Here is a 71490-nt window from a genome sequence, read left to right on the forward strand (position 1 = left end):
GGGTGGAGGAAATTAGATCCTCTCTTTCCACAAAGCAGGCCATAAGCTTTCGAGACAAAGGAAACGCGATCCGCCATGTGACCGTGAACGCCATGCATGCCTCTCCGTCTGGCTCCATTCAGCTTTTCACTCATTCAACTTTATCGAGCCACACAGCCACAGCAAACGCTGGTACTTTATGAGTCCTGAGTTTATGCTCGAGTGTTTTTTATTGGTTAGTTGTTTTTCTTTCGCCTGTTGTTGGGAATTTCCTTCCTTTCACTGTTACTGATGTCAACAGGTCATTAATTAGAGTATAACAGTCATGCTGGGACTGTTTTCCTCCTTTTTTTGAAAAAGAAAATGAGTCACTTAAAAAAACTCATTGATTAAGCCTGGGAAAATGTTTTCGTACTTTTAAACAACTAAATCCTGTAAAAAATAAAGAAATACACTTAAAATTTTGGACTAAATAGAAAGGTAAACATTTCCTGCTTTGTTTGCAGCTGACGGGGACAGTTGCTGTAGCCTGTGGTCCCTATATAATACACTAAGTAGGAGGATCTACAGCAGCACCAGCTGCTAGTAAAAGCCTTATGCTACGTTCACACCAGCCTGGGAAACGAACGTTCAAACAATCACTTCCACTGAAAAGTCTATGTGAACCCGCGTTTCAGGCTTTTGCGTTCAATACTCTCACGTTTACACGTCACAACGCAAGTTTTTAAGTCCGTTTTGGGCTGTAAGTATTAAACGTGCAGCCGTTGAAAACTCGTCAAAAGTTAAACCAGCTGAACTTTGACACACCAAGGAAATAGATTTGGTAGTGACGTAAGGATGGCATCCTTTTTTGAACACGGAAGTGCCAAATGTTTGAAAACTGATCATGGAGGAGAAATTAATCATTGACGATTGTCCCAGGCTGGAATTCTAGGACACCAAATCTTTCATATATTGGAATAGAGCTGTGAAAGAAAAAAGCCACAAGCAAAATTTGCACCAATTTGACATTTAGTGACAGTCCAGTGTGAAGACCATGTGCTAAAAGCACCTGCTGAACCCAAGTTCAGGGCATTCTTGGATGCTCATCACTTGCCTGGTTTGAACAAAGCTTAAGGAAGAGCATATGTGCTGCATGTTTTAACCCTACGATAGTCTAACAGGGTGTTGGGCTGGGATTGCCATAAAATGTCACTCCGTTAGATAGTTGGGTCTGCTTTTGTGAAATGTGAAATTGCACTTAAAAGAGCTACCACAAATCTCCCAAAACACAACCAGACAATTCCAAAACAGCTCCTAGATCAACCCTTTAAAGTGCAGTTGCCCTTAAGAACGTAATTCGTGGAAAACATGACCTGAATCACAGATTTTAAGGCATGTTTGGCTTTGTTCCAATTCTCTCAGATGTTGCCTGTCAAAACCTTTACTTATTTTGCAGGTTGGCTGGCCATAAAGGGAAAGTAATAAATACCCACTGATTGAGTTTGGACAGATAAGCAAAAAACTGTTGGTGCTTTGGTGACTTTCCCGGTTTGAAAATGAACCAGGGAGCATTTTAGCAAAACTGATGAGTCAATGTTTCATCAAGTTCATTCACCTGTTTCCGTCATTAAATGTCACCTCTGCTTTCACAGGTCATATACTTTAATGTTTGTGGCAGTTCCTTCTGTTGCCTTACTCATGTGAAGCTGTGACATTTAGCTCTTCCTGCAAACTTTACAGTAAGAGTATTGGGGGTGGGGGGTAGCCCTGTTAGAGCTCTAATTCTGGAAGTAGAGACTTCGTGCTGAAGGGTCTGACCTTTACCTCTTCTCAGCAGCTACAGCTCAGTGTCCGGCACCTGTTGTCATCAAATGTCAACAAATAACATTTCAAGTCTTCACGCTTCCTGACGCCACAATAGATTAGGCATATGAATAAAATTTGGTATAGAAAATGCTTAGATTTTATGGTTTTAGAAGATGCTGCTGATGGATTCAGTTGAGAGTGATTACCACCAATACAAAACTCTGTCTTTGGTCTGTTTTTCATATAACTTACTTCAACGCGTGCTGTGGATCCATTCAGGTCAGGATGTCAGGCCGCTTCCTTTTACACATGAGTAAGCAACAACTGTTGATGGTAAGGACTGGTTGTAACTGATGGAGCGGTTTCTCAGTAGACATCCACAATTAGATGAGAGAGTACGATGACACCTTTGTTTGGAGAAAAACATCAAAACCTGCAGGAGGACGGCACAGGAGGGCCTTCTGTGTTTGGCACAAATAAAAATGGGCCAAATAGTTCTGAGAATTGAACTTCTTTTGTGTGAAGTTGTTCATAGAAAAACGGAATAAACAGAAAAAAACAAACCAATGTGGTAATGGCCGAGAAAAGATTTGTCAGCATGAAGGTAGTCAACTGCAAAAATGAGTAAAAACTAAAGCTTTTTAGGAGAATAACTAAAAGAAAATGGAAAAGGCAAAAAAAGTGTCTAAATATGGACACTGTAAGAAAATTAAGGCCCGGAATATGTCGTTACAAAGTTTATTAGATAATCACGAGGCCTAATATCTGACATTGTACTTTAAATAAGGTCTTCTTTGTTTTATAGCACGCATTCAGTAGAGTATGATGGTCTAAACTTAGCCACTTCATCATCACATCCACAACATCACACATGGTTCAGATCAGCAGCTGCTGTGGATCACTGCTGATGCTATCATGGTATAACCATAGACTGTGACCTTTGGGCTAAATCTGCTCAGTAACATACTGTACAAGTCCAGTTCACGTCAATTCAATTCAGTTTGATCTATTCAACCCATTACAAGACAGTTGTCTCAACGGGCTTCACTAATTGTACAAAACATAAAATGAGTTCTAAAATACAATAGCTGATTACTAAACTAAAAAGACTAAGCTAAACTGACCATCCTTGCCCTTAGACCCTCCTTCTCTGTGAGGAAAAACTCCTAAAAAAAACAGATTCCAGGCAAAAAACCTCAGGGATGTCCACATGAAGTAGGGGTTCTCTCCCAGAACTGACTGTTAAAGAATAATTATTTTATTTAACGCTACAACTACATGCTCACATGTATTTGCATGTACATGAAATAAGACTCTCCCCATGTGTGGAAATTAGAATTTAGGTTTTTACCTCTTTTTGCATAAAGGTAAAAAAAAGGATTGTGATATGTTTTAGCCATGCATTTTTCAAAAACCCACACCAGTGAAAATCACATTTTTGGTGTGTTTTAACATGTTCTTGTGGGGTTTTTTCTGGAAGACACAGAAATCAAATTTAGCTTAAAGTTACATGTAGGTCTCTATTCAAATCGTTGTGCAGACGAAAATATGTCGATTGAAAAAGTTGTGATGTAGAAAATACACTCCATTGTAATGCATCCATTTGATGATCCATGTACATCTTCATTGTCCTTATAATGAAGCTATCCAGTCGGACGGTTTGAGCAAGATGCTTGCTCAAACCGTCCGACTGGATAGCTCCATTATTGCTTGCTATTTTTGTTGCACTGGTAATGTTAATGTCAGAAGTCAGAACTCTGTCTCCCCCTCTGGTCACCAGCAGGAACCATCTCCAGAGTACTAAATACACTTCATCTCCCAGCAACCCCAGCGTGCACTTCCTGGATGCCGCACACCTGACTGTCGTTCACTCAGTCACTCACAATCTATTTAAGCACTGTACTGAGCCACACTCAGTGCAAAGTATTGTTTGTGCCACTCTACCTTCCTCACCAAGTGTACTAGTTGGACTTCTGTTTCTGTTTGCCTGCCGCCTGCTCTGGCTCTCGCCTGGATCCTGACTACCCCTGTCTCTCCTCTGATGCTTTCATGCCAGTTATTGACCCCTACTGTCCTGACCCTGATTTAACTATGTGGATTTTTATCTGAGCTAATAAACCTGCTGCACTTGGATCCAGCAATCTGTCTGTTCTTGTGACTGTTAGGTTGGGGTTGTAAGGGGCTATGAGCTACTGGGAGAGAGTGTAAACAAAGGGATGATGTTGGCGCAGGCTTACACTGCACCAGCAGTCCATTCAGAGGCGAACTCCTGCCGGTCTGCAGAATGTAAGAAAACAATGAAGGTTTTTTGGTTTTGGCTAAAAACGGCATAATCATAATTGAAAGACCACCGAGAAGGCTTTGAAAATGGATCAAAAGTTGATCGGAGTGGGGCTTTAAACATGGAATTTTAATGATATTCCAGGACATAGCTATGTCACTGAGGTTGAAGGTGCACATAATGACAACATTCTTTATTGAGTGAAGCAGAATCATACTGACGTCAGGGACAATGAAAAACGGGTTTGAAAGACCCGGTTGTCCATGAGCAATTCACATCCATCCAGGTGTGTGAGTTTCCACACAAGCTCCACCCACTGCTTCCCAAAAAAGAGAGGCAAACAGTTGACGAAACTGAGGTGAGACCAATCTTTATTGACACATCAAAAGGAATTTCAAGTAAGATGTCACACGATGAAATAAGGTATGAGGAATCTGCACTGTCTGAACATGCCTAAACATCTGTTTTTTTTTCCCAGATGCAAACACCCACAGCATTCCCACGTACTCAACTCACTTCACTAATCTGTTTTAAGGAAGGTTTTTCCACATCATGAACGTCTGTGTTTTCCTTTCAGCTTTATTTACATCACCTAGAGACACAATACTGGTCAAATGTACTGCAACCCAAGTGTTCTGAGTATTTTTACTTCTTTTTTGTGGAAATTACCCTTTAGAAATACAGTTTGATTAACCTTACTGGATGTTATTGAAGAGCAAAATTGGGAGCAAGGTCAGGAAGTAAAACCGGCTGAACTAATTTTTTTAAATTTCTAAAGAAATTAAGGGAGTCAGTTGGAAACACAAAATGTTGAGACAAAAGTTTGAAAACAAAAGCTCAATTTTTATTGCTGTCTCTCTCCATTTACAGTGAAACAGCACTTTTAGGCTGTCTGCTGTGATTTTGTGCAACTGGATACCTCAGTGGACTAGGTCCAGTTAGATGTACTTTAAAAAAAAGACTCACCAATGTCTCCACAGGACACGAAAAAGAAACCAGCGGACACATTCATGTCATAGAAGAGCTGCTTTTAAATGCATTTGGTGGAACCAGATCTTTAATACACAAGCCGTTGCTGCTGAAACTTTAATTATCTTTCCGAAAGTAGTTTGAGCTGTAATTATAAACACGCTAAAAAGATCTATTAGAGGTGGAAACGTCATGTGGGAAAATACCAAAAGTAGCTTTAAAAGAAGAATAAGCTTTTGTTTGGATCTGGGCAGGGCTGGAAACACAATGTACAGAGGCAAAAAAAAGTTCATTGTTATGCAAGCTGCATAGCTGTGGTGATTGTTTACAGTTCAGAACAAAAAATAATGTTTGCACAATCGAGTTAGAACGAAGGACCGACTTAATCACAAAAGAAAACTGCAGTTTTCCTCATGTGAAGTAAAACATTTCAGAAAGTCTCAACAAAACTAAAAGATTCTCCTCCCCCAGCCCTTAGATGAAAGAAATTATGAAGGGAGATCACACTTCACCCATCTGTAACATCATTTACGTCTTTTAGATTTTTGGAATCTGAGATTCCTTTTCCTTTACCTCACCACACTTCCGGCACACTCATCTAGAAAAAATGCTTCCTTGAATTTTTGAAGATATATAAGTCATTCCAGCCTGCAGATCTTTAAATGACTTGATGCATTCTTAGCATGTTAGACGTTTTTAGGAAGTGGCTCTGAAAACTGAAACACTAGGCTCTGGGGTCGGTCGAATAACTGCTTTCAGGACAAGCTGACCGATGCTACAGTTTTCCTTCTATAGTGTCCTATTTTTACTATTAAACTAGCAGAAATTCCCTCTTTCTTTTCCTCAGCATTAATGATTAAAGCATTTTCTTTGCCTTTTCTAAGCACCTCCTCTATTAAGCAGGGTTGCCAACTGAGCAGCTATTCCTTTCCTGTTCTTCCTGTTGCAGTTTGAACTTTAAAACGGTTAAATGTCAGGGGCTATCATGCTGAAGTAACTTAATATGCATTGTTCCTCTTTTTATCTTCATCAAACAAAGATTTCTGCAAAATTCCAAGATGCAAATATACTAAGAGCAGGTGATTTTTTTAAAATTATTAATTTTTAATCAGCATTCCAAAGTGAATCCTGCAGCTAAAATCATACGAAGCAAGCAGTTAAACTTATCACTTGTGATAAAACTTCCGGTGATTTTATCTGACAATTTTCCAGATCGTAAAAGAATACATGGTTAAACCAGGACACCCTAAAAGGCTTTTAAAGGTGTTTAGAAGATGTGAACGCCACATACTGATCATGCTACAAAACTATAATAATACTTAATATAATAAAGCAGACATAACAATTCAAAAAATGGTATCACTATGAAAATTATGACATTTCAGAGAAGGAACCTAAACCTGATTTTGTCAAGTTCAGAACCAACCTTTTCTTTTTTTTTTTCTTTTTTCAAACCAAGAAGTCAACAGAAATTCAGCACTATGGACACATTTGCAGCCCTTTAAACATGCATTATTGAGACTTTGTGTGTGCATTTCAGTTGTTTTCTCTCACTTTCTGAAAGTGTAGCAAAAATATTCAAGGAAAGGGTAAAAAAATGTGGTTAAACAGCAAGAAAGTCAGAGGATTTGACATGGAAAAACACCTGACCACTCCTTAGCTGCTAGCTGTACAATCAGGAACCTGTCCATTGATGTCTCATCCACCTTTGACCTAAGTGCACCCTTTGTGATGCATCCGCAGCTCATACTCATACTCAACCATATTCTGCATTCATCTTCAACCTTTAATACATTTACACTCCAATTTCAGTCCTTTATGACCAGTGACAGTTTCATTTTACAGCCTTTCAACGTGGACAGGTCACTTTCTTGCAAAAGAAAAAAAAAACACCTGTGCAACAATGCATCTCTGCAAACAGATGCAAAAGAACGTTTAGATTGCTTAAAATCCCGTCAAAGTATCAAACTGATTATGTAACTGGGGAGAAAGACACAGCACTGTGTGTGTTTCAAAAAACAACACTGCATGCACGCCTTGCACGTAGTTCACGACAAGAAAAGCAGAAACAGCAGCGAGGACAGCCTGAGTTTTTGCAGCACAACACTCCACCTGGTGGTGATATTATATACAACTTTTGCCTTTTTAGAAAATGCAACATTTCAACTTTACTATGATTTAAAGAAGTTGGTTTCCACTAAACACAACTGTGACCTTTCACCAAGGTAGCCGCGGTGGAACAATATTTCAGAGAATTAAAGCTGAGCTTCAGTAAATGGGGAACTGATATCAGAAACGGGGTTTCTAGTTTCAATGAAACTAGACTTTTATGCCAGAGTGAAGCAAAACCACACAAAAAAGAGGAAAATCCCTTTTTGACTTTACTGAGGTTAGAAAGAAATCCTTTTATACTCAAAGGGAAAGTTTCTATCCCACCACTAGCCCCGCCCACATTTTCTAAATAAGTACATTCCCTTTTACGTAAGCTTTTTTATTTTCCTTTTCATTAAATTTCCAAAAAGAACTTCCAGAGAACTCCACTGAACCTGAAATGATGATTAATGTATTTCCCATTTTATTATCCTGCTCTCGACAAGTTTGTGTTATCATTTGTAATAAAGTGGTCACTAACTTAACACAACTTCCCATTTATTATGGTCAAAGTTGAATGGAGTTAACCTGCCACAGAGCTTTGAAGCCTAGCACGACAACAGGAAATTTTCTAATCATCTGTTAAAACCTTCTGACCGGAAAGAAGATACCATTTAGTCTCGCCTGGAATCTGTAACATGTCTGTACAAGATGGATGGATGGATGGATGGATGGATGGATGGATGGATGAATGGATGGATGGATGGATGGATGGATGAACAAACTCATTGTTACATCACATATGACCGGTCTTTGGGATTTGGCATGCTTTTAAGTCATTATGTTTGAAAAAAACCATTTAATTGGATCCAAAAGTTTTACCATGTGGCCCAGAGCTTCAGCAAAGGTTAATCATTCAGTCTGAAAATGTTGTTGTCAACTTGATTTCCATTTTTATCACATATAGTCTATTATTTTCTGTGAGAAAATTACATTTCTGTGTATGTCTTTGTTCAAATCGTTATGAATCCGGAGCAGAGGAAAAATAACACTTATGGAAAAAGATGTGGATGTTGGACAGGCCACAGGCTACCTGCTCTGGTCCCTTCTGATGCATCCACTTGATCTAGACGACTAGATCCACGTACGTCTTTGTTTTCCTCATCTGAGCTGGAATCTGGCTCAAAACTGTTCAGCGGGATGGCTCCAACATTGCTCGGCAGGAGCAGTAATCTAGTGCGGGATCATTTAAAGCTTTCAGTTATGGGCGACAGAAAGGGGAAAACACCACTGGGAACTCTTTGACAACAGATCAAAAGATGATCGGAGTGGGACTTTGAATTTGTTCACTTTACCAAAAATAACATTTATTTATTTTGTTATTTAATTTATCACTTATCAAAAGAAAGTAAATAAAAACAGAATATACAACAATGCTGGATGTGATGGATGGTTGCCTAAAACCCATGAGGGGCTCAACATGTGGCAAGTTGACATGTTGGTTTTTCTCCAACGGGGCAACCTTGAATCTTCTGTCACTGAATGACTCAAGTCTTTGAAAGCTTGAATAATTTTCTAATTTTATTTTTCAGGATAAAAATAGATTTAGGGATGCTAAAAGGTCAAATCAGTTTTGTTCAAAAAATGTATGATAGAATTACATCAACTAGATGGGTGAACATTTAAAATAAATACATCGTTTTGTGCATAACATGTTTTACAGATATGTATTTTTCCTATCTGCTATATTACTTTCCGCTATTTTTCTTTCCTGTTTCCAAAACGACTTCCTCTTTTTCTCAGTTGACAGCCTAATTTCCTGAAAACACCTATATATATGGCTGATGGGTGACGTGGGTGCATGTACGTTAACGGTAAGGAGTTCCTCGGAAAAGCCTTTTAATATGGAAAACCTGTGTAACAATGACTAATACATTTAAATCAAAGTCAGTAGTTTGTGCGTGGGTGTTTGAGTGTAAAACAAAAAATGAAAGAGTTAAACCTGCCTTTTAATAAAGAAATTCTTTCAACCAGTTTATTTTCTTTTCAAAGTTTGTTTTTCCCCCAAAAGTGGAATTTATTTATTTATTTTTTGTGTTGTAGCTGTTCATACACTGACCAGGGACCGAACTACAGAGGGACAAGCGAGGTTAGGTGCCCCCTTGCAAAAAGCTTTGGCCCCTCAATATTTAAATCAATATTAGAACCATTATTGACAGCTGATTGTTTTAAAACTTCACTTGAGAATTTTGGAAGTTCATTGAAATGGAATGAGATGACGAGATGACTGAACTGTTCATAGCATTTTTAACATTTCATACATGAGATGTATGAGATTATGAGAGGATTGTCAACCGTCATTCATGAGGTCTTCATGGGATTATAGAAGAGATTACTTATCCGTCTTTTTCAAAATAAATTATCACTCGGGCAATAACCTGGGAGTGAAAATGTTTGATTTTACACATTTTCTGTCTACATTATCCTTCAGTTGCAGCATTTTCAAGAATAGACAATGCAGAAATAGACATTTAAAATGTTGAATTTTCAAAATTCAGATTTTAACATTTGCTGCCCCCATGTGGAAAAGAAAAAAAGTGTTGTTTTTTTTTGTAAACAAAACTATTTAGAGAAGAAAAAGTCAAATATAGTTGTCATATTTTATTAGAAATTTCATTTTGCTATTACTTAAAAATCTAAAAATCAAGGAAGCAGTAAAAAATGTGAATTGCTACAACAGAGTTTTATTACAAACACGTGTTTTTTTTCAATCATGACTTTAAAGTCTTAAATTCACGAGAAAAAAGTAATAACTGTAAAATTACGAAAATAAAATAAAAAATTTACGAGAAAAATCTCGTAAATTTAAATCTTCAAATCTTGTTTTTTTTGTGGCTCTAAAACTCTAAAATTACAGATCAGTTTTGACTCTTTATTGAAAACTTTACATGATTCAAAAACAAGTACTGCACGTTTGTCATTCATAAAAAGCTTCATAAAACTTCAAATGGTTACAGGGAAAACAGAAATCAAGACAAAAACTCTAATGGAGAGACGGTGGAAGAGGTTGTCTATGCTGTATGATGACACGAAAAGTCAAAGAAAAGCCGCCATAACTGACTAAAGAGAGAAAGTAGAACATGATCATTTTTCTTTTGTTTGTTATTGTTTTATTAATCATCAAATCAAATTAAATCAAATTTATTTATACAGAACCTTTTAACCCTAACCCTAACTTTCCTGACCCCCACGCACACGACATAATATAAAACTTAAAAAGAAGCCTGAAATGAAACGAAATGAAGACCTGACCACGTCAGCCCCCCACCACACACACACACACACACACTCATATTTACAGAAGATGCTACCACAGGACCCCCCCCCCCCCCAATTCAAAGCAAGGACCCCAACCCAAGAGATATTGCACTGCAGCAAAAATGTGTATTTATTGTTGTAAGATGCAGATTTTTTTTTAGATCACAGGAACATTTTTCTGAATGGTTTTCTTTCACAAAAGCAGAAAATTCACACTTTTAAAATATTTGTTTAAAAATCTGTACATGTGAACATTTGCATAACAAACAGCTGTTGCACCAAACAGAATGAGGACATCTGACAAAAGAGCTGTCAGCTGACAGAGTGAACTTATTTAGTCAATGACCACAGCTGAAGACAGCTGGAGCAGGTATCACATTAATGGAACAGATCAAAAATACACTAAATAAATAAATGGTTTTTTTTATTTGATTTTGCAGTTTATTCTCTAAGAAATTCCTGGTTTCATTTCAACTATCACTACCTAAGAGTGTAACATCTGATCTGATTCGTTGTCTCTCTGATCTTCATTTCCATCCTCATGTTTTGTTTTTTTTCCCTCTTTTTTGGTATTTCATTATCTTAGCTGCTTTGAAAATGTTTTTTTTCCTCTGGCATGCAGCGTCCTGCCTCTGATCTCCTGTGTTTGGGTTCTTCACGCACACTAAACCGTGACAGAAAACAGAAAACAAACCGTGAAGTGGGAAAATGACCAACACAATTTAAAATTCAACAGAAACAAACGGAATTCAATGTGTGGTAGGAAGAGTGAATGACTGCTAAAAGTAGAAAAAGTGAGTAGATGATAATTAAGGCACAGATTATAATGACATTTTGCTTTGGTGTAGATTTAACTGTAAAAAATATAAAGGAGGCAGAAAATTCAATACATTTTCCAGAGTTTGGATTGGGAATCAAAGGGAAGATCACTACTAGCATTTTATGATTTGGTGAAAAAGTCACCTTTATTTTTTGCTAATGCTAACAGAGGAAACGGTTTTCTCAGCATCAGATCCAGCAAACAATTCCAAAGCAGTTGGGTTTAAAACAGAATAATAAACAACTTAACTTCTTGACCTGACCTGCTCACCAGAGATGAAAGGAAAAAGCCTGAATTCTATTAATTTTAGTAAGATTCACACCTGAAAAGATTGACGCCGTGTGGCGTAAAAACAAGTAAAGTTTTCCTCTTTTAGTTTAGTCTTGAAAGCAAAACGTTTATCTCTGCATCCTAATGTGTCTGGATTTAACTTTACCCAAAATAATAATAATTATATCACAGTTGAATGGGCATTCTCTAAAGGAGATGATTAGATTTTCCCAGCATTGCTAATCCTGATCAATATCTCAGAAGTTTTTCTTTTTTTTCTTCCTTGCAGACAATTTCATGCTCCAGTAGTGCTGCAGACGTCCTAACATGCTGTTTTTAATGAAAGGTGTGGCACACAGACACTTTTATATTTATATTTCAGCATGAGCAATCAAGCCCTCACTGTTTTAATGATTTTGCAGTAGTTTTATTTTATTATTTTCTTTGCTTGGAAATAAAACAAATTCAAAGTAAAAGAAGCTTTCCGGTTAAAGTTTATCACAAAATTCTTTTAGAAAAAGTCAAAAACGTGTAACTTAAATGAATTAAAACAATGATGAAAAACAAATTGAGTTGAGAAAAAGATTACATTTAAGTGTACTAACAGATTTCAACCACTAGATGTCACTCTTCCTCCCTTCAGTCAGGGATAACTGAAAGTCTGAGGAGCCCGGCTCTCCTCTGTCACGGCTCCCCTTCTCCGTGACACCCTGTTCACCTCCCCTTCTCTGTCATGCAACCATAAAATAAAATGCTGACTTGTCAAAGTGCGGCGAGCGACCCTGTCTCAGGATAGCAGGGCTGAAGCCTGACCCACGAGAGAGGGGGGGTGAGGCAGAGAAAAAAAGAGAACAGACTTGCTGGAGCTGCAGCCTCCCCTTTGCTTCAGCACTGAGCTTCTGTGAAGGTAGGCTGCTCACTGGTTCTCTCAGGGACTGCACCAGCATGTTAATCCTTTTATCATTTTGGTGAAATTCAAATGAAACTAAGTTTTTTTTTTTTAAAGAGTTTTTAGGTCTAAACCAAAAATTGAGTTTCCTTTGTTTGTAGCTGAGGCAGAAAAGAATTTTCCATTCTGCAGATGAAGCTGTTTAGCAGAAACTTCTGCAGAAGCTCATCAGTGTGGTATGTGGGGAGGTTAATCCATTCAATAGCTGCTCATCACTGTGTGCTTTGTTTGTCACACAGGATTTGGGGAACTGGGTCTGGAAGCTGCAGACTTTACAGAAAAGTCTATCCTTTTTTTGCTCATCCTGTTCAGTCTAAATGAAATCTGATTATCTGGAAATGGCCTGATTGTCCGCATTGTTTAATACTCTATGAGAAGTTGTGGGAATTTAAAGGAAGGAGGGTCTAAGGGCAGGGATGCCCAGTTTAGTTTAGTCTGTTTAGTTAGTTTAGTTTAGAATTTACCTATTAAATTCTATGACTTCATGACCCTTATGATTGTATGTTTACTATACAATCACCAGTATGAAGCCCATTGAGATGACTTGTGTGTTGTAATACTGGGCTCTATAAATAAAATTGAATTGAATTGAATTAAATAAACGAACAGAAATCAATCAAATAAAATGTCCTCGGTAAGTTAGCTAAGGAACTGAATTTGCGTCTGTGACACCGTCTCAAGTAGCAACCAGGCAGGGCAGAAATCGACGGAGCTGAAAGTAGCTGACTTGTGAAGCTAAAATTAAGCTGAGGGCTGATTTGGAATGTTACACTTGGGCAACAAGACGTGGAGAGAATGACCCTCAGATGGTGAGAAGTTTTCGGAGTCGAGGATGAGGAGCTCATTAAAAATCCCCCTCTTATTCTGCAGCTGGAGCACAAAGACAAACTCGAGGCTGGAGGACAGAAACCACAGAGCAAACCCAAACGTCCACATTTTCAGAGGTGCATTGCAAACTGCAGGCAGGACACAGGAGCAGCGTGTAAATCTTGTGCCATTTATTAGCAAATAACCTTTGTCTAGGGGAAATCCACACCGCTTTAATGGTCTTCAGCTTGTAAAACAGAAAGTAGTGGCTTTCATGCACAAGAGCTTCATGCCACTGAGTGAAATAAGAATCTGTTTATGTGATTTTATCATGAGCTTTAATAAAAACGAGTGCACTTTTTTCTTCTTGAAAAGATGCAATAGCTTTTAAAATCGTTTTGCGGATGTGATAAAAACCTGAGATATTTAATTGTATCTCTTTTCAGCTCTGATGAAGATTTTTGATGAGAGAGGAAGACTACACTTCAGCTGATTCATCACAGTTTTCACTAAATTAGTCTTTAAACTTTCCCATTTATTAGTTTGTAGGAGAAGCCCCTTGAGATGTGTCATCTCGTTTCCAAGGGGGGACAGTCATCATTCAGTTCACAAGAATTATTCATTCATAGCTTTTGATCCAAGTTGATGTAGAAATAAAAAACATTGTAGCCTTATGACAATTGGTTATCTAGTTTTTATAGTAAATGTCTTAGATGCTGTGTGAATTAATAGAGATCTGTTCTTAAATTTTGTTAAAAAAAATAAAATAAAAAATTAAGATTCAAAATCTTATTCTTGGTGCTACAGATTGAGAAAGAATTGCAGCAAAAGTTTACACTGAAGTAAATCAAATATAAGTATAAGGTTTTCTAAAAAATAACGTATTTTTAAAAGTTTTCTTTTTCTTGAAAGTTTCTTTAGGAAATTGGAATCAAATTTGAACAAAAAGAGAAAGCAAACAGATGATGTTCATTTGAACAGGAGCAGATAAAGGTAGTATATAAAATAAATCAATTCAAAGCAGAACATTATGACATTTTCTTTGGGAAACAATCAATAAGAGGGGAAATCCTGGACTCTGAGTGATGGGTGTACAGCTGTGTTTTTTAACCAGTGTGTCGCGGTGCATTTGTGTGCTGTGGGAAATTATTCACTTTCACCTGATTGGTCTTAAAGTCATCATAAATAGCTTTAAGTTCATCCAAACAGGCCAAGGTTTCACTTTGAGTTGGTAGGTGTATCAAAGATCATGAAATCATTTTGTCTTTGTGTCTTTGATTACTTTTTAAGACATTTGGTTTGGAAGCATTGTTAGAGTTTTAGTTGAGATTTTCATCAGGAAAGACTGTAAAACCCAGATGGATGACTCCAGAGTCCTGAGGCTGGTGGTGCAACAGGAGCAGAACTCTGGATGAAGGTTGAAGCTCAAAGACAGAGAGAACAATAGAATTCTGATTAAGAGATGGAGCTGGAGATTAAAAGTGATTGAACAGAGATCCTCTTCTGATGGGTTCTGGGAGGGGAGATAATATAGTTTGAATGGAGAAGTAAGTCACATGAAAGAATGGGAGAGGAGAGTTTTTTTCTGTATGGTTGTTACCCAGAGTGCAAACAGAAAAACAAAAAAACTAAACAAAAAAAACTAGAAAATCACACAAAGGTAACATCAACCTATATTTGGTTCTCGTTGACCTTTACCAGCTTGAATGTCACTCAATGAGATGGTAAAAAATGGCTCCACTTCCAGTTTGTTTTGCTGCACGACTCCTGCAGTGAGGACAGTTCATTAACACACAGCAGAGTTTAATGGATCTGTTCATTTAATTGCACCATGTCTAACAATGCTCCAAAACCTCTACATGAAAATCTGGTTTCTGCTAAACATTACACTAAATTATAGATCCAATTATAGATCCAAATTTTTATTTTTTCATTTTAAAAAATCTTGATATTTTAGATTTTTGTGACAATAAAAATAATAAATTCATGTGGTTGTGGATTTGGGGGAACTTTGTTGAACCTCTGCCTGTCAGAGTACAAGAAAATGAAAGTAAGGAAATTATCATTTATGGTTTAGGGCAGGAGTTGAACAAAAAGGCCATTTTTCTTAAAGGAAAAAGGGACATTTACTGTTATAAAGAGATAAAAGGAGGAAATATACGTTTGGGCTTTCTTTCAAGCATAAATTGTAATTGTAACGACTGAATGGACTTGCTAGCTTCTGTGTGATAAAGACTCTTTTATCATAAATTGAATAATCCCCTGGTTAATTTTTAGTTACCTTCATCCTCGTCACTTAACTGTGTGATCCAGTGTTTATGTCTTTAGCTTAACACATTAGAGCCCCACAAGACCAAAGAAAGAAGATCAATGCAGACAAAACATCCTGCTTATAGACAAGATCTGTGGATGTTTCAGTCTGGATAGTGGTCAGACCATTTCCTCAAAGTTAACATTGAAATGAAATTTAATTAACTAATAAAGCATTTTTTAACTATACCAATGGGGCACAATCCGGTACTTTTAAGTGCCAGCCTGGAGAAATGTAGAAGTTTGTGTTAGGAAAACCATCTGACCTAAAACCAAAACCAAACTGTGAATTCTGAAAAAAAACTGTTGTGGAGCGGCATAATAATGACTGCCATCAACTCTGGTGTTGACCCACAGGTGGGAACAGAGGATTTACTGTGGTGATCCCTAAAAGCAAAGAAGAAAGACAATTTGTATCTGCAACATCCGCTCAGAGAAAATTAAAAGGCTTAGTTCTGTTATGAGATCGGGGTTTGGTTGGAGTCTTGTGGAATTTATTCAATAAAAGGCATTTTGGTTCTGGAGGGAAGACAGTGGACCTCTTTGCGTTTCCTGTTCATGTGTTATCTGATTGGATATTATGAAGAAAGAGGAATAACATTGTCCTGCAAGCATTTTGAACACGGAACTTTACTTTAGTTGGAGCTTCTGGATTGACCCCTGACCCCTCGGCTGCAGTGGTTTGTTGATTCAAACAAAATTCTTAAAGATGCTAATGTACAAAATTTACCCCAATGAAAAAAAAAGGTAATGGTTTTTGCATTTGAAAAAACAATGAATGGTTAGTGGTAAGCACATTAACCTCACAGTGAGAAGGCCCTGGTTTGAATCCCAGCTGGGACCTTTTGTGTGGAGTTCTCCTCGTGCATTCGCAGGTTTTCTCCCAGCACTCTGGCTTCCTCCCACAGTTCAAAAACATGATTCATTCAGGTTGATTGGAGAACCTAAACTGTCCCTAAGTGTGAATGTTAGTGAATGTATGGATGTATGGATGGATGGATGGACAAAACGCATTTGAATGAAAAACCAGTGTTGCTGTATCAGTTCTATGAAGTCCAATAAAACAACAGTTTGTTCCTCACTGCTTAAGCTTTAACCTCTACATGCAGTATATTTCTATAGTCAGGCACGTTGGAGGCAGCATCACGCAGGTCTTGTTCTAACAGGATTTCAACAACAGAGTGCTTTGGAAAAACAAAACTTTGTGAACGTTTTTAGCTATATAAGTAAAAAAAAAAACATTTCAAAATAGTCATAAAATAACAATTAGTCACCACGAGGGAAATAAAATGAGCAGTTAACAGCATCCAGTGTGAGTGTGATGTCCCCCATAGGAAAGAGATTGCTTCCGGCTCCAACAAGTCAATTCATTCATCTTTTTTCACGATACAAACGCCGCCATGTCTGAGCCAGACAGCATTAGTAAGCAGTGATTGGTCAAAGTCGGTCAACCACTCTCACTAATCAGGAGCAATTTTTTTGGAAGTCTGCACCCCTACGTACTGTTATTGATTGGTTGGTTCGTGATTTTAATAACAGGAAAAACAACTGTCCGAATTACTTCTAAAATCAAGAAAACCATTTGTACCATCCTGCCTGCCTTAGATTTGTTCCTCCTTTGTTCATAAAGTCTATTCAAAAGGATATTTGTTCTTTTTTACTAGCGTAAATGCTGAACTGACAGAAATAATTCCAAAAAATATGGTAAATATTCATAAATCAGGACTTTTTTAAAATCAGCCTGAAGCTCCAAACAAACATCTTTTTATTGCTGGATCTTTGACTTGCTCTAAATCGTCTTCTGCTATAAAACAAAGCTTTGCTTCTAGATGTAAAATAAATCTTTCTTGTGGGAAACCCCGGACCCCATGTCTTGTCATAACCTGTGGTAAATGTTATTAGATGTTGTGTTGGTTTGTTGGTTTGCTGTGCGACAGGAGCTCTCTGCTCTTTTGAATGTTTTGTGTGTGTTGTGTCTGCAGATATGTGTCGGGTGGGTCTTCTGCTGTGTGAACGGGTGTCTTTCCGTGATAAATAGCGGCCGCCTCTTCCTCCTCCTCGCTACATTTTTCTATTCTTAGCCGCCGTGTGGCGGGTAAATGGTCTAAAGTTACAAAGGCCTCTCTCTCTCTCTCTCTTTCATTTCTTGCTCTTGTCTGCCTGGCTCGGCCGTGTCACCTGTGACACAGCTGGACCTCAGCGTGGGTTTCATCACCTTTGGTGAATCCTGAATAAATTTGGCTCTTCTCAGTGCTAGAGGTTTATTATTAGAAATGCAGCCATTATTATTGACATCAGATGCTGAAATGCATATTGGAGCTGACAGCTGATAATCTCTGAAGCTCAAGGACAGACTTCTCTACAGGGAGCTGTAGGGCAGAAAAGCTTCTGGAGTCAGAGAAAAAATGTACAATGATCATCAGAAACTGTGACAGATTTTTGTCAAATATTTTTAGTCCCTTTCAGCATTTGTCACTGTCTATGATGGTTGAAATAGGATAATCGAACTGTTAGAAAACGTCCTCCCTCTTGTTTTTTTTCTTGATGGCGCTTCCTTTTCTTCTGCAGGAGTGCATGAGTGTGTGAGCCGGCGCCATGTCAGACCCCAGGGACATCGATGAGGATGCCATCCTCAAGGGCCTCAGCGCCGAAGAGCTGGACAAGCTGGAGTATGAGCTGCAGGAGATGGATCCTGAGGTATTGATGTGGTCCAGGTTCACGCGCGCCGAGGTGGCGATGGAACCGCTCCGCTTCTCAGCTGCAGCATGAATTGAAACAGAAATATACAATTTTGTGAAGTATTGATTTTTATTGAAATGGATATTTTTCTGATTGTTGTTGCTGCAGGCAGAGGCTAACAAATAGCTAACAACAAACACTCTGTATTCTTTGAAGGAACGTGGCCAGCAGCAATCTTTGGTTTATCTTCCATGTGTCTGTCAGATTAAAACAAATCAATAATTTGCTATCAGCAGGAAGGACTTCAGGAAAAGTGGGGATTGATGCTTCTCTTTCAAACACTTAAAAACTTAATTTTACCTGCTGCTGAAAGAAGTTTCTGAACTTTTTTTTAATAAAAAATGTAATTTTACCTTTTATTTCACGTTAGTTTTACAAAATAAAACATCCAAATAATTAAACTCCACATTATTTCAAGGAATTATCTAACAACAAATAAAAAAATGAATTCACATTTATTATTAAAATAAAAAATAAAATTACTTTAAATATTAATAATAATAAAAACATGCTATTTTACAGATTTTTCCAAAAATCGCAGAAAAAGTGATTTTTTTTGGGGGGGGGGGGCAAAGGGAAAACAAGATAAATAAATCTATTCAAATTAAAGTTTAAGGCGATGATTCATTTGTACGTCTTCTAGTGAAAGAACATATTTTTAGAAGACCTTTAAAGCTAATATTTAAGGTAAAAAAGGTACTCTTTGCACATTATTCTGAAAATCAATTTGCTATTTCAATGTTTTTTTAAGACTTTTGTTTTTTTGACAAAGCCCTCGAGCTTTGTCGCTTTCAAGTTGTTTATTTCTTACGTGTTAGCCAACAGACCGTTACCCGCAAATTCACAGACAAAACATTACTAAAAATCCCATAATTTTACATTAAATGTACCAAATAGATACATTAAAAAGCAGTAAATATAATAAAATAAAGAAAAACACAAAGAGGTTGTTGCATGTGTTTATCCAGTCTAATTGAGACAATAAATTAGAAAAATCAGAAGTATGATGTTCTTGTCAGAATGGAGGGTTTTGGCTTTAATTTGATTCTACCTAAAAGGGTGATATGAGGAGCGCTGGGGGAGAATTGAGAAAAATAAATGTTAACACACGTTATCTGTAATTGTAGAAATCAAACATGTCCAAAAAAATGATAGAATTATTTTAATCTTTAAACAATAATTTCTATTATATAAATCTATGTCAGTTGTTTGTTTACTTAGCCTTTGTGCTATCTTAGATGACCCCACCCTTACACTGACGTGTTCTCCCTACCATGACAAAGGTGGATAAAGGTGGAAAGATTTCATGTAATCCATGGACACCAGTGAGGTTCAGAGCACTATCTAGTGGGTCTAGATGACCCAACTCCCAACGTTAAAGTGCGTAGGATAGCACAACGGTTAAAGCAGCTACAAGTGAGATTAGATTAAAAATCTTAATCTCACAGGGGAATGTTTATTATCTTCAAAAATATGGCCCCTCCTGTACTAATGTGGGCATCCACGTCAGGTAATAACAACAATAACTTAGTAAACATTCTGTAAAATAATTGTGTTTCTCTAAAATGTAGGACAATCTTAGCACATTGATGGAATCTGACAAGAAAAACACAAGGTACAACTGTAAAACATTTTTACAGAATCTTTACTGCAAATTACTTTTTTTTTATATATAGATTTTTCAAATATGCCCAGTTTTAACTTTCCTATTATATCTATTAAATTTTTTACCTTCTTGAGTTTTGAATGCAGAAAAACGTTATAAAAAAATAAGGATTTTGTTCACATCTCCATGGTGAAATACAGTCAATGGCTTCTTCAAGTATGCACTGACATTTCGGACTCATCAAGTTAAAAGTACTGTGTTTTCCCAGAATGCAATGCTGCCAGCTGGCTTTCGGCAGCGAGACCAGACCAAGAAGGGACCGACGGGGCCGTTTGACCGCGAAGCCCTGCTGCAGCACCTGGAAAAGCAAGCCATGGAGTTCCCTGACAGGGAGGACCTGGTGCCCTTCACCGGGGAAAAGAAAGGTGGAGCAGGGCTGAAAATGTGCAAAGCTTCACACCGTGGCTTCATTTGGAGAACATAAAACATGAATTGCTGGATTTTTTAAATGCTTCCGAGCAGAGAAGCACTGCTCATCTGCCCAGGTCTCTAGATTACGCTCTGTTACAGCCCAATGTGGCTGTGGTGCAGTGGTAGGGCGGTCGACCTCTGATCCGAACATTACGAGTTCAATTCCAGTCTTGCCTGCCCATGTGTCAAGACACTGAACCCCAACTTACTGCTGGTGGAAGGTTGGCGCCAGTGTTCAGCAGCGGAGCCGCCACCAGTGTGTGAATGGGTGATAATGAAAATAAAATATACCAATACATAGATTTCAATATGAGAAATGTACAGAAAAAAAGTACCAAACATCCAAAAGTAAAAAAGAAAATGATCTGAGCAAACATTTTTCTGTACAAACACAACTATGGGTGAAACAGAGTACAGAAATGAACCGATCCTCTTAACAGGCCTCCTTCTGTTCTGCCCTTCTCTTTTGTTGGGTTTTCTTGATTCTGGCTGTGTTAAGTCTCAGGTCTTGGTGCCAGTTTTGGCCGTTCCTTCACGTGTTCTGTTCCTTTGTTTACAGGAAAACAGTTTGTCCCAAAGAAGAAATCCGAGATCTCCCAACATGAGCAGGTGATCCTGGAGCCCGAGCTGGAGGAGGCTCTGAAAAACGCCACTGACGCAGAGATGTGCGACATTGCAGGTTGGTGTGAAGAATAATTTAGCCCTTCCATAAAACAGATGATGTCAGGAGATACATTCTGACATAAGGTGACCTTTCATAAATATAGCTGTAAACTTTTTTTGTAAATACAACTGTTAAAATTGAATTAAATTAGTGTTTGGCCAAAGTTTTCAGGTGCTTTTTATGTAAATGTGTCCATCTGACAGGCAAAAGAATCTAATTGTTGTACAAGAAAAAATCTTTTCAAACTAATGGTGAGCTCTCACAACTGTGTACGTGCATGTTTTCCTTAAATATTAATATTTATTTTATAAAATGTTGCCGTTTAAACCTAAAAAATGGATTTAGTGTTACTTTTATGCAAAAATCCTGATCAATAATAAATAATGTCAGCCCTTCTCACAGAAATAAAGCAAATAAACTCAAAAGGTTTGAGGTTTTCTGGATTTGAGCCTGTGTTTCTTTAACATGTCAGACGCTCTTATGGATTTTCCCACCAGCAGCTGCTAATTAACCCCTTAAAGACACCAGGCGGCCTCAGTGTTTTCATTACAATGGCTTGACCCACATAACTCCATCATCCCAGACTCATTGTCTGTCCACCGCTCAGATTGTATCCCTCAACACTGAACCAGTGCAGCAGTCCCGAGCGAACAGGCACGGCCGAACGCGCTCTGAGGTCCAATTCCCTGATGCTCAGCAGCTCGAAAATAAACAAGGCTGGCCCCGAGCCACAGCAGACAGCGAGGGTGGAGTGGATGCGGTGCTGTGGTGGGGGCTGAGATACTGTATCGGTTTGAACCAGACAAGTGGGAAGCTACTATGATCACAGATAAAGACGGTTTTCCAAGTTTCCTGAAGCTGTGAGGTTTAGACTAAAAAGTGGGATGTTGGAAGTTTTAACACACAGATTTTGATAGGTGTTCCTAAATAATGATTCAGTGAGTTGGGAGAAGGCTTAGCAAAGTTATTTTGATCTAATCCGGCTGTCAAGAGGGAGTTTTTCTTTAAATTATCTATTGAAGGGAGTGGAAGTGCAGCTGCTCCACAAAGGCAGCCAGACGTCCAGCGAGGCCGAGCATGGAGGCGTGTTTGTCCGCCTGCAGCAGCCTGACAGAGCGATCACGGTTTTAACTTTGGTCAGGATCCACATGAGGATTAAGCCTCTGTTAATTCAGTCACTCACTGCAAAAGCTTCTCTGATAAACGGAGTAAAAAAGTTAGCAAGGTCTCACCTTCTAGTGGTCAAATTCAGCCTTTTTTCTAAATGTGTGCTATAAATCTGGGCCAAAACAGATGACGTATGTGTGTTAGTTACCCATAACAACCATCCACCCCAAACTCCCAGCTGTCCCTGCAGACCCTCATTCCCCTCATGGGCCTTCCCATGATTCCCATCACTGCGTCTGGGGGTCTGGTGGGTGGGGAGCACAGAGGAAGGGAGGTGGGTGCTGTCACAGCAGTTGGCTTGTGGCACAATTTGGACCTGGCACTTCATGAAAAGACGCAGAAAAAAAAAAAAAACAATCCAACAGCTCTGCCCCCTACTGACCACAATCTGTAACAGCTGTTGCAATAGGAGAAGAAATCTGTTGTGATTGACTTTTGTTTTAGTTCTGGAAAAATGAGTTTTCTTTTTTACTATGTTGCTGCATGTTATGTTTCTTCTCATGTGAAATTCCCTGCTGAGCTCTGACACAAAGGTCCACATTTAAAGAGACACATTGAAACCTGCTCAGATCATCTTCTGATCTATTTTCAAAGCGTTCCCAGTGTTCTTTTAATCCCGATTAGCAGTTTTTAGCTAAAGGTTCTGAAGAAATTGACTAGGAAGGCAGTAAAAGCATAGATAGAAGGTCACAAAATGCATCAAATATTGCAAAGATTTTGGCTATCTGACAATTTTCTGTTTTCCTGCGCTTGCAGCCATCCTTGGAATGTACACGCTAATGAGCAACAAGCAGTACTACGACGCTCTGGGCACCACGGGAACCATCGCTAACACAGAGGGCATCAACAGTACGTGTGCCAGTTCTGAAATCTGCTTCATTCAGAAGGAGAAACGCATTTTTGGAGGTCTCATCTGCGCTCTTCTGTCACATTCAGGCGTTGTGAAACCAGATCCATTCAAGATCTACCCAGAGGAACCTCCCAACCCCACCAACGTGGAGGAGACCCTGGAGCGGATCAACAACAATGACAGCAGCCTGACAGAGGTCAACCTCAACAACATCAAGGTCAGTCCAGTCACAGGTTACAGAGTCTAAGGAAGGATGTGACTCAGAAACACATGACGTGTTTTTGACTCCTGCAGGACATTCCCATCCCAACACTTATAGAGATCTTTGAAGCAATGAAGGGAAACTCTCACGTGGAGTTTCTCAGCATCGCTGCCACCCGTAGCAACGACCCCGTGGCCCGTGTGAGTACACCAATGCTCTTTGGAGAACGTGAAATAAACATTCAGAAGAGCTTGTTTGTATATGCTTTGCCCTTTGTGGGTGTGTTTGTGTGTTCCCAGGCCTGTGCTGAGATGCTGGAGGAAAACACCTTCTTACAAAGTCTTAACATCGAGTCCAACTTCATCACTTCAGAGGGGATGATGGCCATCATCAAAGCAATGGGCAGCAACGCCACCCTGATGGAGCTCAAGATTGACAACCAGGTCAGAGAAAAAAAGTCCTACACTTTTATTTATCAAAGACTTTTCAAACAAATAATTTACACAGCAAAATAATGAGAAAAATCAACCCAAACTAGTGAAGTTTGATTAATAAAAATCAAAGAATTTTAACCCTGGAGAACCCATATCTTCTTTTATTTAATGTTTTTCCTTTAAATTTTTTAGCCGCTGTTAATTACTTCTGCCCAAAATAAACAAACAAAAAGCGAATTAACTAATTAACTTTAAAAGCCCACAGGAAATTTGTTCCTGGGTTCTCTGGGGTTAAGTAAATAAAGCCATCAATATGCAAAAAAAGATAATGGACTTTATAAAATGATTTAATAAAATATAGCATTAAATCTTTAATCTGAATCTTATTTTAAACCTGTAGAGTCTGAAAACTGTCAGAAAATACAGGACAGGTTGGAAAAATTATTCAAGAACCTTCTTAAAGATGAGATTCAAAGCCGTCAGGGGTTTGTAGGGAGGAAGGCGCTTTCTGAATAAACTGCCACATATTAAAAGTGAGACTTAAAGACTAAACTCCTCCTGGTTACCCCTTGTGCTATCCTAGGCACTTTAACATTGGGAGTGGGGTCATCTAGACCCACTAGACAGTGCGCTGAACCTTTTTTCTTCAATGATTTGTGATCTTCACTGGTGTCCATGGATTACATGAAATCTTTCCACCTTTATCCACCTTTGTCCTGGTAGGGAGAACACGTCAATGTAAGGGGGGGTCATCTAAGATAGCACAAGGGTTAAAGCTGACCGAAGAATTCTGAACCTACACAAGACTTTTAAACAAATCATGTGGACAGTGTTAAAACTAGTGTTAGTAATCAACTCATTAGATTTACTAGGGGACTAGACTAGGGGTTTTATATATAATGGCAATAATCAAAAATGTGTTTTAATGTGTGATAAGAAATTTTGATGAAGAATGAGTCTAAAGGTATGTTTTGCTTTCATATTAAACTGTGAAAGCAAAGCACAAAAGTCAGAGTTTCTCTCAGAAAAAAACTGGGTGAGATCAGCATAGAAATGGAATTAAATATTGTGTTGATAAGCAGAGTTTTCCTTCATCCTTTAACTGTACTTTAACCTTTTCCTCTCTGCTTTAGAGGCAGAAACTGGGAGATTCAGTTGAGATGGAGATCGCCTCCATGTTGGAGAACAACTCCAGCATCCTCAAGTTTGGCTACCACTTCACCCAGCAGGGGCCGCGCGCCCGAGCCGCCATGGCCATCACACGAAACAATGACATGAGTAAGAAGAGCTCGGGTTAACTTCTCTTTGAGAAAGGCTCTTTAAGTCTAAGTTATTGGTGCACTTTCACACTGAGCTATTTGGCCCATACCCAAGTTTGTTTCTTAAATAGTCCACTTGTTTGACATGTGTAAAAAAGAAAGCTCACCTGAATACTAGAGTGGACCACTAGAGTGGTTACTTGCAAATGAACCCTGGTGCTGTTCAGCAACAGTTTAAATGGAAACTGACTGCACATGTGACTAAAAAAGGGGGTCGAAACAATGAAAGGGAAGTGAATTTGCCGTATAGAAAAAAAACAAAAACAGAACACAACCTGAATTCAGTCCGAGATTCAATGGTTGAAAAAGGTCTAAAATGGGAAATATTGAATAGTTAAAATACTGGTGTATCAAGGCACAACGAATGCAGGAACATAGTAGTAGACAAAGTTTATTACGGCTGGAATGATTCAAATTTCTCAGCAGACTCAAACTTCTTCATTTGAGTGTGACAGTGATTAGTGAGTTAGTTTAACACAAATGATCTAACATACTTTCTCTCTTCTGCAGTTCGCCAACAGAGGCTGAGATGAAAGGAACAAAAAAAGAAATGAAAAGTTCAACCAGTTCGGCCTCTGGAAACCTGCCAGTGTCCCAGCTTTCTTCTGGGGAAGCAGAAAATTCTTCCCAAGTCAACCGTGTTCATCCATTTCATTTCATTTTCTGCAGAGAGCTTTGTTAACAACTGATCTCTTCATAAAATCATGTTAGAAAAAATGCAAAGTGTCTTTTTTTTGTGGTTTAGTCTGTTGATCACCGACATCATCACAATTCTTTTCATTCGTGAACCTTTTCTTTTTGTTATTGTGGTGCTAAATTATATGTGGAGAGGGTCAAATCTGTAAATATTTCAAATAAAAACAACTGATTCAAATATTTTTTTAAATGTTTGGAAAGTTCGGTTTTATTTCTTCAACAGAATCTTGCACACATGAATGTTGTTTCTAACTTTTTAGATACATATTTTTAAAATAAACTATGACAACTGCTAATAACAGATATCAGATATTTCTTGGTGAGGTTTGAGCACTTTAAGGTGACGCGAGAAGAATCACATCAATTTAAGCCTTTAAAGTCTGTGCTGATCCGGTGACTCCCCCAAACTCCTGGGTTATTTTTATACCCACCCACCCCGCCCTCAATCCAGAACATAACTGAGCTCAGAGCTTGGGTTACCTTGTTCCAAATATAAGAACTAAGTTTGAGTGTTGAGCATCAGCAGATTTATGAACAGAAGCAGCTGCAAACCTCTCCGAAGTTTAAAAGCATTTCTCAGGTTCCTTTGACTATTTGTTTTTTCATGTATCCCTGAATTAAAACAAAAAACAAAAAAACAAGACAAATGTTTTCTTCTTTCTTTTTTTTTTTAAAATCAAACAAAAAAGCCTTACATTTGATGCCTGCTAACAATTATAAAGTTAGTTTATCTATAGGCTGGAGAGTTTTCTTTCCCTCTGATTTCTGACTGTAGAGCACAATACATTTTTGCTGAGACAAAAACAGTCCCTTATGGTAAATATTCATAAAATATAGAAATATTCCTTCCTCGTGATGCTGACTCCCTACATTCAAATACATTATGCAGCTAGGCTTTTGGGGACTTCTCGTGCTGTTATCAGATACTAAAAGTACCTCCAGTGGTCATTACAATGCATGAGAAAATTTTAAGCATATCTATAAGGATGTCTGACTGAGTTTGTGATGATTCGTTCAACCAAATCCACCAAATGACAAAACTTCCAATCTCACGGCAGTAGCTCTAGTGAAGTACCTTGTGTTTCATGCAGAGGGCAGTGTGGAGTCGATTTCTACAAATGGACAGTTGAAGATCTATATAAATATATTGTTGGTGGACTTACCGGTGCTCCTAAACTAAAGTGTCTTGATTCATTTCCTAAACAGGTGATCAGACATGTGGCTGCATCATGGCTCTACTCCTATCAACCCTAGCAGACATTCAGCCCCATGGGGTCTAGAGAGGACTACATCCATTTACCAGTTCCTTCTTGCAAATAAAGTCGGTATCCAAGATTAAGAGCCACTTTGTTTATGTTCTGAAACTGTTTGGGGGTAATTGTTCAGCAGAATGTTTGGAGTTCATGTCAAGTTAAAAACTGAAAAGAAGACTTGAAAAAACACTGATTAACAAAAACATTTTTATTCATGTGTATCAAAACAAAAATAGTCAAAAAGTTAAATATTGAATTAAAAGAATCCACAATTCCCTGATGCTGCGTTCACTGACTATTAACCACTGGACTTGACCCTGTTCAATGAAGTTCAAAGAAACGAACAAAATTGTACAATTCACTTCCAAACTGACAAACAAGTTCACTTTTTGACTGGATAATACCTTTGTGGTTCAGTTTCTACTCCCCAAAACTCCTGCAGTTTATTTAAACTGTGAATTTGCAGAGTTTTTATGGCTGTAGTGATCTATTCTTGTTTTAAGATGATAGTTTCTGTCCACAGCAATCTAGCCACATCCGTGACTTATAAATGCTTTTGTTCGTTAGCCAAACTATGCTCAGTGTGCTCAGATGACTGGAGGCCAAAGCCTTTATCCCTCAGGAAGTTTGTTACAGCCATGTACAGAAACAGGAAAATAAACAGAAAAGAACAATGAACAATTCTGTTATAATAGATATTCTTCTGCAGGGTTTGTGTCTTTTTATCTGTGCAGGGAAAGTTCCCACATTTCTTCTCCGTCTCCTCATAGAATGTGTTTTAGCAATCATCTGAAGGGGCAAATGAAGGCGGCGTCTCCTCATCCGAATCAAACTCCACGTTGTTGTCTTTGACCCACTGTCCATTTCCGTCCTGTAACCAGCCATTGCTGTAAAAGAAAAAAAAGAAAAATCATAAAGAATGTAGAATGAGGCCATAATGTTTGAGCCTCAGCATCAGTATTTAAACCAAAGCAGATAAAAACTGAGAAAACCAAAATCAACTCTGTAGGAGCCAGTTTGACATATTTTGATAAACTTTCACAATTATGAATTTATTATCTCAACCTTCCATACGTTTATTGAAGAACTTTGTTAAGATTTGGTGGATTTATTACTTTATTTGTTGATAGGCGTGCCATTTGTTTATGTCAGGATTGGACGCAGATGTTTTAAAATGTCAAGTCTTGTGTACATCCCATATATTTGTTACCCTATAAATCACAATGTACAGAAATGGTGCAAACACAAATAAATGAGTGAGAGAACAAATCAAGGAAGCAGAATAATTTCAACGGGCCGCATGTGAAGATGCTGGAGAGGAGCTGGGTGTGGAGCCTGAGGCAGAGGACTTCACTCATTTTATCAGTTTACTGCTTGGACTGTTAAGCTAAGAGTTTCTAAAACATAGTTTCTGTGGCCTGCAGATTCAATCTAGCACTGGTGACAAAAAGGAAAAGAGAGTTTTGCACCTTTTCAGTTTGAGGTAGTGCTCCATCTCTCTTCGCCTCTGCGGCGTTATGAGTTCTGCCGTTTGTCTCGACTCAGACTGACACTGAATTCTGTCTTTGGATGAACAAGACTCTACAAAAATAAAAATAAAAGCATCAGTTGAAACAGAACCATCAGTTATTTTAAATAAAATATCAAAATATGATTTCTAGGAGCAGATTTTACCTGTGAAACAATCACTAGAATCACTTGTGGATGCATTGTCAGAAACTTCTGGTTTCCAACATGCAGATGGGAAATTGTGTTGAAATGTGTTTCCAGCAGTGCTCGACTGTCCTTTATTCAACTTTGTACTGAAAATAAATAAATAAACAGATATATGTTCACATCTTTACTTCCATTTTAAACTACAGATGAGTATTTTAACCTTAAATGATGACCAACCTGGTTTTTCTGTGGCAGCTGTTGTATGGAACAGTCTTCAGAAGAGCATGATGGGTAAGTTTCCGGGTCTGTGCCAGTAAAGGTGCCGAACTGGAGGGCTCCTGCAATCACAACAAAAGAGACTTGTCTCTCAGACTGAGCTCTGACAGACTCCAACTCAGCTAAATGCTCCATGTGTCCTCTGGCCGGCTCTGCTCATGTTTTCCACCAGCAGACACCCGCTTCAACTCACGCTGCAGAGTCTACAGGTTGTCTGAGTCACGTGGCAGCCACAAGCACGTACTGGATGTCACACAAGAATACGACTTATTCTTATATCCATATTTAACATGTTACAAGCAGCGACATAATATCTTTACAGGAGTACAGGAGGTGCATCCTTTCTACAACTGTCATTCCAAAACAAGTCAATAAAGTACTATAATTCAGCAACAATAAAAATTTAACCACAATAACACTAAGTATTTAGTCGTCTCTGTAAAAACGGTCGGTCGGTCGGTCGGTCGGTCGGTCATCACACGGTCATCATGTCATTGTTTCGTGTGATGGTCGGTCGGTCGGTCATCATGTCATTGTTTCGTGTGATGGTCGGTCGGTCGGTCATCATGTCATTGTTTCGTGTGATGGTCGGTCGGTCGGTCATCATGTCATTGTTTCGTGTGATGGTCGGTCGGTCGGTCGGTCGGTCGGTCGGTCGGTCGGTACGTCGGTCGGTCGGTACGTCGGTCGGTCGGTCGGTCGGTACGTCGGTCGGTCGGTCGGTCGGTCGGTCGGTCGGTCAAAATACAAAATTACCCGCAGGTAAAATGATCAAGTTGAAGCTCCAAACCTCTTTGTCTTCTGCTCTGACATAATCTTCATGTTTTCTTTTTGCAATTTCATTCTTGAACTTTGACTTTTTCCCATAAAAGGATTTTAAACCTAAAACACAAAACAAAAAAACACAACGGATATAAAAGCATGCACCAAAAGCACATGCATAATAAAACTTTATTTAAAAAATAAGAAAACATATATGACATATTTACATGTCACACCCATTCTGGAGTGACATTTACATCCATTTTCTACCAATACTCTGTTATGTAGCATTAATGTCGGAAAACAACGAACGTCAGGCGAATGATGCTCACACCTCCTGTCATTAGTGCCTTAATATGACACACCTGTTACATCAACAACACAGAAGATCTGTTTGGGGCCAAATGTGCAAACACTATCTGAGAGAAATGAGCCTACAGTGTTTTGTCTACATCTAAATATGACCACCAAGACACTTTTATACTGGGGAATTTAAAAATTTTCCACACTAAGAGTCACTTTTTAAGGAGGATATTTACCTTCTAAATGCTTCTTCCCTTGCCTGTGGACTGTCAACATGTCAACTGTGTCAAACACTGGGCGATACGAACACACAAGGCACGTGTACCTGTGTGGAGCGAACGCAGAAAGGTGAGTTACTTTCACAACAAAACTGACACTTAGGGTTTAGTTATATTCACCTGCCATTACTCAGAAGAGCAGCTTCATCTTCCGGAATAAAATTGGACAAAAGGTCAGATACACGCCGTTTCTGTAAACCAACAGCCCAAATCATCAGTAAGTATTTCATAGCAGATGAAAAATTTACATTAAATACTTTACCAAACAGTTTTCATTTACTCTGTGTACATTATATCCATATGAAACTTGCTACTAGCTAAGCTAGCAAAACAAATAAAAAACGACAGCGTATGAACTTTAAGAAAGCCTATTCTTTTATGAATACAATGTATTATATCATTTTAAATACCTTTAAAATATTAAGTTGGCTCCCATCATTTCCTTCCCTTTTGAATGACATAATTATATCGAAGTAAATCAATGGTATAAACACCAGATTAACGGCTAGCTCAATGAGTTAACTCATTGGGCTAGCTTCTCTATACGTCACACTATCCCGGAAGTGTTGGTAGTGCTGCATTCAGGGACAAACATGTACACTTTTTTTGTCCACGATTTCCAGCTAACCACGTTGCAGTTTCCCATCGTACCATTTCATTTATTTATGGTCAAGTTAACTAGTCTAACAAACCATTGTTAAAATATTATTTTACATTTAAATTGATTTGTTTGCATGTACTCTTAAGAAAGCATCGATGTGAAATGTTTATAACATCACATATTTTTTGTAAATAAATCGCGAAGGGGAAAAAAACTGCCTATTTTAATCAATGAAATTTTAATTCATACTAAACAAACTCTGATTAAAATAAAAAAAATAAAAATGTTATGTTTTCATTTAAATTTCAGTATTCAAATTACTTTGAACACAACCCACCCAATGAGAGCCGTCATTCACAGCGGCAGCCATGGCAACAGACTGCAGCTGACTGAAAAAAACAACATATTTAAAGTTTTTAGATATGTTTTTAGATTGTTTACTGACAGTTAAGCTATGTTTAAGGTGTTTTAAGTAGTTTTTCTTCAATTCCCGACTGTTGATAAGGTTCAGGCAGTGCCATTTCGGCACTTTGGCAAGAAGAAGATGAATTAGTCGATACTTTAGCAGCTAGCAGGTGAACTGGGCTTGCTAGTTTAGGACGACGTCAAACCAGTTCCAACATTAAAATTGCGTACGTGTTACTGATGATTTTCACATAAATAATTATCGGATATGTCCGGACAACGAGCGGCTTTGCCATCCGGGAGAGGCGGTCTTCTTCGCGGAAGCCGAGCTATGTCGTACGGCAGCTTGATGCGATCGTCGCCGGCGTCTCCGGTCCGCCAGAGACACGTTGAACACACGGTTCAGTCCGGAGACACGCTCCAAGGTCTGGCCCTGAAGTATGGAGTCTCTGTAAGTATAATAAACCAGATTTGTACTCCCTACTTTAGACAATTAAAACAATTTGAAATATTAACAAGGAACATCTTTTGTTTCCACACTAAAAGTAAAATCTATTCATTGGTTTTATGTTATGACATAATTTTTTTTGATTCTGACATTTGTTAGTTTAAAAAAAAAACAACAACATTCTTCTGTCTTCCAGATGGAACAAATCAAGAGAGCAAATAGGCTTTACACCAACGACTCTATTTTCCTGAAGAAGTCTCTGTCGATCCCTGTTCTGTCAGACCTGAAAGGGATTCATTTGTCTGAGGACTGTGAAGAACAAAGTTCTCACGATGTCGTGGTTCAGAACGGGACAAACTTCTCTGAGAGGACAGACGATGATGGGAAAAGACCTTCAGACCTGAAACCTCTGGATTTTCTGAGAAGACTGGATGAAGGAATCAACCAGACCAAGCAGACGGCAGTGAGAAGATGTCAGGATGCAGAGGAGAGGTACTGACAGCTTCAGCGGTTCACATGCAACCTCCTTTTGTCAAGATGTTTCTTTTAAAAACACAGTTCTTGACATGTTTCCACTCTCATAGATAAACGGGTTGGTAATATTCTGGAAAGATTTCTCTTCTGGGATTTGGTGTTTTATTAAAAAAACTGGTTTCTTTTTGGTATGACCTGTTCTAAAAATAGAAATCTTTAACTTTTGACTCAATACTAGACTGATGCTTCCACGTTAGCTCCTGATCTGTTCAAAGAAAATAGGCGGCAATACTGTTTATCTTTTTTTTGTAATGTTTTGTTTGCTAAAACATTGTGTACTTTGTCTCTGCCTTAGGGTTGTGTTTCCTGTTTGCGTAGGATTGCACAAATGTTTAAGCCACTTCTTATTTCTATTGTTTTGCTTCCTAGAATCCATTTTTTTTTCTAAGCCTGAACCTTTCACTCTTCATGTTCTCTAAAGGACTTTGGGTTCAACTTCAAAAGTTTTTTTTTTTTGCCTTTTCCCTCAATTTTAGACCAGTCGACTCTTCAGAGAGCTAAAACATGTCATTTTATACATTTCTTTTACATTGGCATTATTCATAAATGTATTTAATCAAGCCAGGAAGGTGATGGGAATACGTGTTCAGAGCTTCAAAATGTCACGTCTCTTTTCTTTCCTTGCAGAGTTGCAGCCCTAGAAGCTGCCTGTTCAAGCAGAAGCCCTGAATGGAGGCTGCTAACCAGATCGCAGAGCGTCAACGCAGCGCTCGGAGCAGTGCCCCTCACCGTCACCACGCTCACCAAACGGCTGAGGGACAGGGAGGACGAGATCTTTGAATTATGACAACGCTTTTTCTGGCACAACTTTTGAACCAGCTTCCTTCTGGGTTTCAGGAACCTGAGCCCAGGATGGCACAGAATCTCACACTAAACCAACGAACCTCTGCTAATTCTGCAGGCTCTATTATACCTATAAACACAGTTAAATGTATTTCTCAAATATGTTTTGTTTTTCTCTTTCAACTATACACACATATTGGAAATTTGACCATAAACATACACCAAGAAAAGCCAAACTTTTCCATGTGGTAGTAGAAGGTTTGGATTTTCTCACATTCAGGAAATCTGTAAGATCAGAAATGTGAATTTTTGTCACATGTTGGTCTGATCATTTGACACAGTTTTATACTACTTTTTTTAAAAATTCACAGTAAAAATAGCCTCTCAAACAGCCCAGAAGTGGATCAGTTACTGCTATACACTTTACAGGTAATGTAGCCAAGGGAAAAGAATCTAAGACAGGATATTTTTAGTCTTTTATGTTCTGTTTTTATAAAACTAATTTTTAAAATAAATGTTTTAGATTCAACTAAGGCACTATTGGATATAAAAATGTTTAGGGAGTCACTGCTACATATTTCTACTCCATGTGAATTTACTTTTGTAGTCATTTACACTGTTGAAACATGACAAACCCTTTTTTTTTACCTCAGACTAGGGCTTTAGCATGTATGAGCCATTAGTTCATCTTAATGTGTTGCGAGTGTCCAGAATGATTGTCGGAATAAATAAAGTTTTGTCTGTTCACCATCTTTATTGCTGCTTGTAGATCATTGTCCTAAAACTTCAGTCAATACACTTCCTGGTGCTGAAGTTTCTCTTGTAAACCACTAGATGGCAGTACTGACCTAAAGTGGTGTTTTCCCATGTTTTTTAGTTCATACAATCCACCAGCTGAATATGAAGGCTGAAGGCTGCTCATTATCAGTAGTTCTGTAAAACATTTATAGGTCTCGACCGTTGAACACTGGAAGTAAATGGAGTTCAAGTCTGTTCATTCTCAAGTTTGATTTCCAATTATAATTACTCAAAGTGGCACACTTGAATTGGAAATGAATGCATCACTTGTATAACAGAATTGGCAAACTACTTCTCCAGCATGTCCTCTGAACAGTGAGGAGCACGAATGTTTCCCTCATTGATGGCGGCAGTTCAGCAGAAAGGTCCAACATTCCAGTCTTTGACGCGTCTCCCAGTGTCTGTGGCACGTATCCTGCTTTTGTGTCATATCGTCCCGTCCTCCACCAGTTTGTTGAGTCCTTTGCAGATCCTAGTGAGGTTGGGCCGGAAGTTGCTATTGGGGTCATACAGCTTGGTCAGGAGCTGAGGGTCACCGTAATGGTTGAAGACGTGGTTGATGCGGCCGTGAGACTTGGGGGTGAGGTGGGTGTTGACCAGTTTTAGCAGCAGATCTCTGCAGTCGGCTAAAATCTCTGACATCACGGTCTTGTCGAATGTGAAGTCCACCTGTGTGAAGAAGTTGGAATTATGACCTTAACTCCTAGGCAATACATCATTGTGTGTCAACAGACAGAGAATCACAAAAATGTCTTTGTTTATGGGAAATTAAGAGCTAAAACCATTCCCTTTTAACAGGTAAATGCAACAAATGCTCTATTTTACTCATTTGTTCTATATATTCATAAAGTCTCCTAAAGTATAAAATTAAAGAAAAATAATACACAATTAAAAAAAATGTAAGTCATGGTAGTTTGATTCTAACTCTGGTATGCAAGAGCAGATGACATGTTAAGTTATAATTAGTTTCTACCAGCTTTAATTATACCCTTGTTTTCTCATTTTGATCTAAGTCCTTTATTGCAGTTTGTACAGTTCTCACCTTTCCAAAGCCATTTCATCTCTGAAAGGTGTGTTGCAACCAAAACCTATTCAGTTTCACGGTAAATGGCAATGCGTGGAAGTGTGTACCTCATAGAAGCTGATGGCCGTCATGGCCCCCGTGTGGAGCTTTTTCTTGAAGTCTTGGGCCACTCGTAGTTCCTCATTGCTGAAACGGTTGTTTCGGAAAAGCACGCCGATCTTGACGGCGATTTTGACCAGGTCTTTGACGACCTTCTGGGCCTCTGATTTGTTTCCTGTGTACTCTTTGGAGACCCGGTACAGTTCGTCCAGGATCTCGCTGCTGGTGTCGTCGATAAACATTTGCACAGAGCTTTTGGTGGCCATGCTGCTGAGAATCTTCTTCTGTGCCTTCATGGCCATGTCCTTGGAGCTGAATGCATCCATGGTTGCCTGAATATCATAAAAAAAAATCAAATTTAGCTGTTGTTGTGGGGTTTGACAGTGAAAACATCTACAGAAGTTAGATAAAAGTGATAAATGGATGATTGAAAAGTGAAAGTTAGATGTCAGGTTTGCACATTTGGCAAACACAAGTTTAGGTGCTGTAAAACCAGCCATTCTAGTTTATTAAATGTAGGTGATGTTGTAATAAAATATTTTATCATGGGAACTGATACAGAAAACGCTTATATAGTTTTTTCACTTTTCAATGTGACGACTTGCATTTCCTGGTTGTTTTTCAGGCTTTCTCGATCAATTATTAGCTTGTTTTTCACTTCAAGCTTCATTTCTGAAAGTAAAACTGTGAAATGTGCACACGCGCCGTTATTTAGTTTCATGTCGGTCCCAGAGTTTGTTGTTTTGTCTGACACGCACACGTGGTGTCATGGAGAGACTCAACAGAGTTTTAATTTCTCCGCTGAGATTTTAACTACACCCAGCATCCGTCACCGAGAACCTCCCGGGAGGTCATCGGCACACATACGGAGCGGTGCGACGCAGCTACAAAGTCGGCTTTTATCCTTAATTTTCAACACAGTTTGACTTAATTCCTTTAAATCTAATTTATTCCCCCCTGCTAATCTCTTGTATGGAAGCAGCAACATTCAAAGCGGAGCCCTCAAATAGAGAAATAAACCTGCACTTTATTTATCTGATCTCCTTATCACGGAGGCTTACAGAGACTGAGCAAGACAAATAGGGTTTTATTTGCACATCACAAACATAACAATGTGGTATCAAAGCTGCGTGCTTCTTTCACTGCATGGAGCAAGTGTTTCTGTACAAAGCTTGTACTAAAAAGATATCCAACTCTTCCGTTTTGGGCTCACAACAGCTTAAATCAGAGTCATTTGCTTTTCTTCCACCTTAATCCAACATGCGAGTGTGCTGAGAAAGCACAGAATCCACTAAGAGATATAGTATCTTTAGCAAACATCCGTGCCACTGCGATGGCTGAGTACCCTCTCTGTCTTCCTGTGTTATTCAGGTCTTTCTTGAGCGGAAAGACTGTCTCACATCATCCCTCAGTGGCGCTTTCTCCTCCAAATCTCAGTTCTGGCCTGTGCAGACAAGTACTGAGAGGAGCATGCAGGCTGCATAGTTGAGACAGGTCCACGCGTGCCCGTTTGACTGCGATACGGCAAGAATGGAAAGTGTGCACCCTGTATCTTTAGTGGCTCCCTTTATTGCTGTGGTTAGCGTAGTGTTTGAGTTAAACATCAGCTACTCCGTTTCAGTAACATCCTGTGCATTAAAAAACAGCTTGTTGGCCTTTAGTCAGCCTGCTGGCGGCTTTAATGCGTGCCTCTTGTCCTTTGTTTCTGCAGGTTTGATGATGTTGCCCAACTCCACTCATGCACAGCCAAGCGTGTGGGCAACAGACTCTGGTATTTTCTTACACAGACAACTATTTTCTGATAATACATATCAGATGGGATGCATTCTTTCCCTCAACAGCTTCTGTTTTACTTCCAAACCGTTCACTTAGAAGAAATGTCAATTTCTAATAGCTGTCTTTGTTGGAAAAGCTTTGGGATTTAAGGGACATCCACTGGATTAATTTTCCTTAATGAAAGAAGAGCAGTGTGGTAGCTGTTTCGCAGTCATTTTTCAATCATGTTTTATTTACTTAAACAGGGCTGCAGGGACATGAGAGGCGTTCACAGTGTGCAGTCATTAGACAGAATGATGCACAGTAAAAGTCCCTCAGCAGGGGACAGCTCACTGTTTGGCATTTACTGCGCACAAACCCTTTTTCTGAAGCAGCCCTGTCAGGGGTCGAAGCTGTTTGGAGGAAAAGCATCGGAACATTTTCCTGCAACAACAGCAGACTGCCATGATAGCACTTTTTTTCTGTAATGCACATCGTTTTGTCGGTTGTTCTGAGCTGCAGTTTGTTGGTACAAGTGTATGGAAGAGGGGATTTAAGCGTTTATAACATTATTGTTGACATCCAGCAGGGAGAGAGTGCATTACACGTTCAAGTGTTCCTTTATTTCACTCCTCGTCTACATTAAGGAAAAGGCAGCAACGTCACCAGTTCTATTAACGTCACCACCCTGCAGGGTTGAATCTTTAAAAGCTAGACGGATGGACAGTCCAGGAAAGTCCTGGTAGAGTTTTTAGGCAGGAAGGATGGGTAAATACTTAGCATTCTTCAGATTGTACCAATGAGCTCCAGCCTTGTGCACATGTTTCAACTTGTGTGCAATCTAAAACAGTTTCTTGTTGTTCTGAAGGAGTTGGTGTTTACTCTCCATCAGAGAATCAAGCAGCGGATTTGAATTTGTGAAGGGAAACCGCTACACAGAAGAGCCCTCTTTGACCGAGCCGATCAAACTGCATTTTGTTAAATTGTTAGCGTGCAGAAGGCCTTAAAGCTCTCATCCTCACTGGGTTTTAGCTGAAGGCTTGGGGATGAGCTGCTGTACTTTTGCTGACAGCTCTTCAGAAAAAAAACAGCACAAATGACATTCAGTTACATAGAAAGAGAAGAGAAATCATCTGTCCTTTGGAGAAATCAGAACAGTTTACTCATCAAAAAGACCATATTTCCTGGACTGTTATTTATTTTCATTTCTTTTAAAAAGGTTTTCTGTCTTCACATGAAGCCTAATTATAGTTTCCACAAAAGCAGAAGTTGAAGTGCCCTCGTAAAGTGGAAGATACAAATGTGTTTTGAAACCCTCTACAAACTGCAGGTCTCTTTCAACATCGCACAACTGTCAGAGTTGTTCCAGCCTGCCTCACATCTGCAACAGGGAAGTGAAACAGCCGTCGGTTCAGCCCTGTCAACCCAAAAAGCACCTCGAGCGTTTGCCCCCTCACTTCGGGACCTTTTCTGTCTTTGGGTTGCGTGTTAACCTGCTGCAAATCAAAGCCGTATCAGCAGGGATGGGGATCGTCCGTCGCCTGGGGACTCGAGCAACACCCAGAGTGTGCAAACAAAAACGTGAGCTCTACATCTGTCTGACAGTGAGTGTCTCTCAACTCGTGCTCAGTTTGGGGAAGTTGGGTTAGTTTCCAGTCATTCCTCCGACTCAGTCTGCGCTTTGCAGCTCGCCCACAAACAATATTAGTTGTTTGTACGAAGCAGGAATCCATAATGACCATTTTTTCTCTTCTTGCTGTCACTTTTACCCGCACACGAGTGGAAAGGTCTTACCTGAGTGTTTGCTCAGTCCCCCCTCCCTGCTGGTGTGGGTGTCAGATGGTTCTCTGTGGATCAGGCTGACAGCTCAGGCTGGTCAAGTTAACGAGATCCCCTCATCTTCATGAAAAACAAAACCAGAACCCATAAACACAGCCCTCCTATGTTGCCTCTGTCAGTGCTCAACAGCCCGTCTTAAGATAATGTTCAGTTTTACTTCCTTGAGGAACTAAATTGCTATGACACACCCCTCAGTGTGAGTCTTTTTCCTCCCTCTCTCGCAGGCATTTTCTTTTGAAATTCAAACGACTTGAAACCTGTCTTTCTCTCATGTCCTCACTCGCCACACTCTGTATCTGTGTACCCCCCCACCCCACCTCTCTCAGATCTGCGTAATACTGATGTTGTGGCTCTACGTGTTCGGACAAGTGAAAACCCCAGAAAGAATTTAACAATATCTCAGCGGTGCAACCCGCTGAAAGGGGAGCGGCTTAACCCTCTTTTGTTTGTGCTCACCTTTGCTGGAATGTGGCTCCTGTCAGCGACACATGGGTCCCGCCCCAATCCATGCCCCAATCCAAACGGGTGGCGGGAGGGTATCTCACTGGTTCATAAACATGCGCTTGGCACGCTTTTAAAGTTCACACACAAGTCCTAAACACACTCAAGTTTGCTTATTCTTTTTTGCATTTAAAGATTACCACTTAGCTTTTTTTTTGTTTTTTTTAAACGTTAAAGACCCCCTCTGATGAAAATCGAGTTTTTGGTGTTTTTAAAGCTACGTACACACCGGACATGTGATGCGGGTTCAATGGCCGCATGTAGATTCTGACTTAAAGGGCCTATATCATGCTATTCTTAAGTCTTTCAGAGTAAACTATATCCATATTTATGCTAATATATTACCTTTCGCAATGCAAATGATTTTTGACGGCTCATTTTCCTACCTGGAAGTAAGACGACTCGATCTCTGAGGCTCCGCCTTTCACTCCTTGTGGGCGCCGCCCATTTCATGACATTATTCTAGAGCCGGCCTCTACAGCGTGACTGTGTTTTGCCCATGAAAACAAACAACATTCAAACTTTTGTAAAGATGGATTGTGGATTGCGTGGATTGTTCATATAAAATGAAAACGTGCATTGCCGATCACCGCTAGCTCCACATAGAAAGTGGGTGTGTGTGTTAGCCTGGGGGCGGTGCTAGCAGTTCAGACTCTTGCTGTTACTCACTTATGTACGTCAAAATTTGAGGAACTAGTCGTTTGATCGGGAGGGGCTGGTGCTCAGAGCACAGGTTTTTGATAGAAATACTCAGAAATGTGTGAATGGATCAAAATACCGCTCAGGGCTTTCTTTTTCCTTCTGGGTTACAGGAACCTGAGCCCAGGATGGCACCGAATCTCACACTAAACCAACGAACCTCTGCTAATTCTGCAGGGACTATTATACCTATAAACACAGTTAAATGTATTTCTCAAATATGTTTTTTCTTTTAAAGATTAAAAAAGTTGATTTTGCATGATATAGGCGCTTTAAATACTTGCGTAGCGATTAATGACCATGAAAGTTTTGAACCCCGGAAGCCTGAAAAGTGTGTTTACGCGTGTTTAAAGAGACTTTTCATTGGAAGTGGTTACTTGGATATGTGTTGCCGAGGGCTTTAACGTAGCAACACACATGTTCTTGTTGCATTATAATAAAAAATTCAGTTTAAAATTGCATTTCTGAGTATTTTTTAATTTAAATTGTTCCAATTCAAATTTGCAGTTCAACTAAGAGCAAATTTGTGATGTAGGTGGCCAAAAACTCCCTTCTCCGCTCCTTTCTGATGCATCCAAACGTCTTTGTTTTCCTCGTCTCCAACATTGCTTGCCATTCTTGTTGCGAGAGAGGCTGTAAGCTAGCAGGAGAGCACGTAAATAAAGAGCTCTCAGGCATGGGGAGGCGAAAGGGGGCAGGATTGCATCGCGCCAACAGTCCCTCCCACAACTCAGAGGTTGTAGGGATTTTTGCTCTCCAGAAACTGCTCTAGAAAATGACACAGGTTTGTATTAAAATTAATTAAAATAAACTGGGAAAACTTTTCAGTTTTCTATCATAGACTCTATGAAGATAGATGGTTTTCACTACCACACCATAAAGTAATAAACTAACTTTACTGCACGAATGAGGTTTTGTTTTGAGCTGTTAGTCTTCTCTGTGCAAGAAACAGAAATTTACCTGTGCATTATTCACAATAGAACCTTGAGTGACTGCTAGCTCTTCAATAGCTCCAACAGTCATGGCTGCTGTTCTGAAGTTTAGAAGTTGACAAACCTTTGGAGAAACAGGAAGTGTCCCCCGCTTGTTGATCTGCGGTCATCGGTCAGAGTATTTCGTCTGAATGACATCCAGCTGTGCTGCTGTCTGAGGCTCCCAGCATTCAGAAAAACACACGAATACACACAAATAATCACAGTCAGATGTTAGAAAGGGTCGCGGCGGGGTCCCAGCTGGACCACGGGGGGAGTGTCTGCTTGGGAGATCGGCCCATCGGATGGCGATGGAGACACACCTGCCTCTTTGTTTTTTCTGCCACCCTCTACCCTTCCTGCCTGCAAGACGAAGTTAAGTCGCGGTGAAGTTTGCAACAGCAGAAAGAGGTGGTCACCATGGCAACAGACAGGAAGCGGTGCTTAAGCGGTTTCCTGATGCTTTCCTCTTTATCGTATAATGACATCTTACAAGGAAGCATTAACACGGTGAACTCAGCTAAACATCTGTATGTGTGTGAACACCCTCGAATCTGTTTGTGCTAGAAAGAGGTCACGCTCAGCTCTCCAGCATGCGCAGCTTACGCAGCTGCCTTGTTTGGTTCAAACATAATGAGAGGATCTTACTCCATGTCCCGTATCTTTCATTAAAAGATCAGCAGAGGCTCACACGGTTGCTCCACATAATGGCAGTGTGTTATCACGAGATGACTAAAACAGAAGTAACTGTCCTCACAACCGCTGAGGTCAGAAAGGTACATGTACGCCTGGAGACTTCCAGTTTGAGTCAGGTGGAAGATGAGCCCTAGTAACGCCCGTCAGCAGTAACCAGCTGTGCAGAGAGGAAGCCAGAAGTTTAAACCTCACCAAACTCCTCATTGGCAGGAAGTCTCCTGGTTGATCGTCTTTTTTGTGCTTTTCTCTTCCCGTGTTTGTGACATCCAAACACTTCTTCAGGCTTTGTCCCAAAACCAAGTTACCACTTGGATTAAAAAAAATGTAACATCGTTTTGAAATGGAAAAAAAATCAACAGTAATTTGGATCATCATACTTTTATTATACATCAAACGCTAAAAAAAACATGACAATTAATGCAAAAGAAATACAATCCACAGTATTATTGTTGATACAAATATTACAACATTTTCATAGTGTTAAACTGAACTACATATATATGTATGTATATCTCTCACTCTCACTCTCACTCTCTCGATAGATCGATCGATAGATAGATATACACATAGGAGAAACATTAAAAGTAATAACGAACAATACAAACTTTAACCTAAATGGTTTTAAAATGTATGGCTTTGTTATATTATTTTTTTCTTAGTTTACACAAAAATATAGGTTATTCTGAAGCTACGGACACACAGGGCATGTGACAGTCATCCAAGAACAAGCTAAAGGGGGTTCTTGAACTCTCATTTAGTCCTTGATGTCCACACTAGACAAGCAGGGAGGGCTTCGGTTTTTGCCTTTTTTTTTGTCTACAGTTCACTAGCACATGTCTGCCACGTACAGTTGGAAGAGGCTAGGGATGAAATCTTGAAGCAGAGCAAATCTGGCAAATCTTACTCCAGGCTTTTTCTTTCACAGCTCTATTCCGATATTGGAAAGAATCAGTGTCATAGAATTCTGGCTGGTCACAAACTGCAATTGTTAATTCCTCCCTTATGATTATCAAACTTTTGGCACTTCTGTGAATTAAAGTGCAGCCAAATTCATGTCCCTGATTGGTCAAAGTGCATTCAATGGCCACTTGTTTTTTTTTTGTCGTTAGGAAGTCGACTGTTTTCAGGCTTACGTAGCGACGTGTGAACATGAGAGTTTTGGCTTTTCATTGGAAGTGGGAGCTGCTTACAGCAAACAACTGCGATGCTCTTCAAACAAGGAATTCTCAAAAAGTGACACTACGAAATTAAAATAGTTTATGACCTGATTTCACTTCACTTCATGTTTACTCCAGGTTCTAGATAGAAAGCACCTGTGATGATGCTGTTTGCTCCTCAGCACAAGAATCTGGCCTCAGTAGTCTCACGTCAGGGCTTTTGTTTGGTGGTAAAGACAAATCAGAACTAGTCTCCGATCGCTTGTTTTTTTCTCATTAGATATGCTTTTTTAGTTGCTAATGTTTCAGTTTCTGCCTCTAATTTTCCTTTTTGTGTGTGTGTGTGTGTGTTTGAGTGGTCTACAGTACAATTGCATTATGTCTAATTTAGAAAATATGATTAAAACTATCCCCATTCCACAGCTGCTTCTCCCACACATCCTGAAAACTCCCCAAATCTTCCAAATTCAAGAGAGCAAACAGTGGTTAACATAAGGCCTGACGGAACAAATCTCTGGGATGTTTGACTGATGAGACGAAGTTTAATGAACAAAACATTCACATGCTTTTAAATAAGCAAAATAAAAGTTGAATATTTTTTTTAACTTTAAGAGAAAACATAAATTATTACCTAAAATAAAACAAGCTTTAATAAATGTGTTTTTTTTGCACTTTTAAAACTTTCTTTAAGAATATGCAACATATTACACACATAAAAAAGACATTAGAAGGTAAAACATACATAAAAAAAATACTGTCAAATCGCACAATTTACTGCATTCTGATAAAAAATAAACATCTTTACATTATTGTTTTTGTTTAAACGGTGGATTTTAGTCACAATTCTTACTTTTATCTACCTCATGGTTTTTGGCATTTTTGCTGCACAGAACTTTTTCCTGCCTTTTTTTGTTTTTTTCTTTTGGGCTGGAAGCAACATTTGGACAAAAGGATTGGTCTTGTTTTAATTTAATACAACATAATTGCCCAGAGAAAATACTGTGAGTCTCTTATGTTATATCTGTTTGGTCTATTTTTTCATGTGCTATAGTTCAAAAGTCTTTATTACTTAAAGTCCTGGTCCTTTTTCATCAACAATATACTATCCAGACTCATGATAAAATGGAAAATACCTCATTCAAAAACTAAAGAAGTTAAAAAACTTTTCAACTTAGTAGCCCATGATTTAAAATTATAATTTAGTTTCACTAATTGTAGTGATTTTTAGGAAGTTTTTTTTAAGCTTAATGTCTAAAACAATAAAAACACTGTTAAACACTGTTTTTTGACTGTGTGTCATGACTTTTGCCCATTATTTCCAGTTTAAACAAAGCCAATTCAAACTTTATACTTTGATTTGTGTCAAATGCAGATTGTTGACATACTTTAACATTGATATTTTTTCACGTTTGCATCTCTGAAGCACGGATGTTTTAGGATTTTCTGAAGCCAGTAGGATCACAATGGTTGCTTTGACTGCTGATAAGGCAGTTTGAATGCAAATGGATTTATTTACAAATAAAATAAGTTTAGCTATGCAGAATTTAAGCTTTCCTGCTTTTCTAGAAACAAAGAATTTGCTGACTCCCCATTCTTTTGACATGCATAGTGTGAGGATCCAACAGGAAACAGAAAAACATCATTAATCGACCTCTTTAGCTTGAAGTCTGTGTATCTTCTAAGCTGACAAAAGTGGTGGCCACATCCCCAAATATGACTGTATCAGCATGTACAGACTTTCACATCTGTTTTGGTTTTGCATGTTTTTTGCTACTTATGATAGTTTTGCAGATTTGGTTTCAGTTTTTGCAAATGTGTTGTAAATATTTGCCAAATTAATTATTTTCTGAACTGCATAGTTGAGGTGAGTTTAATTGTCAGAGTTTTTGTTCAGTGCAGGGCTGTGAAAGACTGAAGACCAAAAGGAGTTTCTAAAAAGTCATTAAAAATGTAAACATCCTTTAGGTTAGTTCTTAACAACTGCATGACGTGTTATTAGACGTCCTTTATGCTATATTGAATGTGGTCTGAACTTCTACTTTAGTACCACGGATATCAATAAAGTTTTTTTGTATCTCTTTGGGCTTTCACCTCAACTGTTTGTCATCTAGATATTTCCTTGACTGTTGTCTCGTACTGAATGATCGCTCTTATGCTGTGTGCCGCAGTTCTGTCAAATGAGCAAAACCGAGACAAGGTCATCTACTTATTTAGAGCACATACTGTCAAAAAATACTCAGAAGAAGGTGGTGGTGTCTTATCTCTGCAGAAAATCTTAATGTATTTTTTTTCAAGTGCAGGATATATAGTTCAGAAAGAGAATTTTTTTTTCCGTAGGCCTGAGCTGAGACATGAATTACAGTGAAGACAAAATATCAACTTGTTTTAAAAAGAAAGTAAAGCTTTAGCCTGTTTTTTTTTGGAATGTTCTCCCCAAAAGAGTTTTTTCTTTCTTTTCTGAATTCAATCAGACTTTAGGGCTTTTACAAACGAGGCTTAATTTCCAATTCCATCTGAAGCCCTGAGGCTAATATCGTACTCCTGTAACAGCTTGTAGTTGGAGATGCAACGAGGTGAGAAAACAAACAAACAGTGAGATTGTCATCTGTCACCGTTTAGGGTTGTAAGGTCCTCCACATTTGCAGCAGATGGACAAAGGCATTCCTGAGGGAATCACTGAAATACCTTCAGGTGTTTGTGGAGGTGCCTGAATTCCTCACCAGCTACGGCAGGCTGACATTTTTTTAACAAGCAAAAAATTCAGCAAGAAAAACAAAATATATATTTAATAATGTATTTTCTAATAGAAGTTTGTTTAGCAATTGTCTTGGTAATTTTCTTCAGGTGAATCCGAACGAGTGGAGAGAATAAACTGAGACGGACGGCGTGTCAGCACTGCCACATCCATGTCACTTTAGGGGAACAGTCTAATTAATCAATCATCTTGCAAAACTATGCTCACACATATTTATTTTAATTTTTTGTATTACTCTCAGACTGTTGCAACACACACGTAAATTAGTTAGTGGCACACTGAAGACTAAAAATGTGTTCAACGGACAAATTCATGCAAGAAAAACTGCAAACCTTTGAGATGACATTTAAAAAAGCAAACAAATGTATCTCTGAGTCTTTTTCACTGAAATCTTGACGTTGTAATCTGTAATCTGTTGTGACCTCACATAGTCTTTTGGGCACCACCCTAAGTATCCAAAAAATGATCTTTCCGCTTCCTTTTAGGGTAATCGAATTCATTTGACGGTGGTGCAGAGGTAGAGCTAGTCAGAAGGTCACAGGTTCTGTTCCTGCCATGCTTGCCCGTCTGTTAAAGTGTCCCCTGAACCCCACATTGCTCCTGGTGGCTACAGGTTGGCGCCAGCCTTTGGCAAAGCAGTCCCCATCAGTGTGTGTGTTTGTGTGGGTGAATGCGACTGTAACTATAAAGCGCTTTGGGCCTCAAAGTAAGTAAAGCTGTTGAGGCGACTTTCCTGAGCAGCTGATGGGTTCATTTTAGTGTCTGACACGCTTCTGTCTTGTAAAATACACCACAATCCATTCCATTGTTTATTTTCATTTACGAAAATAAATCAGAGTTGGAAAATTATATGTTTATAACTTTGTATGAGTTAAGGAACATGATTGACCATTGATTGAAAAGGAGACTGCAAAGAAGCCGTTAAAAATGGCAGTTGAAAAGCGGTCAACAGAAATAAACAGCCCTAGCTCGTCTTGCCTCCTCCATCCAGGGTGCAGGTGAGCGGGTGCTTATCGAACCTTTCACCCACATGTTGCTAATTAACAAATTAAGAAAAAGGTCAAGGGTGCAGAACTAAACAAAGAAATGAGCGAAGAAACTTCATTTTGGCTTCTGCAAAGGCGCTTTAAAAGTAATACCCTATTTACTATTTTAAGTATCCTTATCCCTCCATTAAATTGTATGCATACATGTTTTTAGTAAACCAGCCTGCTTACATGTCCGACTTGTTCTATAGTTTGTGCACCACATAAGTCATTCACCTGTTTCCTCTGATCTTCTCTAAACTCACTTGTTGGGGCTCTTTAGTGACCTCTGGTGGAGGCATCTCTTCTTGCACAGCATAGTTTTCTTTGTTCAAACTAAATCAGTCCTTGTGTTTTGTCAAAAGGAATGTTTCAGATTTATGCTGTCACAAGGAACAAAAAAAAACAAACAGATGTCCTGACAGAATATGTCACTATTTAACCATTCAGTTTTATTAGTAACAGGAAAACACTAACAATAAAAATAAACTGTTTATATTCTCGATTCTCCTTTGTGTTGTTCGGTTTTCCATCATTTCTGAATGATGAGTTTGGATTAAATGCAGGAAAGAAGGTGGACTTTGATCCTAAAAAGGGAGGAACCAGTTAACGTTTTATAAAACCCCCTCAGACTTTTATAGTATTTTTATTTATTTTTTTAAATACTACAAAACTTTTGCTTTTCGCAGCAAGGGAAGCAGAATAACTTAATCAAACAAGCAAAAATATTCAACAAACCTTTTGGGTTCTTAAGGCCCTGCAGAGATCAATAATCCAAAGCTCTGGGAGCATCACCAGGAGGCGCCTTTCCTATAAAGTGTTATTTTGATGCTGCTTGTGAACCGGCATGTTTATCCTCGGGTTCCTGTTCACTGCTGCAGAACCTGCTGCGTCTCTGAACACAAAACTGAAAGCCTACTCTTTAACTGAACTCTATGACGGGGGTTTGTTTCGCTGAGCACCATCGTTTTATTTATCAGAGGAAAAGTTAAGCAGACAAAACCCCAACAATGTATTTACATTACATTACAGAGGTTTCCTGAATGATGTGACAGCACATTCCGTTGTGGTAAGTAATAGGAAGTAAATGAAGTGACAACTCCCGAACATGAACTAAACAGCAACACCAACAGCTGCATCATTAAACAGAAAATGGCTCTTTTTCAAATTTACATGAATTTGACCCGCGGACATCCTGTTGTAGTCATTTGTCATCTCAGCATCTGGTGCTCTGCATATTTTGCTTGGTGATGGTTATTAACAACACTGATGTGGTCCATCCATAAGGCTCCTTTCACTCTAAGCAGTTCTCTTTTAGAATATAGATACAAAATATAAGCGTTTAATCTACATAAAAAAATGAGAATTAAGATTATTTATCAGGGGTCTCACATGATTCAATACGCACCTCAATACATAAATCAACAAACCACAAAAGATTGAACTACATTTTTTGGCGATACGATTCACTCCAAGTCTTTTACCTGAATGAACACAATCTAAATATTTATTTTTAGTTTGTCATTTAAAACACAAAAAATGTGCCTTTTAACAGAGAGTCTATTTTTTGTCTTTCTTACTTGCACTATTATTTTGAGCCACCAAAACAGAATGTCTGAAATATCAGCTTCAAACATTACAAATCTGGCATTTTGTGTCTTTTAGACGGTTTTGTTCTTTGTGGTTGTTTTCTGTGCTGTGAAAAAATCATAGTTAGTGCACACAACACACATGTGGTCCACTGTGGCTCACCTTCAACCAATTTAATAGACCTGATTTGCTGGGAGCAAACTTGTGATTGGACGTCAGTAGAGACACAACATGAATGGAAATGGACAAAGTCCACCAGAAACCAATTGTTCACTTCCTGATCAATTTTTATACTTTTTTTTTTTTTTTTACCAACAAGATGTTTGTTTCTGTGGTTTTTAACCATTGCTGCTGTTACTCAGTACTAGATCAACTTTTTAATACTTCTCTTACATCCCTATGATTTATAGTAATGAATAGTAGAGAAATTAATCACTTATTGTTTACTAAGAGGCAGTTTAACTTTGACTCGTTTGTGAAACAGATCCAGATTAAGACAAATTCACTTCAGGATGACTCTGTGTCTTATGGGATAGTTTTTAACTTTTTCATCTTTATAATCCTTAAACAGTATTTTAGATGTAAACAGGATTCAGGGATTTGTACACTTTTTTAAGCAATGGTTTGCCATAACCTTTAACAGAATTTCCCAAACCAAAAATAATCATATTTCAGTCAGACTATTGTTGTTGGTACCGCTAAATCAAACCAAGACACACATTGGTACATCCAAGTGTGTCTGCTTTGGCGTTGAACGGCTGTTTCTGTTGGCATGGAGGAAACTGCAGTACGTATGGAAGCGTACTGCATCTAATAAAATAAAACCCCCGGGGGGTCTTCGTTCCCTTTTTTGCTGGATTTTCATATTATTTTAAGAACTTATCTTCTTGAGAGTCAAATCAAATCAAATCAAATCAACCTTTATTTATCTAGCATTTCTTCAACACATGTCTCTCAAAGTGCTTTGCATGAAATACAATCAAATTTAAAAACAAAATGACACGACAAATGATAACGACATCCCCCCCCCCACACACCACACACACACAATAAAAAGAGTGATAAAACGACCTTCAGAAATTTTTATTTCATTCACCTACAAACAAAATACTAATAAATTATGAAATAAAATCAGACAATGTGATTTTGTGGATATTTTTTCTCATTTTGTCTCTTGTAGTCGAGACCTATCATGTTTTCAAGTGGGAGAACTTGCATAATTGGTGTCTGACTAAATACTTCTATGCCCCACTTTATGTTAATGACCATATTATCTAACCAAACCAGACTTAACATGACAAAAGCTTTAATCATCATAACATCTTTGTTCTTGTCTTTTATGTATTTTCATATCTATAAAATCCTTTTGGACTTAAAACTGAGCTTTGCGTCTTTTACTCTTCACAGCAGATTGAAGAAAATTCAAGGCAAACATTGGAAGGTGAAGGAGGAAAGTTTGTGCAACAGATTAAGGAACAAAATAAAGACAGGAAAGGGGCGGGGCATCAGCACTCAACACAAGTTGCATTGATTTGTGACATAATCTGTCACAAGTAAATGTTGATCGAAATGTTGCCGTGTTGCACACAAACACTCAAATTCACACCTTCACAAGTAGAAAGATGCACATCTATGACCATTTATGTATTGACATATATGTGCACACACAGGCTTACACAGAGATGGCATCAGGAGGTGCCTGTGGACACACGTGACCAGGCAGCTTTCAGGCAGTTAGTCCAGTTTGAGCCCTGGGTGCTCCAAATGATCCAGAACCAGAAGAGCAACTTGCCTGAGGGTGTTAAGCATGCTCCTCTCCAGACAGTCCCATACCTGTAAATCCCAGGAATCCCCCTCTTCAGGGCCCCGGCTAGTTCCTGAGTAACATTCTAAAATTCAAGACTTCATACCTATAAAAGGCACCTAACTATGAATGCAGCTGAATATTTTTCTGTTCCTCCAAGAGGATCAGAATTGGGATGTATGGATGTCTATTTGCAGCTTCACTTCCGCTTGAGTCTAAAAATCCTTCTTTGCCTTTCTTAATCCTCTTAATCCACATCTCCTCTGCATTACTTGGATGGATTTAATGGTTGAAATCAAAAGGTTGGCAGAGCTGTCTCATTCATTCACCAGGTTAAAACTGATGCTTGAACATATGCCAGAAAGTTGGACACTTACAGTTTGAAGGATCTCATTTGATGAAATCAGTCACAATGGTTTTAGAAGTGATTTTATTTTATTTTTTAATGAAGTTACCTCAAGCTGCATAAAAATGGAAAATGGCTGCATAACGCTGATGAAGACTGCAAAACCACCGTTAGAAGCCTGCAGTAAAGTCAAGAGTTTGATAATCCAAAAAAGTCAAATAGTAGATATATATCAAATAGTAGAAGATAAAGCTGACCTAAAACTGGATGTACCTAAAAGAGGAAAAATAACATTTCAATTTGAAGCTCTCAACTTGTTCCTTATTATGTGTAACCGCCTGTCTTCCTCAAAATGTTGACCACCTCCTGTTGAGTATGTTTTTAGTTTCAGCTTCACGAAAAGTAGTCGCTCCTTTTATTTCTTTTTGTTTTTAGCAGTTGTGAAAATAAGTATTTTAACCCCTTGTTGATTTTGCCCACTAAAAAAGAAATTGGTGATGAGATTCACTTGAATAGTGAGTGATAAAAAAACAAAATCAAGAAATGGACTTTAAAGAATTTATATATATTTATTTACATTTCATTAAGGGAAAGTACAATTTTGTTGGAAAGACTTTGTGGCAAAATCCTTTTTAGCAACCAGAGAGGCCAGATTTTTTTTTTTAGTTGATGAGCAGTTTTCTGCACATATCAGAATAAATATTTGTCCGCTCTTCAATGCAAATGAGTTCTAAATTGATACGATGTTTTAGCTGTCGTTTGGCAACTCTGAGCTTTAGCGTGACACAATCTTTTCTGAAAACCCCCTTTTCTTTAACTTTGTCTATGTTTTCTGCCTTGTAGTACATATTCATTACACTAGGGGCAGTAGAAGAGCTTTCAAAAGGGCTGCCTTCATGAAAACTCAAAACTACTTTTGGCGTGAACATTTTTGCTAATTTTGAAAACTTTATTTTGTGAATATCTCATCTATTGTTTTATTTTATGAAATTACTATTTGCTGTATTGACAGATGCAAATTGTGTTGATAATTAATTCTTTGTAATTAAGTTATATTCAATTTGTGTGAATCAAATCTAAGACAGTGGGTAAATAAATGAACACTCATGTCAATATGTTTGCATCATAAACTAACATTGTTGTGAGCAAAAACCTAACAAATCAACCAGCATATCATAATATATAATATCAATATGTCACAGGAAAACTGCAATTATTTTGTGGATTCCTTCAACAAGGCTTAAAGACCATCTTGACTCTAAAAAAAATCAAATTTCTGTCAATTATTTTGATGTAGTGGGCTTTACGGGGTTAATGTTATCTTTTTAAGTGGGCGAACATGCACAATTGGTGGCTGGCTAACTACTTTTTTGCCCCACTTTAAATTTGCAGAGCAGCAGCAGTTCGTCAGAAATTTGAGCCAGATACCAGGTCAGATGATGAAAATGAAATAGATCTAATTGTCTAAGTGGATGCATCAGAATGGAGTGAGAAGGGAGCTTGTAGTTTGGCTGTAGGATGTAGGTTATAAAAAGCTATTTTTCCAATTCCATTCTTTCATCTGCTCCTGATTAACGATTGCAATAACTAAATACTCAGAAACACAGTTTTAATCCTAATTTTCTTTCTATTTCCTCTATTATGAGAAAAAGGCCACAAGAACATGTTGGCAAAATTCTTCATCAACAAAATTCTTCGTCAGATAAGTCTTTAAAAGTTTTCATAATTTATGTAATATTCATTTTCTTATGACCTAGTTTTGAACCTAACTTCAGCTTTTGGTTTCGTTAAATTAATGTTTACCTTAGCTTCCTGTTCATTTTCTAATGGCTGCAGATGTTTTTTTTTTAACGTGTATTTTCCATCAGTACTTTTAAACTCGAAATTATCTTTTTGTTGCATTTTCTAGTTAAACCTTGCACAGTCCTGTGAAGCAAAAAAAACGTTTTTTTTTATTGGATTGGATCTCTTAAAAAAAAAAAAAAGGCAGACTGGGGTAGGTCCTGCCATCTGCAGCGACTCGAACAATGTTCCCATCTTTTGTTTTATAGACCCCATTGCTGTGGGAGTTTATGCTCAGATGTTAGGCTGTATATATGAGAAGAATCAAATGGCAATCAAGCTTGTGACGAGGAGCCAAAACAGAAACGTGAGGGTTTTCCTCATCCACGGCTCATAGATGAAGAAAATATGTAAGGGTTAATGGCCTTCGAAGTGTGCATTATTACTTTTTAACGCATGCCGTGGAAGCCTGAACCGTCCGCGAAGCGAAGTGCGTTAAAAAGTAATAGTGCACACTTCGAAGGCCATTAACGTGCTTATACCATAGTCACTTACAAAAGCAATACATATTAACCAGTTTTTAGTCCTTAATTCTTGTTTTTTTTTCCGATTTGGATCGCTTTTCTCACAAAAAGTGGACTGTTTGTTACGTGGTGCGGTGCGACGTAACAAATAGTCAGTGTCGCGCCGCACCACCGCTGCAGTAAAGATTCGGCGATATATACTGTATATATGCTGATCTTTCCGATGGGTTGATTAAAGCATCAGTTCAGAGAGAAAGTTCACCTCTTACCGGTTGTTTTTGTCCAAATGATGAAGCAAAAGGTTGTTTTAAAGAAGCCGGCGCAGTCATTCAAAACATTTAAGCTAGGTGACTGGAACTTCTTTTTTCACCATGCGGTTATACTCTGGTATATCACTTTTTAATGCACACCCAGCAGCCAATCAGAATTGAGTATTCACCCGGACCATGGTATAATGAAGGTTTACTGAGGAAGATGTGTGGCTGTGACTGTTTATGGGAATGCGCTCTCAGCGTCATAAAAACCAGGATGCACAATGTGAGCCTCATTATCTGAAATTAGCTTGTATTCTTTTTACGAACAGCTCATTAGAGCTTTCAGGGTTTCCGAGCTAATTATTTAGAATCTGCATAATTACAGTCAGGTGCATACTAAACTGACAGGCATTGTGCTGAGATTGGCATTTCAAAGGTTCTGTGGTGTCTGCTGCTTTGTGAGGCAAAACCGAGAGAATCCTCGGGCTGTGGGCGCCTGCCGTCTGATCAGTGGAGGCTGAGAATGTGTCAGACATTTGAGTTTATGCCATGATGTCTGTTTTGACGTGTAAAAACGACTTTTTGAAAAACAGTTTTTATTATTGAATCTATTGTTTTGACAATTAAACAAAGAAAATTATTGGTAAAGATTTTTAAATAAAATTGTACAATTATATGTGGACAGATTTCTGAAGCTTTCCACATCTTTGACCGCGTCCACCAGGGGCCACTGTTACAACATCATTTACTGCTGTCCTTTCTGCACTCCCATTCACAAATGAGGGGTAAACGTGAAGGAGATCCAGCCTTTTGGTCTGACTCTACCGAGCAGGGTTGGATATTTTGTAGTCTTTAAAATATTTCCTCTGACCTGATGTAGAATCCAAAACTGTTTTTCAAAATCAAAAATGACTGAAATGTTTAAGGTTGCCCCAGATTTTCAGAGGGCTTACCCCCATCGTGTTGGCGTCTACATCAGCTGGTAGTGCCTCCTGCTTCCCTCTTTCACATTTCTTCCACAGTGAGGAGCCAAAGCGGTGTCGACAGCAAACCTGTAACCCACTGTGACCGATAATGAGCCACTCTGTTCCATTTCCTGCGTTACTTTGGGCCTCTTTTCTCCCCCATTTTCTCTGTCGCTCAAGCATTCCCTTGTTTGCCAGGTGCTGCAGTTTTTCCCCTTTAATGATCTCCAGCACGACTTCGCCCCACACTGCGGCCTGGAAGGTCTGCTGCCGTCGCCTCTTTGCCAGGGAAAAGAGGCCGATAACAATGTGCTGTCTGCACGCCGCAACTTCACACAGTCACTGCAGGCGCTCCCTTTAGAGATGACATTCTCTCCTTCTTTGACTCTGCCAAAATTATGGCCCGCCTTCCCTCCTTTAGCACAAAGAGAGAGGTGCAGCTGTTTCAAAAGATGCCCAGTGGTTTCATTTTCTCAAGTTAAGGACTTTTCTTTGCTGTGTGATGTTAGCAACACGAGTGCAAACAGACGACTAGCATGGAAACTAGGACTGTGTATTGGCAAGAGCCTGGCAACAGAGACATTCACATTTTTCTTTTTAGAGTATGACTATAAAGACACTTTATGTGGATACTAATACATCTTTCCATTAAACAGAATTGAAAAAAAAAACATTTAATGATCAGAACATTAAGCACTACATCTGTTGTGTTGAATGGGGCTGGACTTAGAAGCAGGACAGAAACTGTAGTTGAATAAATAATAGTCCTTTTATTGAGTTCCAGTGGTGATAGAGGATTCTGACTTGAAAGACACAAGGCTTGGATGGATGACGAAATAAATGGATGAGCTGCTGGTCCTGTGAAGGATGTGGAGACTGAAGAGTGGAGCCTTGCTTGGTGTCCCATTGGAAGACAATTGATGGCCAATGGTGGAGGTGAAGCTGGTAGCAATTCCTGAAAGGGGCAAAACATAGCGTGCAGGTAGAATGTGGCACTTGGCATCAAACTTGGCATAAGGCTTGACTTGAGAGCTTAGCATAAGTCAGTACTTTACCGCAGGAAGCAGATGGACTGACGTCGGCTGAAAGGTGAGGAATCCAGATAAAGGCTGCAGGCTGATGAGTAGATGGGTAGCAGGTGCGAAGAGGATCCCCCGGTAGGTGTGAGTGGAGACCAGGATCCATTATTTTTTTGTGGTAAATTAAGAAATATTTGTTTCAATACTAAATGTCAGGTTTCAACAGCAAAATATTCTTCAGTATAACAAAAAACAAAAATTAAATTTGATTTACCGGTAATCAATAAGGTTCTTTGTTATTAATAAAATAAAGTGATAGTAAAGTGATGGTCGGGTACGGTGCCTGGGTGGGGCGGGCTGGGGCGCTGCGTGGTCCTCTGGGCTTAGGTGTGGGGGTGCGTGGTGGGGGGGTGGGGTGGTGGTCTGGCTTGGCTTGGGGGGGTGGTCCCTTTGCCTGTGCTGGGGGGGTTGGCGGGGGGCCCTGCTCGGGTGGGGGGGGGCCAGCGGCGCCGGATGGGCTGCCCATCTGCACCTGGGGCTGGGATCGGCCCTTCCCTGGCTCTGGGACGGGACGGGACAACCCTCTCGGGGCCCCCGGTCGCTCTGGGTGTCACCCGCTTCGGCTGCGGGGTCTGGGGTGGGGTGGGGTGGGGGGCTTGTCGGCCCTGTCCTGTGGGGGGGCGTTCTGGGGGGGAGGGGGGGCCCATTATTAGTACGGGTCGGGGGGGCTAGCGGGTCGGGGTCTCCGCTGAGGCAATCAGTGGTTGCCTCGGCCGGTTGGCCTCCTCGGTCCCGTCGAGGCCTGACCAGAGCTCTTCTAGGGCCGGCGTCTGGGGGTGGGGGCCTGGGCTTGCTCCGGGGGGGGGGCGACGCTTTCTGGCTCCTCTCTCTCTGTGTGGGGTGGGTGGTGCCGGGCCTAGGGTGTCGGCGCCTCCGGGGGTGGGCCCCTGGGCTGGGTGGTGGGCTGGGGGACGGCTGTTTGACCACCGGGGGACAGTCTACCAGCTGTCCCCAACTTACCCCCTTCCTTATATAACCTCATATTAGGGTGAGGGGGTGGGGGGTCTAGCCTGCGATGCGCCTTGGGGGGGGGGGGGGGGGGGGCTACTTGGGAGGGGCCCCCCTCCTATGGTTGCCGTATGGAGTGGGACCCCCTCTTTCGGTTTTATTTGCACCTTAGACATGTAGGGTCCTTGGTAGGGGGGGTGCTTGGACATCACTGCAAGCAAGCAGCAGATGTCCTCCTGGCACCCTACTCGCCAATTTTAACCGCACCTTAGACATTTAGGGCCCCTTGGTGTGGAGGGTGAGGGGACATCACTGTGAGTAATCAGGAGATGTCCCCTTAGTGCCCTACTCGCCAATTTTAACTGCACCCCCCTTAGTACACACACCCCTCCCCCTTCAATATATACATTCAAACATAAACACACACACATGCACACAAACACCCTCTCAAACACCCATACACGCACACACATTTTACAAGGAAGGTGGGACCTGGGTCCATCTGTCCCCTACCCCTTCCCTGGTGGGGGGTGCGGGCCCCTTGGCGATGGCGGCCGTGTCCCTTGGGTGCCGGCTCCCTGGGCCCGGCGGTGCTCTCTCCGCACGGTGGGGGGGTTCATATTACACCTGAGCCGGGGGTGTTCGTGTCCCTGGGGGGTGGGTCCTGGTCCTTGCCCCTGGGCGCTGGGCCCCGCCAAACTTCCAACATGGCCGAGCCTGGTCGGGCCATATTTATAACATCCCTTGTGGGCCGCCCTTTTTTCCCCGGGGTTCCCCCCTCCTGGGCGGGGGCGGCGGGCCCCTGCCTTGCTCCTACCTGGACCAACCGTGGGCCGGGTGGGTGGCTGCCTGGAGTGCGGAGCGGGTCTCCCTTGGGGGGTCCTGGCTCGTACCTGGGGTCGTGGCGGGGGGATGCCCGGAACTCCTGGGTGGTGGTGGGGTGCTCGTCTGGGGCTGTGGGCGTCCCTCTCCGGTGGGGCCCTGCGTTGGGCTCTTCCGGCGCGGCGGGGGGCTGCTTTCCTGGCTGGGCTGGGGCGGCGCTCTCTTTCCCTCTGCGCCTCCCTGCTCTCTGGCTCTGGGGGCCTCGCGGCGGTCCTGCTGGCCCTGGCCTGGGTGGCGGTCTTGGTCGCCCGGGGGGCGGTTGTTCCCTGCCTGTTCCCGTGTGGCGTTGGGAGAATTCCGGCTGCCGCCGCTGCTGCGGCGGGGGTATGGGTGTGGGGGTGGCTGGGCGCTCCTCCTCCTTCTTTTCACATTCCACCATCCATTTTAGAAGAACATAAACACTCACCTGAGCACAGGTGTTAGCTCACCTTTGCACTAATAGTTTGCATGATTGAATGAATGAAAGATTTCACACTAGTTGGTTTAAAGGCATAGGTATGCGTTCGTGAACACTATCTGTTTTGTGTGCATGTTGACATGTGGACATTTTTGCGGCTAGCAGGTGTGTTGATAATATTTGAGTGTGTGTGAACAGGCCCCGCCCTTTTTGTACTACATTTGAACCGTACCGTAACGATAAACAACCAGTAAACCTGTCTGCTCTATGCTGCTTCATGGTCTTACCCCCCTTCCCCTCCTATTATCACCCTCCTACCCCCCCCCTCTCTCTAACGTCCCTCTCTCTTCTTCCCCTCTTTCCTTTTCCGTCCGGTCCAACACCAAAGATTTTCAAACATGATTGAAATTAATAAAGTTTGGCCTCAATTACAAAAGGGGTTTATTCAGACATACCTTTGGTTTGTCTGAAGATGAATAACCCCTCTTGTTAAAATAAAATATGTCCAACACAAGAGGCCCTCAGCTCTCATCTGTTTGCCTAGCTGTTGGACAGGACAAGTTAAAAAAATAAATAAATAAATAAATAAATAAATAAATAAATAAATAAATAAATAAATAAATAAACAAATAAATAAATAAATAAATAAATAAATAAATAAATAAAGTGATATTCAATTAAAAAAAACTTCATCCCTGAATTCATTTCAAGTTGCAGACAGTTTTAATGACATTGTATGGACATCCAAAAACATTACCATAAATTCTCTGTAAGTACAGAGACACATAAAAATGCAATAAAACAATAAATAACAGAAAGTGACAATAGTGGGGATGGTAAATGATAAACTGTAAGTGCTTGTATAGCACGTTTCTACCTTCCAGGTAGAAAGGTCCAAAGCCCTTTACAGTCACAGTCCCATTTACCCATTCACACACACACTGTTCAGTTGAATGGATTGCATTGATTAGATTGATTGTAAGTCAGCTACACTTCCCTGGGGTCAATGGTTGTCTTCCATCTCTGTTATCTCTCCACATTTTCTGTCCACTCATAACCCTATGGGGCCCACCTGGCCTTGCTGGCTGGGATCTGGTGCTCGAGCGCTGCATCTCCGTTTTCACACACTCTAAAGACTCATTCCACTAACCTCAATCTTCTCTTGTTGTACATGTCACTCTTATCCATTAAGTTGGTGAATTGGAATCTTTTGCGCTGAAGTACAGAGAAACTTTGCCTTCAGCATTTTGACTGAAGCTCCGCCCACCCTCAAAGCCTCTGCCATTCTTATACTAGCCTGGCCACAATCACTGGAAAGATACAATGACTGGCTAGACCTGGACAGCAAAACTAAGCAACGACAACAACAACCGCAAGAATAAGTGGACATCTACCATGAGAGAGTTCTCCAGAGATATTCATCTTTGATGAAAGAGGCTTTGTGTGGTGTGATCGCCTACTAGCAATCCAAAGTTTAAGTTCTACACGTTTGATACAAAGAATTAGTTAAAATCATTTTAGCAACATTTGAAATAAATATCAGCATTGCCAAATGAAATATTCAGACATTTTACACTGTTCTCACCCCCGCAATGGACATAACATAACATGGGTTTTGTCAGTCACGCATTTATAGGGTCTTTGTTACACCTTAGTTTTAGGGTTTTAGAGTTTAGATGGCCTTAAAGGCAGAAAACCTGCATTATTTTTTGCCAAGTTATTGTACATGTGCATTATTTAGAGTTTTGAGAAACAAGAAAACCTTGTGTAATCACAAAGCACAGCAGGTTGCTGCATTTAAAAAGCGTCTGACCATGAATTTTTTTTCACAGACATAAGCCAAAAGCTGAAGATTTATTAGTATTTTTGACATTTAAAAGAGGGAACACATCCTCTATTGTGCCACAATCTTCTTTAATAAAGAGGCTGCAACAGCTGTGACCTCATGGTTGAATACTTAATGGAAGTCCATCTGTATCCCAGACATCCAATCTCTTCATTCCACTGCAGCACTATTGCAGAAAAATGTGCCACATTTCTCCAACCCGATCCCCTGAAACCTCCCTCTTATTGGTTTTACTGTGGACACAGCAGGCGCTGAAACATTGGGCAACGCTAACTGAATGGTAACAATCTGGAGCTACCTTCATGTGGCTTTTTGTGGCAACCAAGGGCTTCTCCTCCACTGTGATTGTGCTTTCTCTGTTCTCCCCTGCCACTTTGCTTCCTCCCTCAGTCTCTTTTTGAGTTTAACTTGTCAGCATCTCTACCTCCCTCCTGTATCATTTATTCCACCTGCTATTTTTCACTTTCTCCATGCCAGCCTCCTTTCAGTCTCCTGGAACGCTCGCTCCCTGTAGCGTTTTGTGATTATTTATTGCCCAATTTGGCCTTATCAGTCCAGATAACTGTTACAATCCGTCAGTTGCTCGCACAGCTGTATCCTCCCTCTCCACATTTGCTTAATTGAATCCTTTATGGTGTTTTAAAAGCACGTGGTGTGGGATTGTCTGTTGTTCCTCCCATTCCTTCATGACACAGTGTGGTGAATCTAATAGGGCCTCGCCAAAATCTGTTCCTGCTCAGTGCGTCTCTGCAGGCCCTTTCAACCGCAGCCAAAAGAAATGCAGTCCTTTTGGGGTGTAAAAATAGTGTCAAATTCTAACAAAAGCTATTCTAAAACTTGAGATAAGAGAGAGGGGGGGGGGTGTGCGCTGGAAAAGCGGGTGGGTGGGAAATGGCGTGTTGTATGCTCTTCAGAAAAGAAAAGAAATGCAAGGCTCCACTGTCTGCATATAAATATTCTATTAACTCCAGCAGGTTCCATAACGGCATGGCAGTGCATTTAGGCATTCATCGCCTGGAAGTTGAAATGAAATTATTGTAGAGGTGGAGGTGGAGAAGGGAGATGGAAGTGGTGTAATGGCAATTTCCTTTCTTCCAATTTTCTCCTCTTTCGCCCCTTTGCCTTATCACAGGTGACACTAATCCAATTTCTGCTCAGCTTGTGACAGCTCTAATGTACCTTTGTGTACCGATTCTACCCCCTGCATGTGCGCGCACAAACACACTGCCAACTTGTGCACACCTTTAAAGCCGTGCAAACTTTGTGCTGGTACAGTAAAACGTAAACAGCCTTCCTGTTTATACTTCATTTTGCCTCTGACTTGACACCGTATGGTTTTTGGTGCTCAAGTTTACATCCAACGACCCAAATGTTTTCACTGGCAGTACAGTTGTTAATTTAAGGAGCATCTGATTCCACTAACCTCAAGTTCATGAGGGGAAAAAAAACATTATTTTATCCTCCATAAACTAAACATCCAAAAAGCTTTTGATTCCCACAGAAGTTGTGATGTAAAAGTAAAGATTGGGGATGTGGAAAATACTATCGCAAGGGTTTGCAACTAAAGGCTTCGGAGCCACATGTGGCTCTTTTATCCCTCCATTGTGGCTCTTTGGCTTGGAAGAAAAATTCTAAAAACTTGAATAAATAAAGGTTTGTGTTTTTAGTTAATTAGTTTTTGTTATTTCTGTATACATTTTTAAGATTTGAGATAACTGAACAACATGTAGGTACACTAAAAGATCTGATCTATTGTCATAGTGGTTCATTATTAGAATAAGTCCAGGACTCTTTTGCTGCACAACAGGGTCTTGCTGATGTTCCTATGGTACAGAATTGCATTCACAGGTGTATAGATATATAATTTTTTATTCAATTCTACAGCAATGTTGTGTTTATATTTGATAATAAAGAGAAATAGGATGAAGGCACACTAAAGTCAGAGACAGAAACCGTCATGTTTGAATTTATTACAGTTTTAATTCAAGAATCTTCTGCTGCCCTGTCCGTATTTAGGAATATAGTTACAGGGGAGAAGATTCCCAGTCCTCTCGCTCCGTCCAGTTTAGTCGCCTTTTACGACACGCAGGGAATACTTTGGTAGTATTCTTTTTTAACCCCTAACCACAGGGTCATATGGGGCTGAAACATGGAGTCTGAAAGTGGTGGAAAAGAGGAAGCTGAATGTAGTTGAGATGAGATGTTTGAGGAGTATGTGTGGTGTGACGCGTATGGATCGTGTGAGAAATGAAGTTATCCGAGAGAGAACTGGTGTGATGCGAGAGTTGGCTTATAGAGCGGAGCAAAAGGCACTGGGATGGTTTGGACATGTTGAAAGAATGGATAGGGAGCGATTGGTGAAAAAGGTGTTTGAATCTGATGTGAGTGGAGTGAGAATGAGAAGAAGACCGCGAATGGGATGGACAGAGGGTGTAAAAAGAGCGCTAAATGCAAGAGGGATGACTGTGGTGCAGGGGAGAGAGGTTGCTCAGGACAGGGATGGATGGAGAGAGTTTGTGTATGAATGAATGGATGGGTGTGGTAGAGGTCTGGTCTGGTCTTGGGATGAAGCGGCAAGGGGAAACCAGCCTTGGCTGAGGCCCTGCTGTGGAGGTGCTCACACTGGGCTGTGCAGGTGACCCTGGTGCAGTGTGGTGTGGCTTAGACCAGTCACGTACACACACACACACACACGTGCACACAAGCACACACTGAAGGAGGAGGGTTTGGGGAAGAGAAGGAGGGTGGTAAGAATGGGTGCCCTGTCTAGGTTACCCCACTTTGGTGGGACACAGCCTAGGTAGATAGATAGATAGATAGATAGATAGATAGATAGATAGATAGATAGATAGATAGATAGATCTTCCGCTGCAGAAAAAAATTATTTTACACAGGATGCATTTTACTTTGAAAAGAGCTTGTATGTGCTGCTGTCTAAAGTAAAATAGGTTAAAATTGCTACACAGAGAAACATAAAACCCAGTTTAAGTTGATTTATTGTGAATACTTCAGAACTATATTTAAAAAATAGATATATATTTTTCTGCACCTTATTCACATCAATTTGAATAAAGAAATAATTAGAAATATGATTTCCATCTTAATTTTCTTAATAAAAGTCCTCCGTCATGAGAAAAATGCTACAAGGACATTTTAAAAACACAATTTTTATTGAAGTAAGTCTTTAACATCTTAAGTGCCACTTGTTTTTTTTATTGTAATAAAATCCAAATAACAGAATATTGGGCAAAATTGATATATATCAACTATTCATATAGTCTTTGTTACATACAACCCACCTCTCCCACCAGACAATGGGGGAGGGGGAAAGTGAGTGCCGAGCATATAAAAGGGAAAACCTGCAAAGAACTTAAGATTAACCAAGAGATGAGGGAACCATAAAGACAAACATTTTGTGTAAATTTAGCTAAACGACAGATATAAACATTGTATTATATAATGTGATGTATGCACAATATTTTGTATTTGATTATTAAAAATATTTTTTATTTTTTTCTCAGAAGTTTTCTCTTCGGTCTGTATTTTTGAGTTTTACAGATTTTTCCAGTCTTTTTTTTTTGTTAAACCAATATTTTTAGGCATACACTAATGTTCAGCATCCTGTGTGTCTCTTCCCCATCTGAAATGAGATTTTTAATGTTTTTTCATCTGTCATTGTAGAATCTGTGTCTGAGATGAGAGCTGTTGCAAGGAAATGATGTGCATAACATTGTTTGTCACAGACCGGCTTTTTTTTCAAAATATAAGCAAAAAAACATCCATCATCCAAATCTTATTTTGAATTTGCTGCACATTTAAAGGCAGCCATTGTTTGGGGTTTTATTCATTTTGCTTTGCTTCTACTATTTTAATTCATTGGTCTGGCTTGTTTGTAAATAATTGAGTAAGACACACTCACGAGCAAAACATCTTAATGTCAGAGACACCTTTGGTAGATGCAGACATGATGTTGTTCTCCTTTAATCTTAACCAGAGGCTGCGCTGCATCAGTCGCTCAGGACCATTGTTGGTGGAAACAGCAGTTTCTGTCTTTGCCACAGCGATGGATTCATCTCTTTGTTTATCTCAAAGCAGAATTGTGAGATCAGAAGTTAGCCATCGGCTCTTTGATTCTGAGTGACTGATGAGGACATGTTGCATTTGCCAAAAATGATTTAGATTTTGTCGACGTGGCTAGAAATGTGCAAAATATACCCTCTCATTGGCAAGAAATGAAATGCAGAAGCACAAATGAACTTCAAGAAAGTAGCAAACTGATGAACTGGTGATGTTGCTTAGATCTTCAAAACAGCAGTAAATCCATAAATGTGGGCGTTTATTTTATTTTTTATCATATATATTCAAACTCAGGTTCAGCTGTTTCCATGGGGAATTTTTTTTTTACTCTGACATATACAAGGTCATCCTAATGGTAAGTCTTTAAGAGGATTGCTAATCAACACAACAGCAATGCCAGACAAAAATAAAGTGGAGTACCAACAAAAGGTAAAGGAAGTGTGCATTAAAGGATTCAAATTCTCTCTTGTAAAGATGAAGACGTGCTCGAGTGATTTTAATTTTTTATTTTACTTTTTATTGTCAACAAATCTTTTAATAAAAAAAAAAGTTTTTATAGGAGGAATGATACTTTCAATCGTAAAATCAATAAAGACAAATATGAGTATAGTTAAAGTGGCAGTGGTAGAGTGTCCGACTTGGAAACTGGAAGGTTGTGTGTTCAAATCTGTGGTCAAGTCATACCTAAGACTGTAAAAATGAGACCTCCCTGTTTGACGGTCAGGGATAAAGGGGTTGGTTTAGAGGGGGGTGTTACAGGCCTGGGTCGTATGGTTGTGTTCCTTGCGCCTGCCCAGTTTTTCCTCTTCCTGCACAGGTGCAGGTTTTTGGAAATCAGGGGATGGATATTAATGATGCACCTTAGCAGCTCATCTTCTGGTGTTCCTGTCATGACCAGATCCTCCGCAGCAGCTCTGGGGTTCTCCCCTATTTCCCTGCAGGCTCTCATCTGTTTGGTTTTTCTCCATTTAACAAACATACATACACTTACATTCCCAGACACACATGCAACACCAAGTCTTTGTGCTCTGTTATTATGGTTGTTTAAACCAAAATAACAATCTCATCTTATTTGTTACGGTTCTAAAGGCAATCATTACAGATTGGGGGCTTGTCCAGGGTTTTATAAAACAACAAATTTGATTTCGGAGCACAGCTGTAACTGCAGCTCACTGCTCCCCCCCATAAGTTTGGAAAACAAACTCCACACATCCGGGTGTGTGAAAGCTAATGGGAATTTAACTTGTCAACAGGAGCCAGGACCATTGCTGTGATTATTTCAGATCCAGGATCCTCCAGCCATTGACTGTAAATATGAACTGAACCAAACAAATGACTTACTTCTGGCTCCAACGAAAGGAAGTCAACTCAGTCGCCAATTTTTTTTTTTTTTCACGATGCATATGTTGCGATGGTGGAATCACTCAACGCCAGTAAGCAGTGATTGCTTGCATTCAGTTTGACTAGACGTTTCTATGGCAACCACTCTTGCCAATCTGGAGTGAGCTTGTTGGGAGTCCCCACCTCTACCACGGAAGGCAGTCTACCGAATATCTGTCAAACATCTTAAGTGTTGGATGTTGGAGCCAGCAAGCACCCACTACTTTTATGGAGGGATCTGATTTGTCAGTTTATAACTTGAATAACTTGCAATACAGAAATAAATATCACAGTAAAGGAGCAAGAATGTTATTCTGACCAATAGAATGACTGACTGAGTAACAGCTGTTTATTTCTCAATAGAAGTCTAAGGGATTTCGGTTTCTTTTGGTCTTTGCCATCAGATTTGATGTCACCAATGAGGGCCAAAGTTAAAGACAGAGGGGCCACACTTGTGCAAGTTGGTTAGAAATTTAGTCTAAAAACAAAAAGATAATTTGTTATTTTTTTTAATGGATAATTGCAATAGTTTTGCAGTTTTTATAACAGAAATGAGACTGGGGTGTACTTTTCTCTTGATAGATTTTTCTTACAGACCTACAACAAAACTCAAAGTTGTCCAGAGAGCTTTTTTATTTTTGTAGCCAAGGAGCCAAAATTATTATTACTGTGGGGTAACTGGAATCTTTTAACAGATGCTGCAGCTCTGTGTTGATTTCACACTTTGATTGTGTTATTAGCGGCCAGACATCTCAAGCATGTGGTGGGTGGTGAAGTAGGAGCTCATGGGAAAGGGATTGCTGCATAATAGATAAATGAATAGTGATAATGATTGTCAGTGCTTTATTCATTTGCTCAGCTTATCTGTTATCTGTCTGTGGGTTTGGCATTAACAGGCTCTTTGTGTGATTTACTCATCGGCCATCTGACAGGCTCAGCGGCCCACACTGGACTCTGGGAAGCTAAAACAAGTGTTTGTGCAGGTTTTTAGCATGAATACTTTAAGTATTCATGCTGAAATTCCTGACTTCTTGTTTTTACTTTGTTAATTATAACATGGAATAGTACATTATGAGTCTTTTTATTTAAAGTCCCACTCTAATCATCTTTGATTTATCGCAAACAGGTTTTCAGTGATCTTTTAATAAGAATCGTGCAGTTTTTAGGCAAAATAATAATAATAAAAAAAACCTGTATCGTTTTCTTGGACATGTTTCTGAGTTGTGGGTGGCACTGTTGGTGGGGGGTCAGCCTGCCACCATTTCCCATCATCCATCTCTTTACAATGTCTCCTGCTAGTTTATAGCCCTCACACCCCCAACCTAGTGGTGCAACAAAAATGGCGAGCAATATTGGAGCCATGCAGCCGTACAGTTTAGATCCAGATTCCAGCTCAGACGAAGAAAGCAAAGACGTTTATGGATCGAATTGTCTGCTAGTGAATACATCAGAATGGAGATGAGCAGGGAGCTTGTGGCCTGCCAATTGTAGCTCCTACATAACAGCTACAGGCTTTTTCAAACATTTTTTTCAGCTGCTTCTGATTCACAATGACCTAGAATGCAATTTTAAGCTTATTTTGTTTATATGTCCTCTATCATGTAAAAATACCACAAGAAATATATTAAAAACACCAAAAACACAATTTTCATTGGAGTGGGGCTTTAAATCCAATGATTTTTTGTTTTTGTTTGTTTGAATAGGAGCAGCAGTTTGGTGGAAATGAGGAGCTCGGCAAGTGTGTGTGAAGCAAAACAAAGTGTTGCCCTTTTTTTCAGTGACTCAAAAGGAGTGCAAAGCGAAGCCATTTGTGTGCAGCTTCCTCTTTCAACAAGTCATTTTATAGTGACCACACAGGAGGCAGGAGAGATGACAGCAGGAAGATACTGAAGTGCTTCCTTTTGTCATCCCTTACCGTTTCCTGTGGTCATGCACAGAGGCAGACAGGTCGACTATGTACACGCACATTACCGAACGTGCAAGCTTCTTCTTGTATGCCGAGTTTCAACATGAAAGCGTTTAATCATTGTGATTTCCCCCTCTGAGAGGCATCTTCAGTTTTTGCCCAGTTGAGCAGCGAGCTCTTTATAGAGTCAAGGTTGTGGCGTCTTTGTCAAGATGCTCCACTGAGGACCCAAAAAAAAAAATAAAATGGGGAAACAAAAAGCCAACATCAGGCCTCGCTGCAGGGAGGTAATTGCACCACAAAGAGGTAATTTAAAACCGAGTTGGAACCAGGCTGTATTTACCTCGCTTGTGTGGACGCAGTTGTGTACCTCTTTGTTCAGAGCACACGAGCATTCTGTAGTCAAGCAGTCCAGTCACCACTGCACTCTATCAATCATCCACACAACAATGCGGCATGGACATGGCGGCTGAAATATTATTTACACTGAAATAAAGGATGGACTTCAATTTCACTTTTAACCCCATTTTTCAGAAACTGCCATCAAACGAAGCCTAAAACTCAATATTTCTTCAACACGTTAAAACTATAGTTAAAAACTTTGCGCCATGTAATGAAAAGCATTTAGGTCTTCGCTATGCAGTATGTCAGGAAAACTTCTGAGCATTTAAATTTGATTAATTAAATAATGTTTCTCTCATGGATTGAAAGTCATCAATCATGCAGGACAAATGTAAACATTTTTTTTTGTCTGTCTAGGGAGGTTTATGTCTTTTTAGAACAAATTAAAATGGTTATGTTCTCGTTATGACTGTAATTCATTCCTAAAATATTGGAACACCCCGAACGTATTGCTAGACAGTAGAATATATGAATATTTAAATGTGCTTTGAGGCTCATAAAAGTTTTTTTCCAACCCTGTTAACTAATTGTTGCCGGGACCAAACCTAAGCGAATCTGGGCCAGCAGCAAACGGCAAACAGGCTAGAGGGCGCTGTGTCACCAGAACAACAAGCGAATGTGCCTAAAAATCACAGACACAAGTTTACAGACAAATTCAGAATGCTTCCCTATCCCTACATTTATCCCTCCAAGCAGAGAGTTATGGAAAAAATAGTTTCTTCAAATTCGGACGTTACTACCGCTCGATGACATCATCAATAGCTGTCAGTCATCATCATTTTCAGAAGAACTTCAAACCAGAGGGTTGGGGAAGCAATTTCGATTGGGCCTACGTGTTGTCCATGCTGTAGCTCATTTAATTTGAACTGAGCATGCTCAGACCTAGCAGCCAAATCCTTTCTGTTAGACCCACAATGTACAGGAGCGCCCTCTAGTGACATGGAGCTGTATGAATGTGAAAACTAATGAGTTATATCGCTAGAGGAGACATCAAGTGATTCCTCATGGGAGGAGAGCATCGCCATCTTGGTGAGGTCAAGTCACTGCATGCATGTGAGCAAATGTTTTTGCAAAATGCCAGTTCATTGTGCGGGATTCAACTGCCAAAATTGGAAAAATTAGTCCACAAAGGAGGAAGGCATAACATTTCACAGGTACTATAAAAAATTTTCTTTTAATGCTGCAGGGGCTTCATTAATAGTACATATGTTGACATACATGATGCAGCAGGGCTATTATCAACATGCTGCATGATGTACGTATTATTTCCTGTTGACATAAATGTAAACTTTATTGTGTTAAACCTATATACAGTATTCTAGGACTAGGCTATTATATTAATATAGATTAATACGCTTCTGACTCAGTGACTGAACTTTTCTTGCAGGTTTCCAATGGATTCAGACTTAAGGAAAAAGTGGACCTTAGCAATGAAAAGAACTAACCCAGATGGATCACTGTGGTTACCAACTAGTAATACAGTCTGGCTTTGTTCAAAACATTTTGTGGAAACAGAGTTTGATAAGACTGGCCAGACTGTTGGCTTGAAACCCGACCCGGCACCATACCATCTGTGTTACACCAAATTGATCACTCACATGAATCAGTAAGTAAATATATTGTTTTTCTTTGTCTTTCATTTTTTTAGGTTAAATCTATTGTTAACATTTGGACTTATTGTTGAATTATTATTGATTTATTAATATTATTTATTATTAACGACTTGTTTATGTATTGTTATTATTTAATATTATTGACTTAGTATTGATTTATTATTATTATTGGTATTATTGACTTATTTTTGGGCTTTTCTAAATAATTTAAATTACATGTCAAAGAGGTATCAAACTTCTAAATGTTTAGTAATTACATTTAAAAAATTTTGTGACAATTTTTTTAATTTGTAAGAAGTCCTGCAACTATGCATTTTTCATTTTCAACTACACATAATTTATACACATATATACATATACATATGTATGTATGTGTATATATATGTGTGTGTATATATATATATATATGTGTGTGTATATATATATATATATATATATATATATATATATATATATATGTATATATATATATATGTATATATATATATATATATATATATATATATATATATATATATGTGTGTATGTGTATGTGTGTAGAGGCTTCCCAAGCGGGCACATCTCCTCTAGCGATAGAACTCATTGGTGAAAACTGACAAAGATTTCACAGGGACGGTTGCTCCGACAGCTTAATGTACCCATCTTTTTTCCACCAACTACGAAATTGTAAATATTTTGCATTTGTTAGTACAGCAACACTATATTACACACTTGTTATGTTTATTAATACAAATTTGCAGATTAAACATGACTATTTTTGGAAATAGTGTCTTGTTAGGATTTGGCATGCTGGCCTGGAAAGACTTCAAAGCTATAACTTATGTTTAAGTTTCTTCACTTTTGCACCAAATAAGTCAAAGTTAGAAACATATTTGAATAGGATCAGGAAAAAAACTTCACTGGCCGTTGAAAAGCAGGGTTTCCCCAAAGTCCCTGACAAGTTTGATCAGTACTTTAGACACCCCCTGCTGGACAAAGCGGCACAGGACTTTGGTCTGAAAGCTTCAGGGATGATCTGAGTGCACCTGCAGGAACTCGCAGCTCAATGAAACCCAGCAGTGTAGGCTGGGACCTCATCCATAATCCTCTTTTCTTCAAAGATTCTGCTGGAGAGGAGCTGATACCCTAACCTGACTCTCCCTTTGCACAGTGGGAGGTCTTTGTGCTGTGTACAGTCAGAGAGCCAGGTTTATGATTGTATACACAAAGTGGGCTACTTCTAGGAAAAAAATAATCGCATCTCTCTAACAGTTTGGCCTTTTGCTTTTGTTGAACTTTTCACACTGATGCTCTGTGGTTAACACCGTTTCATCTTTCGCTTTTGTCATTCTGGCTCAACAGCGTGATTTCCCCTGTTTGTTCCACGAACCATTTTTTAAAAATCCTTTGCTCTTATCAATCTACTTAAAGAAGCCCTTGATGATAAAACTGGTCAAACACAGATCTCTCTTCCTCTTTGACACGGGAAAGTTATGTAAATTGCTTTGTTGTTTCGTTCATTGATTAGAGAGATTTACGGATCATCACAGAAGTGAAGCCAATGTTTAAAAAACTGTGAAAAAAGGAGGAAACTCAAGAAAAAACATCAAAGAATAAGTGAAAGCTAGTTTTCTCTTTTAAGTGGTTTTGAAAGTCTGACGTTCATTTCAATCACACGCTGAAATGTGGACTTCTGATCCCTGAACACAAGATATTTCTGTTGATTTACAATGATCTAATGTCACAGCCATGGGAAATTAGATCTAAAGCTTTGACTTTCAAGTATAAAAGCAGGTTAAATATAAGAGGTTTATGCAAATTCAAAAGACGTTATTTTATTTTGGTAGTTATTCCCAACCCCTGAGCTCTAATGATCACAGTGGGGTGGCAGTTTTTCATGCAGCGCCGCCTGAGGGTCCCAACATTTTCCCTCTCATTTATAGCAGTTTCTTAAACACTGATACTTTCTTTCCCTCCTTAAATCTTTTTATTGAATTATGCAGTGCATATATTGAAAAATTCAAAGTTATTTACAGTTTTAAAAGAAGAAATAAGTGTCCTTTTATTCTTTGGTGCAGTTCAGCAGAAGGTGGTGACTCAGTGAAACTTATTAGATGCTTCTTTTAGGTTTTATCTGGATGTAAGTGCATGTAGAACAGGGATGCTTTAAACTTTACAGCAGGGTGTTCAAACTTTTTGTAAAGAGGGCCAGATTTAGTAAGTGAAAATGTGTGAGGGCCAACCATTCTATCTGATGTTCTTTGAATTATTTTAATAACTTTACGTTTAAATTAACTATTTACTGAGCTTTTTATTGCAATGTCGTACTTTTCATTTCTTCCCATTGGAACAAATGCAGCTCACACAATCAATACCATCTGATAATTCTGTTTCCACTGTTCATTCCCAGTTAGCTTGTCATAGATAGCATAGATTTTATCAAAGAAACATGCTTTTAGAAATTCAATGCGGACCGCATTTGGCCCACGTGCCGGACTTTGGACACGCCAGCTTTACAGTATTGTTATCTTTCATTGCCTGACGTCAAACCTTTTCTTTTTACCACTTTACTGACATAAAATCAGACGTTTGTAAATTTTTAAAGATTTGTTTGACAAGATGTTGAAATAATTATTGATCTGTTTAAATCTTTAGAGAAATTAGCTGATGCACTTGTTACCTAAAGATTGGACTTCTGTATTCCTTTATTAGATAGATAGATAGATAGATAGATAGATAGATAGATAGATAGATAGATAGATAGATAGATAGATAGATAGATAGATAGATAGATAGATAGATAGATAGATAGATAGATAGATAGATAGATAGATAGATAGATAGATAGATAGATAGATAGATGAGAAATTCTGTTGTCTGGTATCCATCACACATACAGATACTAGAAAAACTCAAACTCTTATAGCAGCTGAGATTAAAGATCTGCGGAACCTCTCAGTTCTGCAGCGCACTGAGATATTTATTGTTCGCCTTTTTTCCGGCCTTTCCTGATTCCAGCCAGCCAATGGCAGACGGCCACCATTCCTGAGTCTGGGTTTGGTGTTGGTGTCTTTCTATCGGAGGGCTCACTCAGTGCTCATAGACTACAATAAAGTCTTTTTGAAAAACGTGTGATGAAATCAGTTCAACGTGATATGTTTAACATGGTGTATACAAAAATTGCTAAAATGTACAATACTGTCAGAAAGTTGTTTATTTCAGTTTTTTTCTTTTTAATTTTCCCTTTTTGATATAAAACGTTGCCTGTGCATAGATGCAGCCCATATAATCAGAATGGAATTGATTCATGTGATTTGTGCCTTTGCTGACTGGAAACCATGTTTCTAATTGAATTTAAAATGAGAATC

At 39.4% G+C, this 71490-nt stretch overlaps 4 protein-coding genes across 4 annotated transcripts; 2 read left to right on the forward strand and 2 right to left on the reverse strand.

Annotated features, from left to right (window-relative positions):
• The first annotated feature begins 12247 nt into the window (after positions 1 to 12247).
• On the forward strand, positions 12248 to 25908 carry tmod4 (tropomodulin 4). Its single transcript, XM_004078349.4, has 10 exons — positions 12248 to 12423; positions 18151 to 18279; positions 20196 to 20352; positions 20958 to 21077; positions 22986 to 23078; positions 23166 to 23296; positions 23374 to 23481; positions 23581 to 23724; positions 24849 to 24993; positions 25545 to 25908. Exons 2-10 carry the CDS (start codon positions 18178 to 18180, stop codon positions 25565 to 25567), a joined length of 1023 nt encoding a protein of 340 aa, XP_004078397.1. The 5' UTR covers positions 12248 to 12423; positions 18151 to 18177; the 3' UTR covers positions 25568 to 25908.
• A 1265-nt stretch (positions 25909 to 27173) lies between these two features.
• On the reverse strand, positions 27174 to 30811 carry scnm1 (sodium channel modifier 1). Its single transcript, XM_004078350.4, has 8 exons — positions 30669 to 30811; positions 30379 to 30449; positions 30217 to 30305; positions 29706 to 29797; positions 28877 to 28977; positions 28658 to 28785; positions 28453 to 28564; positions 27174 to 27870 (listed from the first exon to the last, which is right to left on the reverse strand). The coding sequence occupies exons 1-8, from the start codon at positions 30717 to 30719 to the stop codon at positions 27762 to 27764; spliced, it is 753 nt and encodes a 250-aa protein (XP_004078398.1). The 5' UTR covers positions 30720 to 30811; the 3' UTR covers positions 27174 to 27761.
• A 376-nt stretch (positions 30812 to 31187) lies between these two features.
• On the forward strand, positions 31188 to 33779 carry lysmd1 (LysM domain containing 1). Its single transcript, XM_004078351.4, has 3 exons — positions 31188 to 31715; positions 31909 to 32204; positions 32874 to 33779. The coding sequence occupies exons 1-3, from the start codon at positions 31533 to 31535 to the stop codon at positions 33031 to 33033; spliced, it is 639 nt and encodes a 212-aa protein (XP_004078399.1). The 5' UTR covers positions 31188 to 31532; the 3' UTR covers positions 33034 to 33779.
• On the reverse strand, positions 33764 to 39164 carry LOC101166904 (tumor necrosis factor, alpha-induced protein 8-like protein 2 B). Its single transcript, XM_004078352.4, has 3 exons — positions 38500 to 39164; positions 34959 to 35282; positions 33764 to 34496 (listed from the first exon to the last, which is right to left on the reverse strand). The coding sequence occupies exons 2-3, from the start codon at positions 35274 to 35276 to the stop codon at positions 34254 to 34256; spliced, it is 561 nt and encodes a 186-aa protein (XP_004078400.1). The 5' UTR covers positions 35277 to 35282; positions 38500 to 39164; the 3' UTR covers positions 33764 to 34253.
• Positions 39165 to 71490: the final 32326 nt, after the last annotated feature.

The sequence above is a fragment of the Oryzias latipes genome, chromosome 16 (assembly GCF_002234675.1).
Source record: "Oryzias latipes chromosome 16, ASM223467v1".
NCBI lineage: Eukaryota > Metazoa > Chordata > Actinopteri > Beloniformes > Adrianichthyidae > Oryzias > Oryzias latipes.

Bases quoted from the DNA above. Each gene is read 5' to 3' on its own strand.
- tmod4 (XM_004078349.4), top strand. From the start codon at position 18,178: ATGTCAGACCCCAGGGACATCGATGAGGATGCCATCCTCAAGGGCCTC. The intron at 23,297-23,373 runs GTCAGTCCAGTC...TGACTCCTGCAG, and splicing joins TCAACCTCAACAACATCAAG to GACATTCCCATCCCAACACT. The intron at 23,482-23,580 runs GTGAGTACACCA...GTGTGTTCCCAG, and splicing joins GCAACGACCCCGTGGCCCGT to GCCTGTGCTGAGATGCTGGA.
- scnm1 (XM_004078350.4), bottom strand. From the start codon at position 30,719: ATGTCATTCAAAAGGGAAGGAAATGATGGGAGCCAACTTAATATTTTA. The intron at 30,306-30,378 runs GTGAATATAACT...CGCTCCACACAG, and splicing joins GCTCTTCTGAGTAATGGCAG to GTACACGTGCCTTGTGTGTT. The intron at 28,786-28,876 runs GTTGGTCATCAT...ATTTATTTTCAG, and splicing joins AGCTGCCACAGAAAAACCAG to TACAAAGTTGAATAAAGGAC.
- lysmd1 (XM_004078351.4), top strand. From the start codon at position 31,533: ATGTCCGGACAACGAGCGGCTTTGCCATCCGGGAGAGGCGGTCTTCTT. The intron at 31,716-31,908 runs GTAAGTATAATA...TCTGTCTTCCAG, and splicing joins CCCTGAAGTATGGAGTCTCT to ATGGAACAAATCAAGAGAGC. The intron at 32,205-32,873 runs GTACTGACAGCT...CTTTCCTTGCAG, and splicing joins TGTCAGGATGCAGAGGAGAG to AGTTGCAGCCCTAGAAGCTG.
- LOC101166904 (XM_004078352.4), bottom strand. From the start codon at position 35,276: ATGGATGCATTCAGCTCCAAGGACATGGCCATGAAGGCACAGAAGAAG. The intron at 34,497-34,958 runs GTACACACTTCC...TTCTTCACACAG, and splicing joins CGGCCATCAGCTTCTATGAG to GTGGACTTCACATTCGACAA.